General features: G+C 47.8%; 1 protein-coding gene across 1 annotated transcript; it reads left to right on the top strand.

Moving 5' to 3' along the window:
- Nucleotides 1-50987: 50987 nt before the first annotated feature.
- On the top strand, nucleotides 50988-53602 carry dmrt2b (doublesex and mab-3 related transcription factor 2b; the record flags this gene model as incomplete). The annotated part of the gene is made up of 3 exons (XM_084436087.1): nucleotides 50988-51347; nucleotides 52302-52398; nucleotides 52830-53602. 3 exons carry the CDS (start codon nucleotides 50988-50990, stop codon nucleotides 53600-53602), a joined length of 1230 nt encoding a protein of 409 aa, XP_084292213.1.
- Between the last annotated feature and the right edge of the window lie 18487 nt (nucleotides 53603-72089).

Below are 72089 nucleotides of genomic sequence, written 5' to 3'. Positions count from 1 at the left end.
CACATGCACACTCTCTCTCTCTCTCTCTCTCTTTCAGTTCCAGGCAGAGACAGATCCGCTTGCATGGGGTTAGGAAGTGAATATTGTGGCAGAATGTATCTCCTGAATGAGATCTCTGTGTACCATATATACCTGCACATGGAGGTCTCTCCCTCCTGGGTACGGTTGGGCTGGGATGGGCCAAACCACCAAGGCTGTGTGCCACATGTATCATGGGAGAGGTCCTAAATAGCAGCGAGCCGGAGGGGGGTGGGGGGGTAGAGATGTCAGACCTGCCACTGTGAGTAGGGAGGGGAGCCGGGGGCGGAGCCGGCCGCGCCCAGATGAACCCCTGGAACACCTGTGGAGCTCACCTGTGGACTGGCAGCGCGTTGCCATTAGGGCTGGGTATCGTTCAAAATTTTTCGATACGATACCTTTTTTGATACCTTGAGTTCGATACCGACACCAAAACGATACCTTTTTCGATACCTAGATAGGGTAAAAAAATGTGTGATTTTAATATGCAAATGACGCTTTTTGGAGCGTTTTGAAACTAGAATTTCTGTGTACTGTGTTCTGTGTACAACTGGCTAACATCCATGATCTCATCCTATTTTGTGGAAGTGGGCTGTGTCTGTTTCATACAGTCAAACACGGTACAGCTCTCTTGTCGCAAATGAATGTTGTGGACGATTAAATGCTTCTGGTATTTCCTGTCTTTGCACAAATTACCTTGTCGCACACATTGCACCTAACACTACCAGTGTCTGTCGCTTTTGTGAAATGGAGCCAACCTTAGACCGCCAATTCGCCATTTCTCACGTTTGAACAAGTGCTGACTGCGGCGCGAGCAGACACATACAGATACAATTTGTTTTCCTACCTCAGCCAGTCAGTGGCCACATTAGATTTTAGAACAGGTAGTGATAGGATGATGAGAGACAGATAAAAATTAAATAAATAACTAAAATAAAAATAAAAATTTATTTATTTATTTAATTAATTTTTTTTTTTTAAAGTATCGAAAACGGGGATTGAATGTTTTAAGATCTTTCGATACCTCGATACCTAGCATTGTTCCGGTCGATACCACAAAGGTATCGAATTTCGATACCCAGCCCTAGTTGCCATAGGCAACCGGGGCACGGCAATCTAAAGAGCGATGGGAGGGGCAGAGGTGTGAGTCAGTGGGGTGAGAGGAGGGGCAGGCGGCATAGGTACTGTACCTATATATATAGTGAGAGAGAGAGAGAGAGAGAGCAGGTGAAAGAAAGAGTGCGACATCCATTAAAAAGCCAGGCGGCGTTCCAGGGCTTGGCTGGGCACCCCGTTGTAAGTTGTCAACAGCAGGAGAGGAAATTGCGGGGAACAGCCAGCGAGCTCTGCGTTCTAGTTCGGGTGTGCTCTACCCAGACTCCTCTCTGCTCCTCTGTGGGGGGCAAGGATCATCTTCCTAGCTCATGGGATGAGATATGGGATGTACAGGCTGGGCCACACAGGGCACTGGACCAGGTCTGATTGGATTGAATCAGGGAGTTCAGAATGACATTGGTTTGGTTTAATATGTTTGTCTCTCGCCCCCCTCCTCCCTCTCTCTTCCGTTCTGTCTGGATGCCGTCACCAGAGGAGGAGCGGGCGAATCCACAGGGGGTCTGAACAGTAATTCATTATCTACTGTGCATTTTAGCTCTCGTTGGGTTGATTGGTTTCTCTGATTGATGACCCCACCCCCACTTTCTCTTCCTGTGCTTGATTTCCTCCCAGAGTTCTCAGTGGCAGATGGCATCATCGCCTCCTACCCGGGTCACGTGACGAGGGTTTGAAGCGGAGGGGCAGCCAACAACGTCCCTCCAACAACAAACAACAACGTGAATAACATGAATGGAGTTTGAGTAAGTGTTTAATATGGATATGATGATGATTCTAACATGATGATACTGCATGATGATTCTAAAAGTATGCCTGGATCCAGATGCCTAAGAAAAAAATAACCCAAGTAATTTATGGCTACGGCAGAATGTTTCTGTCCTTTGTCATATGAATGAAGTGATTAGCATGCGGAGAGAGAAACCATCCTCTGTTCCTCAGAATCATCTTCAGTTAAAAGCCTGATCACACAAGAGAGAGAAGAGAGAGAGAGAGAGAGAGAGAGAGATAGGTGAATAATAGAATATGGAGCAATATGGAGAGTATTTATTATAGTGTGAAGAAGGATGTACTAAAATGCCTTATTATACCTTAACCTCAAAGAAAAGGAAAAGAAAGACAGCGTTTGCTATTCTCGTCTCGCTGTGAACAGCCTACTCAGTCAATGAGTGGTTTTAAAGGAAAAAAACAATTACTCTGGGAGCAAACTGCCCCGGTTTAAAGGTTATCTGCTCATTATGAATCCCCCCCCCCCCCCCGGTCATCTCTGACTGGAATAAAACCAAGTCAGCACTCCTCTGCCCAGTCTGTCTGAAGGAGAAGAGAGGCAGGAGGAAGCCTGGGGAAATCTCACAGACTTCACACACAGTTGTAGCTCAATAACCGTCAGTCTGTGCCAAGCAGAACTGACGGAATGTGTGCTGTGGGAGCATAGCGGGTCGGAAGCAGTCTGATCTGTTCGCTCACAGACACACTCACAGACACAGTCACAGACACAGTTACAGACACACTCACAGACACACTCACAGACACACTCACGGACACACTCACAGACACGGTCACGGACACACTCACAGACACACTCACAGACACTCACGGACACACTCACAGACACAGTTACGGACACAGTCACGGACACACTCACGGACACAGTCACGGACACAGTCACGGACACACTCACAGACACACTCACAGACACTCATTGATACACTCAGACACACTCATGGACACACTCACGGACACACTCACAGACACAGTCACGGACACACTCACAGACAGACTCACGGACACACTCACGGACACACTCACAGACACAGTCATGGACACAATCACAGACACACTCACGGACACACTCACATACACACTCACGGACACACTCACGGACACACTCAGTCGGACACAGTCATTAGCACAGCTATGTGAAAGGTTGAGGTAGGTGGTGAGGTGGTGAAACTGCAATTTCTATGACAATTCACTCAGACACACTCACGGACACACTCACGTACACACTCACAGACAGACACACTTACGGACACACTCACAGACGCACACACTCACGGACACACTCACGGACACAACCGTCTTGTTCTGCATGGCCTGGAGCACAGTGTCCATTTCTTGTGTCAGTGTTTTACTACGCAGAATTCCAAGACGATGTAAGCGGATAAACCTGGCTTTGTTCTGTCTGGTTTGTAAAGGCCAGAGGAGAAACATCTGCCCCCTCTTCCCTCACACCGACACAGACCCAGAGGATTACACGTACTCTCTGAAGGCAGAACACAATTTTAGATTAGAATTTGAATCCTACCTGCAGGCCGAAACAGAAGATTGGATTGGTGGATTTAAGGTTTCATCAAACAGATATAAACACAGAAATGTGCTTAATGTAACTGGCGGTGGGGTCTGAGAGCAGGGAACACACACAAAGATTACAGATGAGCAAAGAACAAAGCCGGAACCAGGATAATGGAATATGTAGAGAGTGGGTCGTATGCCCACCTCCCTTGTTCTCTGTAAAGCGCATTGTGTTGCCTCTGGATATGAAATGCGCTATACAAATAAAGCTTTGATTGATTGATTGATTGATAAAAAGGACCTGACAGGCGAAAAGGAATTTAATATCAGGCTTATGATGTCATCCCTACCGTAACGCTGCTGTAAATGAACATGACATTGGGCCAGGAATGGTAATGCACAGGTCCTGTAAGTTGGTGTTGAGCGCACACACACACACACACGCACGCACACACACACACACACACACACACACACACACACGCACCCTCTTTCCCTCTCTCTCTCTCTTTCCCTCCTTCTCTGTCTTTCCCTCCTTCCCTCTCTCTGTCTCTCTCCTCGTCTGCGTCTCACCAGCATGTCATTTCTGGGGCTGTTTGGGTAGTTGGAGGCCGGGCGCTGGAGAGATCTTCTGCAGAGATCTTCTCTGGCCTCTCCCCATAGCGCCCCAGGCCTCATTAGCAGCACAGGCACACCGCAAAGCTGTGCCTTTGTCTCGTCTAAAAATAACACACACCCCGACCCACCATCGACAACCTGAGAGGACGCCCACCATAGTCTGAGCTGGCAGCAGGATCCTCTCCCTCTTTCTCTTGCTCCCTCTCTTTCTCTCTGTTTCTCTCGCTCCCCCTCTTCCTCTCTCCCTCTTTCTCTCAGCCTCCCTCTCTTCCTCTCTCTCTGTTTCTCTCGCTCCCTCTCTTCCTCTCTCTTTCTCTCGCTCCCTCTCTTCCTCTCTCTCTGTTTCTCTCGCTCCCTCTCTTCCTCTCTCTCTTTCTCTCGCTCCCTCTCTTCCTCTCTCTCTCTTTCTCTCGCTCCCCCTCTTCCTCTCTCTCTCTCTCACTCCCCCTCTTCCTCTCTCTCTCTTTCTCTCACTCCCCCTCTTCCTCTCTCTCTCTGTTTCTCTCGCTCCCCCTCTTCCTCTCTCTCTCTCTCTCACTCCCCCTCTTCCTCTCTCTCTCTTTCTCTCACTCCCCCTCTTCCTCTCTCTCTCGGTTTCTCTCAGCCTCCCTCTCCTTAAATTTGCACTGAAATGAAAAAAGCATTCTGTCCCATTTTGGTTCACATAATTGGTCATAGTGTTCACCTATTCAACGATGTATGCCAAAAAAATTACAAAATTCTACTTTTGTTGTAATCTTATATCAAAGTATATAATTTCTTACTTCCTGGAAAACGGTAGGTCACGTGCAGTGACGACAACAGGTACCTTAGATTTTAGGCCAATAATCTCACGACATCCACCTGTCAATCAACGCTATCCTTCTATCGAATCTGTCTAAAGTTCTTAAATCCCGTCCACTTGTCAATGTTCCAATCAAATTCCTCTATCAATCAATCAATCAATCAAAGCTTTATTTGTATAGCGCATTTCATACCCAGAGGCAACACAATGCGCTTTACAGAGAACAAGGGAGGTGGGCAGACATCCCACCCCTACATATTCCAGAGGGAAGCAAAAAAACAGTAATCACCCGGGGGCCAGATAAGTGAGCTGTAAAAATTCTTCCCTGACCCCTCTCAACGAGGCGATCGAGCAAGCTCCTGGAGTATGTTTGTCTACCGGCTAAGAACATTTATAGAGCAATAAATAACATTAAATTACATTTTCAGAGTAAGAGAGGCTAATAACATCATAGGAGAGACATGGCAAACACTGGTGTATGTCTGTGTGTAGGTGAATGTGCCTGGGCCCAGATAGAGGCAGGGGTCAAGGGTAGGATCGGGGTAGGAAAAGGATACGGACCCGGGTTAGGGTGAGGGGAAGGGGATCTGAGCCCAGGACTGGTGTATGTCTGTGTGTGTGTGTGTGTGCCTGGATCCAGGTAGAGGCAGGGGTCAGGGGTAGGGTGGGGGTAGGAAGAGGATACGGACCCGGGTTAGGGTGAGGGGAAGGGGGTACTGGGCCCAGGCCTAATGCCGGAAGTGGACTGTTGTATGTCTGTGTGTACGTGAGTGTGTGTTAACTAATTTGCTACGACATCTGCAGCAGACACAGGGGTATCTATCGGACTCAGGGTGGTCTGCTGGTGACAGTGGGGCATCCACTGGACCTGGTTAGAAGATAGGAGGGAGAGAGAGAGGCACTAGGGAGAGGGGAGGCAGAACAGGGTTAGTAGCACACAGAGCCATATATAGAGCGATACATTACGTCAAACTACATTTTCAGAGCAAGAAAGGCTAAGAGCATCATGGGAGAGGTGTGGCAAACACTGATGTGTGTCTGTGTGTGTGTGTGTGCCTGGGCCCAGATAGAGGCAGGGGTTGGGGTAGGGTGGGGGTAGGAAAAGGATACGGACCCGGGTTAGGGTGAGGGGGAGGGGATCTGAGCCCAGGACTGGTGTATGTCGGTGTGTGTGTGAGCGTGAGTGTGCCTGGGTCCAGGTAGAGGCAGGGGTCAGGGGTAGGGTGGGATAGGAAAAGGATACGGACCCGGGTTAGGGTGAGGGGATCCGAGCCCAGGACTGGTGTATGTCTGTGTGTGTGTGAGCGTGAGTGTAGGTGTGCCTGGGTCCAGTTAGAGGCAGGGGTCGGGGGTAGGGTGGGGGTGGGAAAAGGATACGGACCTGGGTTAGGGTGAGGGGAAAGGGAACTGGGCCCAGGTCCAGGCCTAAGCTGGATGTGGACTGGTGTGTGTCTGTGTGTACGTGTGTGTGTGTTAACTAATTTGCTACGACATCTGCAGCAGACACAGGGGTATCTATCGGACTCAGGGTGGTCTGCTGGTGACAGTGGGGCACCCACTGGACCTGGTTAGAAGATAGGAGGGAGAGAGAGAGGCACTAGGGAGAGGGGAGGCAGAACAGGGTTAGTAGCACACAGAGCCATATATAGAGCAATACATTACGTCAAACTACATTTTCAGAGCAAGAAAGGCTAAGAGCATCATGGGAGAGGTGTGGCAAACACTGATGTGTGTCTGTGTGTGTGTGCGTGCCTGGGCCCAGATAGAGGCAGGGGTTGGGGTAGGGTGGGGGTAGGAAAAGGATACGGACCCGGGTTAGGGTGAGGGGGAGGGGATCTGAGCCCAGGACTGGTGTATGTCGGTGTGTGTGTGAGCGTGAGTGTGCCTGGGTTCAGGTAGAGGCAGGGGTCAGGGGTAGGGTGGGATAGGAAAAGGATACGGACCCGGGTTAGGGTGAGGGGGAGGGGATCGGAGCCCAGGACTGGTGTATGTCTGTGTGTGTGTGAGCGTGAGTGTAGGTGTGCCTGGGTCCAGTTAGAGGCAGGGGTCGGGGGTAGGGTGGGGGTGGGAGAAGGATACGGACCCGGGTTAGGGTGAGGGGAAAGGGAACTGGGCCCAGGTCCAGGCCTAAGCTGGATGTGGACTGGTGTGTGTCTGTGTGTACGTGTGTGTGTGTTAATTAATTTGCTACGACATCTGCAGCAGACACAGGGGTATCTATCGGACTCAGGGTGGTCTGCTGGTGACAGTGGGGCATCCACTGGACCTGGTTAGAAGATAGGAGGGAGAGAGAGAGGCACTAGGGAGAGGGGAGGCAGAACAGGGTTAGTAGCACACAGAGCCATATATAGAGCAATACATTACGTCAAACTACATCAGAGCAAGAAAGGCTAAGAGCATCATGGGAGAGGTGTGGCAAACACTGATGTGTGTCTGTGTGTGTGTGCGTGCCTGGGCCCAGATAGAGGCAGGGGTTGGGGTAGGGTGGGGGTAGGAAAAGGATACGGACCCGGGTTAGGGTGAGGGGGAGGGGATCTGAGCCCAGGACTGGTGTATGTCGGTGTGTGTGTGAGCGTGAGTGTGCCTGGGTTCAGGTAGAGGCAGGGGTCAGGGGTAGGGTGGGATAGGAAAAGGATACGGACCCGGGTTAGGGTGAGGGGGAGGGGATCGGAGCCCAGGACTGGTGTATGTCTGTGTGTGTGTGAGCGTGAGTGTAGGTGTGCCTGGGTCCAGTTAGAGGCAGGGGTCGGGGGTAGGGTGGGGGTGGGAGAAGGATACGGACCCGGGTTAGGGTGAGGGGAAAGGGAACTGGGCCCAGGTCCAGGCCTAAGCTGGATGTGGACTGGTGTGTGTCTATGTGTACGTGTGTGTGTTAACTAAGTACTACAACATCCACAGCTGACACGGAGGTATCTATTGTCTGCGGGCGACAGTGGAGCATCTACTGGACCAATGTATACAGAGGATTCACAGGTAGGTTTGAGGCTGCCTTTCTGTGTCTCAAGTTCCTAGCTAGTGATTGTAGGCTAGGTCGAAAAGGTACAGTACGTCTTGAGGTCTCGCTTGAAGACCTCCGTTGTTTCGGCCCTTCTTAGGCACTCCGGTAGGGTGTTCCAGAGGTTGGGGGCATAGAAACTAAAAGCTGCCTCTCCGTGTTTCTTGGTCCTGGCTTTTGGAACTGTTAAAAGTTCAGTACCTGAGGATCTGAGTGGTCTGTTGGGCATGTACTTAACAAGCATGTTTGAAATATATTCTGGTGAGTGATTGTGGAGAGATTTATAGACTAGTAATAGTATTTTAAAGTCTATTCTAGAGTTGACTGGTAACCAGTGTAGTGATTTTAAGGCTGGTGTGATGTGTGCCCTTCGTCTAGTCTTAGTGAGGACTCGTGCTGCAGCATTCTGTATCATTTGTAGCTTAACTTAACATTCTGTATCATTTGTAGCTTAGCTTAACTCTAAACATGTGTCCCACCCTCATAGCTTGTCGGAAATACGTCAAACTAGGGAAGTTAGATGATCTCAAACGTCTGTTTCAGTGCTACTGGGACATCTTTTAAGGATACTGCTGCTGCTGCTATGTTCCTGTTCTGGTAATTGTTGTTGAGTTTTTGTTTTGTTTTTAACTCGGTTTTCTCTCAAACACTAATTTATCTGATTACCAGCCATTATGGTAAACAGTGTTGGCCAAGAGTCTCAAAGCAAAGCAAGGCTTTACTGTCTCTGTGAAGGGGGAGGAGAGAGAGAGAAAGAGAGAGAGAGCGAGAGAGAGAGACAGACAAACAGAGGAGAGGAGAAATGTGTTTTGTGTTTCAGATAAGAGATGACAGTGTGTGCCAAAACTCTGAAAACACCATATGCACAGGACACAAAGCACTCGGCTGAATATAAAAACCACAGCCATCACAACCCAGACAGACAAGCATTTTCTCCCTGACAGATGATGGAAGGATGGACAATGAGTGCAGGTGGTGGACAAGAGCCAGGAAGCGGTGTCTGGGTCTCAAGACGTAATTCTTGCCAACGTACGGACACTCACGCACACACACACACACACACACACACACACACACACACACACACACACACACACACACACACACACACACACACACACACACACACACACACACACACACACACACACACACGACACAGAGAGTTAATCCAATATGGGGAATCATAGCAACAGTGGTTTGGACATCCTCAGGGATAAGATGTTCCCTGAGATGTGACCTTCCCAGGATGCACTGCTGTAGCTCCCTGGACTGCTCTTATCAGACGGCGCACCGCCTGACCGACCTGCTACACAGCTGCTCACTTCAAGCTAGACAAGCAAAAATGGATGAAATGGGTCACAGAAAATCCTCACACGTTCTTGGTCGGTAGCCTGAAGGTCAGAAAGGATACTGTGTTTCAAGGTCTACAATGTTAATACGTGAATATTCCCCTCCAAAAGACCTTCCTCTTCAGTCCAAAATGAGCGGGTTAATATGTGAATATTCCCCTCCAAAAGACCTTCCTCTTCAGTCCAAAATGAGTGGGTTAATATGTGAATATTCCCCTCCAAAAGACCTTCCTCTTCAGTCCAAAATGAGCGGGTTAATATGTGAATATTCCCCTCCAAAAGACCTTCCTCTTCAGTCCAAAATGAGCGGGTTAATATGTGAATATTCCCCTCCAAAAGACCTTCCTCTTCAGTCCAAAATGAGCGGGGCTGGACCACGGGTGCCTTTGTGGGTCCTTGGTGGCAGTGTTGCCTGTTCATCTGCATGCTGCTGGTCTTCCCCAGCCTCCTCATTCATAAACATTGAGCCTACTGCAAAAAACAATTCAAATACAAGAAATAAATACTGAATTTGAGGAGAAATTATCTAGTAAAATTATCTGTCCATAAGAAATCTTTTTCTTATCAAGATGGTTTGAGTCCAGAAATAAGAAAGAAACTAATAAATAATTAATCTCATATTTCCAAATCCAAGATTTTAAAGCGCAGAACAATTGTCAGTGTATTTGAGAGGCAACCAGGTTAAGGACACGGCACACAGCCAGGCTTTAGAAGGGGCCAAGAGGGGGTTCAGCTTGACTACCATTACGGAGAAACCGGTTGGCCAAAAATTGAGGGGTTTTATTCTGCATTATGGATCTCGCTGCAGAATACGACATTCCAGAAATCAAACATGGGTTTTGGGGGGGGTGATCGTACGAAGAAGACAACGCTTCTCAGAAGTCTATCCCGCCCCTGGCGCCATTCAGGAACACGCACTGACTACACATGCAATAAATCTTTGTAAGCAATGATTCCATCAACTGACCCGTCTGATAAATTCTCTCCTCCCGGTCGTCTTGTCAGACAGTCCATCAGATCGCGAGCACCAGGCAGCCCGGGCCCCTGGGCCCTCTCTGTCCACAGGTCCCAGGGGCGTCCCTCCTGGTCCCCTAACTGGAGACCCCGGGGGGGGGTGCTGAGTGTGGATACAAAAGCCCCATTAAATGACCAAATACACTGTACTAGGAGGATGCAGGGGGTGGGGGTGGGGTGGGAGGGGTACTAACCACCCCGAGCAGTGAAAGCATAATGAAAGAGCGTAACTCAGAAGGAGCGGGGGGGAAGAGAGAGGAGCAGGGGGGAGGGGGGTGGGTGGGGTGACAGGTAATGGATGGATGAAGAAGCTTCCAGTGGTCCATTGCGAGGCTTCCTCCATCCATCACTCATCCCACGCTGTCGACCCCGAGGTGGCTGGCCGCCGTGCCCCCCTCCTCTCAGACGAATGGGAGGGAGAGAGGGAGAGTTTAGGAGGGAGAGAGGGAGGGTTTAGGAGGTATGGGAGGGAGGGAGGGAGAGGAGGGAGAGAGAGAGGGTTAAGGAGGTGGGGGAGGGAGAGAGGGAGGGTTTAGGAGGTGGGGGAGGGAGAGAGGGAGGGTTTAGAAGCTGGGGGAGGGAGAGAGGGCGGGTTTAGGAGCTAGGGAGGGAGAGAGGGAGGGTTTAGGAGGGAGGGGAGGGAGAAAGGGAAGGTTTAGGAGCTAGGGAGGGGGAGAGGGAGGGTTTAGGAGGTGGGGGAGGGAGAGAGGGAGGGTTTAGAAGCTGGGGGAGGGAGAGAGGGTGGGTTTAGGAGCTAGGGAGGGAGAGAGGGAGGGTTTAGGAGGGAGGGGAGGGAGAAAGGGAGGGTTTAGGAGCTAGGGAGGGAGAGAGGGAGGGTTTAGGAGGTATGGGAGGGAGAGGGAGGGTTTAGGAGCTAGGGAGGGAGAGAGGGAGGGTTTAGGAGGGAGGAGAGGGAAGGTTTAGGAGCTAGGGAGGGAGAGAGGGAGGGTTTAGGAGGTGGGGGAGGGAGAGAGGGAGGGTTTAGGAGGTATGGGAGGGAGAGAGGGAGGGTTTAGGAGGGAGGGGAGGGAGAGAGGGAGGGTTTAGGAGAGGGAGGGAGAGAGGGAGGGTTTAGGAGGGGGAGGGTGAGAGGGCGGGTTTAGGAGGGAGGGGAGGGAGAGAGGGAGGGTTTAGGATGGGGAGGGAGAGAGGGAGGGAGGGAGAGAGGGAGGGTTTAGGAGGTATGGGAGGGAGAGAGGGAAGGTTTAGGAGGGAGGGGAGGGAGAGAGGGAGGGTTTAGGAGGTGGGGGAGGGAGAGAGGGCGGGTTTAGGAGGTATGGGAGGGAGAGAGGGAGGGTTTAGGAGGGAGGGAGAGAGGGAGGGTTTAGGAGGTGGCGGAGGGAGAGAGGGCGGGTTTAGGAGGGAGGGGAGGGAGAGAGGGAGGGTTTAGGAGGTATGGGAGGGAGAGAGGGAGGGTTTAGGAGGGGGAGTGAGAGAGGGAGGGTTTAGGAGGGAGGGGAGGGAGAGAGGGAGGGTTAAGGAGGGAGGGGAGGGAGAGAGGGATGGTTAAGGAGGGAGGGGAGGGAGGGGAGGGAGAGAGGGACGGTTTAGGAGGGGGAGAGAGGGAGGGTTTAGGAGGGAGGGGAGGGAGAGAGGGATGGTTTAGGAGGTATGGGAGGGAGAGAGGGAGGGTTTAGGAGGGAGGGGAGGGAGAGAGGGAGGGTTTAGGAGAGAGGGGAGGGAGAGAGGGAGGGTTTAGGAGAGAGGGAGGGTTTAGGAGAGAGGGGAAGGAGAGAGGGCGGGTTTAGGAGGGAGGGAGGGTTTAGGAGAGAGGGGAGGGAGAGAGGGCGGGTTTAGGAGGGAGGGGAGGGAGAGAGGGAGGGTTTAGGAGAGAGGGGAGGGAGAGAGGGCGGGTTTAGGAGGGAGGGGAGGGAGAGAGGGAGGGTTTAGGAGTTATGGGAGGGAGAGAGGGAGGGTTTAGGAGGGAGGGGAGGGAGAGAGGGCGGGTTTAGGAGGGGGAGGGAGAGAGGGAGGGTTTAGGAGGTGGGGGAGGAAGAGAGGGAGGGTTTAGGAGGGGGAGGGAGAGAGGGAATGTTTAGGAGGGAGGGAGAGAAGGAGGGTTTAGGAGGTGGGGGAAGGAGAGAGGGGTGAGAAAGAGGGATATGAGGGAAAGAGAGTGGGATGGCGAGAGAAGGAAAATGAGCGTGAAGTAAAGAGAAGATATAGAGCAGTGAGCACCATCGTGGGTGTGTGTGTGTGTGTGTTGAGAGAGAGAGAGAGAGAGAGAGAGAGAGAGAGTAAAACAGAGAAAGCAAGAAAGAAAGAAAGGGAGGTAAATTTGAACTCATTGACGATCTTAGAACACCCCAGGTGTCCAGCTGGTCCAATCAAACAAAGCATGGTTAGTGGTCAATAATGCCATCACAGTCCTGTTAGGTCTCAACGTATTGTCACCTGTCATTGTTGAGGTCAATCTGGAAATGAGTTTCCCTCAGATACAAAAATCCAACAACGTTTGATACAAAAAGCTTTGCCTCATCAATCTCTCATGCCAAACACGTTTCTTTTTTTCAGGTGATGGAAAGTGGTTCTGTAATTTGTATGGAAGTGAAGACATTTTGAATAAAATGGAAACGCTAATTTCTATTATTACAAATCAACATTGAAGAGGCTTAATTAAACAGTCTCACAAAACATGAATTTACATTTTCTGGAGGATCTCACTACCTTCTCCCAGAAGAGGCTAATTAAGTGCAGAGATTAAATTAGCTACAGTATAATATACCATTCACTATTCCATGTACTCTACTAATAGTAATACTGCAAATATGAATAAATAGATACCAACATGAACCTCCGTTTGTAAGAAAGTCAATGAGATGTGTGTTCAAATGAAAGGACAGGAGAGGTTCTTGAAAAGGGGGATGAAAGCATTTTTTCTTCTTTTTGGCTGTATTGGGAGAACAACCATGATGTGCCCTTATTTGTTCATATGTCACAACACATGACGCTCTAGCAGAAAGACCCAGAAAACCTGTCTCCTTTGGTTAAATACAAACATTCACTACGCCCTGCTGGGGAGAGGATGGTGGGAAGAGCCATCACCCTGTGACTGGAGCAGCAAACAGGCCCGCACACACACACGCACGCACGCACACACACAGACAGACACACACACACAGACAGACAAACAACATCTGTTTACTCGGTCAGCAGTAGCACCAATCACCACGCAGTAATCTCAGTCCACTCAGCCCGCTTGGCTAATTGTCAGCAGTTCTGGTCTGGTGGAGGGGGGGGGGCGGGCTTGAGGGCTAAAGGCATCGGGGGGCAGAGGGGAGGCCCTGGGCTGTTTCTATAGGGGGGGCAGAGGGGAGGCCCTGGGCTGTTTCTACAGGGGGGGCAGAGGGGAGGCCCTGGGCTGTTTCTACAGGGGGGGCAGAGGGGAGGCCCTGGGCTGTTTCTACAGGGGGGGCAGAGGGGAGGCCCTGGGCTGTTTCTACAGGGGGGGCAGAGGGGAGGCCCTGGGCTGTTTCTACAGGGGGGGCAGAGGGGAGGCCCTGGGCTGTTTCTACAGGGGAAATCCTCTAACAGAATACACAGCAGTTCAAGAGGTAACATAACCAAGGGGGATTACACTTTAGAAACAAACTTTTTCCATTTTGTGCTGTGAGTTTGTGGACCTCATGGGACAGGGGAATTAATTTCGGATGACCTGCTTTGTTAAATCCCTGTGTGTCCAGCGTGAGCTGAGTTCGACAGAGACAGAGGCCTTTCTGGTTAGGACAGTGAGCCGAGGGCAATGGACATCTGCACATTTCTGCAGGGAGTAGCAAAACCACTTTTCAAAGAAGTGGCTAGTAAGCTACATAGTACATACACACCAGTGGAGGCTCGTCCATTGAGGCAGGGGAGGACAGTCCTCCTCAGTTTTTGGAGAGAAGAGAGGGATTAAAATATAAATATATACATTTATTTATTCATAATTCATATTATCTCAGTTTTGTTCATAAAGCAGGTTTTCCCTATGGATAAAAACCCATTATTGAAATTCTAATGCTCCAACAGTGACATCTATAACATGCAGCTGGAGGACCCATAGATATCTATGGAAGGGAAGATAGCCTCCCTTAGGGCGGGTTCTTTTCTCTTAAATCAATGTAATGCCTTCTTTTTTCTTGCTAATTTGTGATTGACCAAAACGCTGAAAAATTACCGCAAGGGAGGCTAGTACTCTGGCCCTGTCTGAACAGGATTCAGATATTGACATTTTGTTAGTCCAATCACATTCCAGATTTACCACAGTGAAGGCCGATTGAGTCGCCGTTGATGTCTGTGTTTCTCTTCCCTGTGCCATTGGAGACTTTTTGTGTGTTCGTAGCTCCATAATATAATACATCCGAAAGTATTATGGGACATATTATACATCAAACAGTTCGTCTATTTGTCTTGATTCTAGACATCTAAATATCTAAGCTGACATAAATACTTTTTGAGCTAGAGCCGTCTGAACACGACAGTTCCACTGGCTGGCTATAGCCGGTAACGTTAGCTACGAGGTGCACGTCAGGCTACGGCATAGGAAGGCGCGCAGATTGGCTGGAGGCGCAAACTGTCGGCAACTCGTCCAAAACATTTCTAGAGACTGGGTCGCAACACCGGATCGGAGAAATCCACAGCCTGGCTCCTGCTTGCGTGAGAATTGATCGCTTTGCTGTGCTTATTCCTCATCCAGTGATGGATGGGTGGATGGAAAACTTTCAACTGAATGTTCATATGTTCTGATAATTGTAGACTATAGCAACATAAGAGTGGCAGCTTTGACAGCAATCCAAATGAGCTTATCCCATAGCTGTACCATTGCTAGCTAGCCATGAGCGAACTGAAGGATACTGCATTTGCTGTGCAACGTATTCCATTGTCGAGTTGTCAAATCTATTTGCCAACAAACTGTTTGAGAGCCAGCACACCTGCAGTGTCCCCTAATCATTTTTTTTTTCATATATCACCTAACCTCTCCAGCACCTCACCAATATTCATTCTTTTCTCTCTTAAGAGAAGAGTACAATCCATTATAACAACTATTGCTTACAATGTTTTATTGTTGTTTTGTAATATTTTATCATGAATATGACAAATAAATGCATGTAGTTAAAGAAAGTGTTATTCAGTTTTTCATATGCTAAAATTGACTGTAAATCCACATTTTAAAGCTGATATTTCAAATAATAACTGACTAAGGGAAAGAGCCCCTCCGGTGCCCATGGGCGGTTCACCTCTCTTCCTCCTGTCCTCCTCAGTTTTTTGAGTCACCAGCCGCCACTGACACACATGACCAAAGAAGATGGAGACCTCAGTACACTGTGCAACAAACATGCATTTACGAGCACCCTCACTCACTCACACACACACACACACACACACACACACACACACACACACACACACACACACACACACACACACACACACACACACCAGTATGTACAGTAGTAACATTGGTTTCTCAGCCAACCTTTCTGCTTGACTAATTAAATGTACAGCAGTTATGGATATAGTCAAATAGAGACGTTCACCTCAGGGCAAAACGCTCTCCATTCAGGTCACAGTGCTCTATAAGGACATGGTTGAATATTGATGGAGAGAAGCTAGGAATATATTGTACTATATTGTAGATGTTCATCAGTTTCATAAGTGGGTGCAAAGATGTGGAGTAAGGTGGAGTAAAGTAAAGTGTGTGTGTGTGTGTGTGTGTGTGTGTGTAGTTGAGTGCATGTGTGTGTAGATGAGTGCCTGTTTTACTGTACATAAAACACAACTGTTATATTCTCTATACCAGAACCACATTTTCTGATGCGTTTTTATGCAAACAGACTTTTACAGATTCTAAAGGCCACTCAGTGGTAGTGACCCTAGCTAGTCATAATCAATTAATGGATTTAATGTAATGATGACCACCACACGACCAATGTCGGTAGAATTTGTTGTTGGTACAGCATGTGAAGCTTAAGCTATCAGTATACTTAAGCTGAATATTTAGTATTATGAACTGTAGTAACCTTAGGCTTACAGGGCTGCCAAGTCTCTTGAGCGTGAGACACACGCGCTTCAGCCTCTTCTCACGCTCACACGCCACACTTCACAATTCTCACATGGAGAAATGAGCAACCCCTACATACTACAGGCCCATAGCCAAGGGGGGATCGAACGAATCAAACAGGGAAAAAGCCCCCCCCCCCCGCGAGACAATCAAAAAATCTGTCAGCACCCCCGTCAACAACTAGCGCGACAATCAAAATAAAAATTATCAGCCCCCCCCCGTCAACATCTCCCCGCGCAAGTGCCCTCATTTTTCACTGAGCACCTGCCCCCCAAAATGTCTGTGCACACCACTGCTTATAACCCGACGCTAATGAGCGGTCGCATACATCAGCAGAGCTAAAATCCCCTCTTTGCTATTCTTCCTCTACCTACTCCACAGAAAGTACGGCCTGTTCCAGAAGCTGATTGGGTCCATTCTATCTGCATCCCCGCCTCTTCAGAAAAGTGGCTGAAAGTGACTAAATGAGCGCATGATTCCCCCTTTTCTCCACCCAGAGAAAGGACAGGAGAGAGGGCCGTGGATGAAATTAGGACTGCATGTCGACCACCCAACCCAATCCTTTCTCATGTCCCCTGCCAAACGTAGTGACAGAGTGTGTAGGGGAGCGCGGGACGAGGAGTCCGTGGGGGAGGAGCCTCCCTGATAAGGCTTTTGTCTGGATTGCGACGGTGACCTCTGGAGGGAGTCACGAAACTCGCCGTTTCACACCGGATTCGGACGATTCCGTGTGAAAGCATCCGACTAAAACATGTCAGAGCCTCACAGAGGAGAGAGCAGACTGAGAGGCCGTCAGTTTCCTGTTCCTGTTCAGAAAGAGCCTCTCTCCCTGGGAGATGTTCAATGCAGAAGGGATATATTATTATTATTGATTAGAGGAACCGAAGGTGAAGACACACATACTGGACGCAGACATGCTCACACATGCAGGCACACTAACACACATGCATGCACCCCCCCCCCCCCCCCCAACACACACACACACACACACATACGCAACCGTTGTGCCCTTCACAACAAGGTCTGGTCCTGATGTCTGCAATCCTCAAAATGTGCTACCGGGCAAAAGAGGTTCCTGTTGTGTTTTCCTTTTTGTGTGTTGGCTGTAAGCCGACACACCATGAAGAGGGAATCCTATTTGTCGCTCCCTCCCTGTTGTTGTTGTTGACCTGCAGTTCTATGTTGCTACCACAAGAGGCAGTGGTCCCAGAACATTAAACAAAAAGACTCCACAGAATTCCCAGGTCAGTGGTGGCTGAGTGGATAGTGCGCTGCCTATCACCGCAAAGGTTGTGAGTTCAATGGTGTGGACATACCAAGGTACCATGACATATTTTGTCACTGGATGTTATAGAAGTTATGTAACGAGCGTGGGTCATATTTGTTAATTATAGACCCTTTTACAGCCTAGTCAGCACAAGTATGCGCGCACATTCTTGAAACAGTAGCAGAGGAAGACAGACGAAATCGGCATTATTAAGCGTACGGACTGGACTGAGGAATCATCAAAAATGCCCACGTTTGCGGTGCCCATTTTATATCAGGTAAGTTAATTTGACCACCTGGTTTCACTGGAATGTCTGGTTGAAATGTAGCCCTTCTCAGTCCTGTTGTCGCATTCCGCTCGCTCATGCCAGACAGTCCTTTGCTGGTCCATTCACTTTGCCGTCAAAATAAATCGGTGTCGACCTAGTTAGGAGAGGCGCTCATATTTAAGTGTCAGATAAACATGAAACTTCACTTACCTAAGCAAAAGGGTCTATTTTAACAAATGCTAGGTTGAAGCTTCAAAGCACCGCCACCACCACAGAAGAAGACTACCTTGGAAAAATAATTTCACTCGGACAGAACGCGTCTAAATAAGTTATTTATTGGTAGCGCCGAGGCTTCAAAACCCAGCATTTGTTAAAATAGACTTGTTTGCTTAGGTAAGTGAAGTTCCATGTTTGTTGTCCAACCAACACCTGACAACACTTGAGCAATTGAACACCTTGTCCATACAATAGAAAACTGACTCTGTACTACTGTATACATATGCATTACATGCCTCTCTTCTTTACAAAGATGGTCACAAACACATGTCCTGAGAGCACATGCAAAATAACAACTTATGGCTACTTTTAATGTGCATGTCTGTATGTTTAATAAAGCATTTAGGAAAAGTTTCAATCAAGACTTGAGTATTACCTATTCTGTTGAGTACTATGTTTACAATTGTTCATTCATGATATTATTACAATTGACCTTTCAAGTCTGCCTACACGTAGGTTACTTAGCTCAGAACCATTTTAATTACAATTTACTTCTAAGGGCAAATACTTTACTTTCATATCTTCATATCAATATAATATCAAGATCCTAGTAGATGTCCCAATAACCCACTGTGTCCTGGGTCTACTTATTTACCACCTAAAGGGAAGTGCAAAACAGCAAGTCATGACCTTTATCCAGAAACAAAAGTTGAACCCATTGCAGCAAAATAGCTAACATTACAGGAATCATCAGTGTAACTGCTTTAGCCACTGACCGCTACCATTAATGTTATGGAAGCTGCTGCTAGTTGTTGTGAGCCCATGAGCTTACTGGCTATCCCGCTATCATTGTGCTGGATTAGCATTGGAAGCATTGGAACTGATGTGTCCAGGTGACAAGACCCATCGTTATTTATCAGACATTACCGTCCTACCAGTCCCGCACAGAAACAAGCCAGCCAACACATAAGCCAGGCTTGACCTGGCCTGGTTTTCATATTACGAAAATTGAAGTAGAAGAAGAAGAATCGTCTCAATATAACAAACAACAGTTTTAGGATCCCTAAATAATCATATTTTGGCATCAAAGTCCATGTACTGTGAGAAGTGCCTAGTGATTTCAGGTGTACCGCCATTCACAGAAGCATATATTCTTAAAATATTCAATTCATGGCACATTTACACTTTCATAATCTGTAAAAAACTGAATAATGACCTTGGCACACATCAGGACCAAACTTTCAGTGGCGGTCACATTTGACAGTTGTGCTTCTGTCTGTGTGTGTGTGTGTGTGTGTGTGTGTGTGTACAGGGCTGTTAAGGTGCATCCTTGCACCCTGTCATGTCTTTGCTCATGCACTGTACAATATGCTTGTCTGTGGTGTTCTCTATGAGCGTTCTCTGTCACTGGGGGTTCAGTCAGTGTGTGATTAGAACACGAGCTGTGATGTCACTGGGGGTTCAGTCAGTGTGTGATTAGAACACGAGCTGTGATGTCACTTGGGGTTCATTTAAGCTGTGTTCAAAATCGTTCCCTCATTCACTCACTCCCTATTCCCTATGTAGTGTTCCCCGTATAGTGAACTACATAGGGAACGATTAAAAGGTTTTCGGACACTGCATGGAACGTCATTGCGTTGGATATTCATGGACGCGCCCAGTATCACGTAAACAAACCGCGCACTGATGGCAGCAGGTTGAAATATACTCAGGTAGTATTCAGTTTCCATGTTCAGTTTTGAATGTTAAATCCCAAATAAATTGTTAAAATTCTAATGATGTGCAAGTGTGGTTTTGTCAACTATGGTGCTGTCTGCTAATAGCAAGCTGTTAAGTTGCAAGACCGTGATAGCCAGTTAGCTCACGACAGCAGCTTCCATAACATTAACGGTACAGTAGCTGTCGGTGGCTAAAGCAGTTAGCTAACATTACAACGATTTCTGTAATGATTTTGAGGCTGTTGGTTCAAGTTCTGTTTCTCTGGAATAAACAGAGGCGAACGCAAACTCGCATAAGCAGCAAACCAGCTAGAGGAATCATCGTAATGTTAGCTAAATGCTTTAGCCACCGATAGCTGCTGTCTTCTTCTTCACGTCTTCTTCGGTAAAACACGACAGCGTTGCATTGTGGTATACAGGAGAAATTGTAGGGTACATCGTATGTTCACTAGAAATCAACGTGAATTGTGAGTATTTTGTTGTGGACTATATAGTGAATGAAATTAACTGTTGAGAACAATACAAAAAAATGGCGGACGCGCTATATAGTGCACTAGGGAATAGGGAATGGTTTCGAACACAGCTTCAGTGTGTGATTAGAACACGAGCTATGATGTCACTGGGGGTTCAGTCAGCGTGTGATTTTAACACGGGCTGTGATGTCACTGGGGGTTCAGTCAGTGTGTGATTTTAACACGAGCTGTGATGTCACTGGGGGTTCAGTCAGTGTGTGATTAGAACACGAGCTATGATGTCACTGGGGGTTCAGTCAGTGTGTGATTAGAACACGAGCTGTGATGTCACTGGGGGTTCAGTCAGTGTGAGATTTTAACACGAGCTGTGATGTCACTGGGGGTTCAGTCAGTGTGTGATTTTAACACGAGCTGTGATGTCACTGGGGGTTCAGTAAGTGTGTGATTAGAACACGAGCTGTGATGTCACTGGGGGTTCAGTCAGTGTGTGATTAGAACACGAGCTGTGATGTCACTGGGGGTTCAGTCAGTGTGTGATTAGAACACGAGCTGTGATGTCACTGAGGGTTCAGTCAGCGTGTGATTTTAACACGAGCTGTGATGTTCCCTCTTCAATTCACGCCTGTGAATCGGGATGTCATAATGCGCTCTGAGGCTTTGTCGTCACGACACCCAGAGCAGAACTGGGCCGGGCACGTTTTTTCTTCTCCTTTCCTGGTTCTGCTAGAGATGCTACACACACACACACACACACACACACACACACACACACACACACATACACATACACATACACATACACACACACACACATACATTCACACACTGCTGGGTGGGTGGGTCGATGAGTAAACAAGATAGGATCTGCTCGTGTCACATCGGAGTGACAGCCACAAAGGACACAAGATTGCTGCACATCACAATGGCCGATGTTTATTTGCACTCCAGGTCGTAAATGCCCCCACCTCCCTTGTCTAACCTCTGTGCTGCTCTCTCTGGAGAAGAATCAACTCCACCCCCCGCCCCCCCCCACCCCACACACACACACACATACTCTTCGAGCTCCCTGTGAAGTGACAGTGAAGTCCAGTCTTCTGAGTTGGAGCTTCCCTCCACCAACCTCCCATATCTCTTTGCCTTATCTCTATAAGGCTTTTGGTGTTGTGCTATGGGAGGTTTTTCCATGAAAAAATACCCCTGGAATTTATAATAATGTCAAAAGGTCATGGGGGACATCCATGTGAGACTTCAAATAATTGCATCAACTCACAAAGCAATAATCGAGCGCTTATGGGGTTATTTTCATGCATAATTACTTTGTACAACGAGAACACTTTGTGTACCTTCATTTGGTATTGTGAAATTACAGCCCAATTAAGCAATTAAGAATGGCGACCGTGGTGGTCCTAGCGCTTTAAATCTTCGGGTTTCGGTGCAGCTGCCCACCGGGAGTCAGCTCCCTGTTCTCGTCAGATCAGATCCCAGTAAGGGTTAGGGTTAGGGTCAGTAAGGCCGGACTCTCAGACCGAGAGGCACATCGGGTCGTCGCTCCCTGAAGTTAATTTCGTTTCGTCTCATCTTGAGGGTTCGTCGCTCTACAGTGACGCCGTCTGGCGGCGTAGTCACGGTAACGAGCCGAGAGAGTCAGGCAGCTCATTAGCGGCGGAAGGATAACAAACTCTGCCTCATCGCTAATCTGTCACACACTAGCATTTCAAACTACGCTTCATCACTGATCTGTCAAACACACACTAGCATTTCAATAAAGTTTATGCCTGTCGCTGCTCTCAACATCTCACAGCTCTGTTGAAGCTTTGTGTGACAGATGTGTCTGCTTTTATCAGAGGAACGGCAGCAAAGGTGAACCTTCTCATCAGAGCAAGCACATCTGACGACTGTCAATGAGTGTGTGTGTGTGTGTGTATGTGTGTGTGTGTGTGTGTGTGTGTGTGCGTGCGTGTGTGTGTGTGTGTGTGTGTGTGTGCGTGTGTGTGTGTGTGTGTGTGTGAGAGTGTGGTGGGACTGACAGGCTATTATTCAGACCTGCAGTAGAACTGCAGGCTCCAACAAGCAGGCTATGCTAGTGGACAAAGGCCTGCTGAGACAAAGTGACAGTGTTTTAATTTGCCGTTAGCCACATCCATAATGTGTGTGCGTGTGTGTGTGTGTGTGCGAGAGATGGAGCGATAGAGAGAGAGACAGAGAGAGACAGATAGAGAGAGAGACATACAGACAGAGAGGTATTGTTCTATTACCTCTCCCTTAGCATAATTTGCTCAGCTATCCCTGTCTGATCTGAAGGAATAATTTTGCTGCCTGCCGCCATGTCACCATCCTAGTGTACGTGAGTGAGTGTGTGTGTGTGTGTGTGTGTGTGTGTGTGTGTGTGTGTGTGTGTGTGTGTGTAAAATAAGCAGCTAAATAGATGCATGAAAAGTGAGAAACCAGTCAGAGCTTCGGTGAGGGCCGTCCGCTGTCGAGCGAGTGCACGGTGGAGGGGGGGGGGGGGCAGAGAGCAGCAGAGATTCTCTGTGGCAGAGGGAGGAGGGGCAGAGGGAGGGGGGTAGAGGGAGGGGGGTAGAGGGAGGAGGGGCAGAGGGAGGAGGGGTAGAGAGGATGGAGAGATGGATGGGTAGAGGGAAGGTGGGATGCCGGCCCTCTGCTATCCTGAAGTCGTGAAGTAAAAAGGACAATTAAATCACTCAATAAAAATAGTCGAGCTCATATTGTTAAGGTCCACACACACCCAATCTCTCTACCCTTGCTGAACGAGCTGGCCTATTCACTGTTGAAAACATCATGAGATCATGGCAGAACTGTTGAACTGATGAGGAAAAGAGAGGGTTTTCCCTCAATGGAGAACACAAGAAAAGACCCCCGTGACCAGGAGAGTGAGGGCGTACAGCTCAGTACATGCAGCCATAACCCAAACCCTTTTTTCCCAGTCTAATTTTCCACTCCAGTACAGTCATGAGCCACATCTCCAACAGTCATGATCCAACACACACTAGTCCTGCCTGACTCCTGGGCCAGGCAATAAGCGCACACACCACACACACACACACACACACACACACACACACACACACACACACACACACACAGTACACACATACTGCAAACACACACACGCGCACACATGCACACACACACAGACACACACACACACACACACACACACACACACACACACACATACAGTACACACATACTGCACACACAAACGCACGCACACAGACACAAACACACATACAGTGCACACATACTGCACACACACACACACACACACACGCACACACACACAGACACACACACACACATGCACACACACACATGCACACTTCCAAAAAGTCCTGAAGCGGGACAACATTCAAGCCAGAAGACCAATAAGAAGTAAAGTTAAATTACACTGGGAAAGAAAAAATACTCCTTTAAAAGAAAGCTATTATTTCAGCGCAGAGCGTGAGATTGCCTTTGACTGTGATCAATGGGACAAAGTATGACTCTGTTACACAGAGATGTGATACGCCGGGGGACATTTATTAAAGGCGCACCGCGCTCGTATCTTACAACCGCTCCCTCGTAACACTCCCACGCTGGAAGGCCTCCTTTGGTCGGTCATATTTCACAACCAACCTCAATTACTGAACTCTTTTGGGGAGCGTTTCACCGCTACAACTTTTATTAGCCCTTACATTCCCCTCTACTGATTTCTCTGGAGGACTGTCAGAGCAGAGTGCTGGCCGGGAACACAAAGTTGTGAGGTTAACGAAAACAATGGCGTAAATCCACATCGGCGCCCGAGGAGATAATGGAAATGACATTGTTACACAAAGTGATGACAGCGTCTGTTGTGCAGCATCACGCCACCCCTCGCCGTCGTTGATGATGTCAGAACATAATGGACAAGATGGATGTGATGATATCAAATAAACTGGTGTGGATCACCAATTCAACTGGAGGACACTTCCTTAATGAGAATGAAGGTTATGTGTTCAACAAACATGCAGGGCCGTTGGCAAACACACACAAACACACACGCACACAGACAGACACACACACACACACACACACAAACACATAGTGCACGCGTGTGTGTGTTCATATTTGTGTGTGTGTTTGTTCACACAGAGAGAAAGGAGACAGCAGGCTGACGGGCACGTTTGTCTGCCCTACTTCTCTGCCTGTCTAAGGAGGGATGCAGAGGAGGGGGAGGAGAGGATGGATGATGGAGGGTGTGGAGGAGGGTCTGTGACCAGCCAGGGCCTGGGCGTGGGCCTGCCACACTCCCCCGCCAGACAGCAGGCCCAGACAGAGGACGATGGATGCCCGTCCGTCTCATCCTCAATCTCTATAACTCACTTTCTATCACTCGGTCCAAACTACAGGCCTCCAACATCTTTCATCCTCTGTCCCTCACTCCCTCTCTCTCTCTCCCTCTCTCTCTCTCTCTCTTTCTCTCTCTCTCTCTCTCTCACATACACACACACGCCACATCCACACATCTCTATTTGACAGCTAATACTGACTTCCACGCTTCCTCCACGCTTCCTCCCCCCTCCCTCTCCCTCCCCCTCTCCCTCCATCCCCCTCCCCCAACCCCCTCCCTCCCCCCCTCTCCCTCTCCCTCTCCCTCCATCCCCTTCCCCCTCCCTCTCCCTCCCCCTCTCCATCTGTCTCGGCCCCCCTTCCAGCCGTGATGTCACCACGGTGAAGCATCCCGCACTGCGGACAGCGTCCTCAGGCCCGACCAATCGGGTTCTCTCCCCGTCATCACATGGAGAGGGGGTCGCCCCGGGGCAGGGAGGCGTCTGGTCAGCAGACCAGATCCCATTTCAAATAGCATCACGCTCATCTGATGTCCTCTAATCCTGTTCCAACAATATCTCTGGCCCCTCAGGCACACAAAGGGCGAGAGAGAGAGAGAGAGAGAGGAGAAAAAACATCAACTTTGCTGCTGTACGTACACGCACACACACACACACACACACACACACACGCACACACACACACACACACCCATGGTGGGGTTTAGCCCCTCCCCTTCTGCGGGGACGGTGATACTTGGCAAAGCAGCCTCTACTGGTCATTAGCTGCCACAGTTCACTTTCCCCATTGCAGTACATTTTGCGTTGTACATGAAAAAGACTGCTTGGTGCCTCGTTAAAAGTATTGCCTATTCTACTCAGGGACCTGTAGTATGACAGCCTTTCCACGCTTTCATTACCACAAAGGAACGCATCATGGTTGAGGGACAACATGTTTCGGCGTGCACTTAGAATCCTGTCCTGTCCTGGGAAGGACTTTTAAATTGGATCAGTCTATTACAGGGAGTGTACACAGTGAGAGCTGTCGTTGGAGCAGAGGAACATGTGTAACAAAGGGGGTGACGGCCCCCCCCCCCCCACCCCCGGGGAGACTGAGGGGGTGACGCCCCCCCTCCGGTGGGTGAGACTGAGGGGGTGACCCCCCCCCTCCGGTGGGGGAGACTGAGGGGGTGACGCCCCCCCTCCGGTGGGGGAGACTGAGGGGGTGACGCTGACCTCCTGTGGGGGGAGAGGAATGTCGAGGTGTTTAGACTCGGATTCAGACTCAGCAGACAGACGGGCGCTTCTGTTGTAGCTGTCCAATCAGAGGGAGGACAAATTTGCATCTGCCCTTGCTTTCAAAGGCAACCCCTTGTGATGTGCAGACACACACACCTACACACACTGACACACATTCACAAAAATGCACACACACACACAGACACACACACACACACACACACACCTACACAGTTATGTAGTAGTCACTCACAAGCACCCCCCCTCCCTCTCCTCTCTCCATTTAGCCAGAGTAACAGGCAGGAATCATGGAGACTACTCAGGCCTGGCTGACAGACTGTTTTAGAACCACCTCTCAATTACAAGCCAGACCCTTTGACTGCTGCCTGTGTGTGAGTGTGTGTAGGTATGTGTGTGTGTGTGTGTGTGTGTGTGAGAGAGAGAGAGAGAGAGAGAGAGAGAGAGAAAGGGAGAGAGAGAGAGAGAGAGAGAGAGAGAGAGAGAAAGAAGGGCATAATTATGTAATTATGAGGGGAAGTTGTTTCAATACAATGAGCCCCATGAGAGAGACCCCACCCCCTCTTCCTCCTGGATTGGCAGTGATATCATCCAGTGGCTGCTCACGCATACATGAATATGCAGATGAGGCTCAGTCAACGTTGTGGAACTGATATGACTGACAGGTTCCGTAACTGTGAATTAACATTGTTGCTCCCTCATTGGCCAGACCGTGTGAGTGTCTGGTGTCACATTCATTCTGGTCTCTAGTGTCGTGAGTGACATGAATATCCATGCTAATGTGGATCCCATCCCTCTCTCTCTCTCTCTCTCTGTCTCTCTCTCTCACTCCCCCCCCCCTCTCTCTCTCCTTCTCTCTCTCTCTCTCTCCCTCTCTCTCTCTCTCTCTCTCTCTCTCTCAGTAGATAAGAACATGGCCCATTGAAGAGGCCCCTCAGTAGTGCTGTGTTAACTGCATTAGACATCTGTCCTGCAGGCTCCCAGGTCGGTCTTTAGCAGCCTGTCTGATGAGCCGTCTCAACGCTCCACAGCAGCAGCAGCCTCTGCTAGTCCAAACAACCACCAGTGAATTGTCCATAATACTGTAGGCTACAGATACATGTCAACAACATGAGGTACTGGATAAAACACACACACACACACATGTGCTTGCATGCACACACACACACACACACACACACACACACACACACACACGCAAAGATGTTAATTACAGCTCTGCTACTTAGGCGGTAAAGACATTAAGCAGGATTAGCAGCTGCTATAATGCCTTGGATTTTTATCAACATAAGCTTCCATTTTCAGCAACCAACCTATTCATTTACAGTAAGTAGATTGTGCACTGTTAAAACGGATTTGGGTTTTTAGTCAGATGGACTTGTGTAATCATGCTGAGTGAACTCTTTGCCCATTACAACACATTAAGATGAGTTACGACAACTTCAACTTGAAAAAAGACTTGAAAACTCATAATAATCAGTTAAATTAACTCAATAAAATATGTCATCCTCTGCATTTTATGTAACACGCATGCGCCTGCAATATGACGTCATGGTCACAGGGTGCGAAGTCTCACATTCTGGAAATTGACCTTAAAAATTGGCATTTTCTTCAGCGCTGGGATGGTCGGTTATTGAGTAAGTATATTTAAATTTAAATTTAAAATTTAAATAAGTTAGTTCATCAGTATACAATGCAAATGAATCACGTAATGATTAACAGACGGTGTGTCACCACAACCCTGATGCATATTTTATGTTTTGTTCATTTTTGAAGTGTTACATGTAGCTAGCTAGCTTGCCATTGGAAATTAACTATGAGCTGCCCCAGTCAAATAGAGGATTACGAATCTGTTGTAGGCTGAAGTGTGTGGAGATTTTTTATACTATATATTGACAATAATTATCTATATATAATTTTTAGGATGGTTGGAGGATCATTTTATTAACTTATGGATCTTGATAGGCCCTATATCTATATTATGTAGGACCATATGATATATTTTAGTTATGGATATTCACATGTTTACAGTATTTACAGAATGTAGATGTGTCCATTCTGACGACTATGGAATATAAGGTGCTGTTGTGCTGAGTATAGCGACTGAGTTTAGTGCTTATTTATTAATTCACTGCCATTTGCATTGTTTGTGTAGTGCTTTTATTTATTTTAGGAAACCGCGATGCCTTCATGAATGTGAAACGTAATTAGAAATGATACAAATATCCTCGTATTTATGATTATGATTATTATTCAAGCCTAGGATGTCTGTAGACTTGATGTGAACGCAATCACCTCGGATTTCTCATAAATTCAGCCCTTGCGAACGGGCGCACTCCAATATGGCCTACCTACGACTGCATTTCTGCGTTCTTAAATCCTGTTCTTAGCTAAGAAGAAATCCGAGATAAGAAACCATTCAGGAATGCCAGAATTGTCCCGGGAACTTCGTAAGTGGAGTTAAGAAGAAATTTTTCTTAACTTCTTCTTAACTGCGTTCAGGAATGAGGTCCACTGTTAGCAAGGCTTCAGCTTTATCGGCTGACAGAAACTCTGACATAAGCTCTGAAAAAATGCTATAGTTGCATGCAAGTTCCAGTGCACAACTGCAGGTGTGGGTGTGGAGAACTCTTGACATGTCTGTGAACGTAACCTTGATGGCCTTCGACAGAAAAAGGTCTGCTCCTGTGCAGAACCCAAGGAGCAGTCCAATCTCCTTCTGGTCATTGGATAATGCAAGCCACTTGTAATTATGTGATCAATATATAGAATAACATGTTTAAAGCTTGCTGTTTCTAGCACTTATTTTTGGGCTGTCCTTCGACTGAAAAGTCAGTTCACCCTTGTGCTTCCCTTTTTATGTTGACTTCATTAGTACTTAACTCAGAATAAATAAAAAACATCCGCTAAATGAATTTATTGTAAAATAAAAGTTGAGCCCCCCCCCCCCCACTTCACTGAACATACAATCAATGTTGCTTCTATTTTTGAAATGTGATCACATATCCTTTAATTGAGTGTCATGGGGTTCGCTTTTTAACTGAACAGTGTCATGTCTAGATAGATACTGTACATTAAAGTCTGGATTGCAAAAACATTTTCCTGAGAGTTATGGACTCCTATTGTAACCCCGGCCCATGTAATTCCTGAACTTGAAATCCATGTACATCATACTTTTTAGAGTTTTTCGAGTGTGCCCATAGCAAGCAACGAGCCAGGGAATGCGCGCCGACGTTATTGACACAGAACTCTGTACTGCACAAAACAGAAGTATTTTGACCTGTACTAGTCAGATACATGCCAGCGAAGCCAGGAATATGGCTTAACAGGAAATTCAGTGTCCTTATCCTTTAAACTAATTTTGTTAATAAACTATATGCATAATATTGAACCACATCTCTGTCCTGCTGAGTATAACGAACGTGTGCTAGTGTAGAAAGGTAGTAATTCCCCGGGTGAAATTCCCAGGGTGGCGTTGTCTGGCAACTCCTCCATAGGTCCTATTAAAACTGTGTATTACTGTACTCTTTCATGCCCACCCCACCACATTGTCATTGATTTTATTTTACCAATAAATTCTGCTATATGGCTGTAAGAGACTTGTTTACAAACTAAAGGCTAAAGCACATGTCCAGGTCCATATAAATCATGGGGGACAGAGCACAGACAACACAGCTAGGATGCTGACACATACCAACGTGAGAGACCACATCTCTCCAGTCCTGCCATCTCTTCACTGGCTCCCAGTCAGGTTGAGAGTGAAATTCAAGACCCTCATGTTTGTCTTTAAAGCCCTAAATGGCCTCGCCCCACTTTATATCACAGAACTGTTGGACTATTCCTCAAGCGTAAGATCGCTCAGATCCGACAACAAGAGACTCTTTAAGGTCCCCCGGTCAAGGCTGGTAATGAGGGGAGATGTAGCCTTCGCAGTGGCAGCTCCACGGCAGTGGAACGACCTCCCACTGACCATCAAGTCAGCCCCTGACCTACAGACTTTCAAGACTGCTTAAAACCCACTACTGTCGTGAACTAGGCTACTGAGATGTTTCTGTTGTGTTTGTATGTACGTAGTATGAATGTGTCTTAAATGTGTGCAGTTAGGAATGTTGGTTTCCCCCATGTTTATTATGTTGTCCTTTCTCGTCTTGCTATGTCACCTTTATGTGTTTCTGTTCTTTAGAGTCCGCGCCCATGGCGCCCTCTACATATTCCAGAGGGAAGCAAAAAAACATTATCACCCGGGGGCCAGATAAGTGCGCTGTAAAAATTCTTCCCTGACCCTTCTCAACGAGGCGATCGAGCAAGCTCCTGGAGTATGTTTGTCTAACGACTAAGAACATTTATAAAGCAATAAATTACATTAAATTACATTTTCAGAGTAAGAGAGGTTAAAACATCATAGGAGAGATATGGCAAATACTGGTGTGTGTTTGCCATGGCCAAGGCCTAAAGTCGGAAGTGGGCTGGTGTATGTCTGTGTGTACGTGAGTGTGTGTGTTAACTAAATGCTACGACATCCACAGCAGACATAGGGGTATCTATCGGACTCAGGGTGGTCTGCTGGTGACAGTGGGGCATCCACTGGACCTGGCTAGAAGATAGTGTTGATGGCCTGAAACTGGTGAAACTGGTGTTGAAAGACAAATTGCAGTTACGCTCCTCGTTTGACCTTCAATACGAAGATTTCAAGGACTTCAACTTCTCTAACCTCACATGTATTGACGATCTACCGAAGGAGAAGGCTACATTGAAAGTCAATTTCTGCTCCACTGTCTCCTCAGACTCCAGTGTGGACACTCCAAGTTTAGGTTCAAATCACCATCATCTCCATCAACATCCTCTTCAGCGAGTAGCCATTCAGAGTCCTTTGCATGTCGTTCACAGCCATGGCCAAATGTATTTCTTATTCCCACCTACTCGATTGTTGAGCTGAGACTCCGACAAGGCAATGATGCTTTCAGAAAAGATGATACACTTCTATCCATTTCAAGGGACATGAAGTCTGGAGATTGTGGAGAAAATTGCTGAAGCAATATATTCCTTCAACACCTACCCCGATAATGCAAAATATGAGTGTGTAGTCATTGCACTCATTGAAAAACACCCTTGCCTAAAATAACCTGGTTCCGCATCTGGATGGTATGGATGGAAAATAAGTCTAAAGTTTAAGATGGTTAATTACAGACAGAAATTGAGAGATGCAGGCTGTGAAGAGTTGAAAGTAAACTCAGAGAAGAGAGGTCCTGGGGACACCAGAGGGAAGGGAAACAAAGTAAAGAAACCCAGACTGTCTGAAACGAGCTTCCTTCCAGATCTACCCCAGGAAAGAGACACAAACAATCTGGAAGAAGTGCGAGAAAAGATGGCCCAAGAGATGAGAAAAACAACCCCAAACCTGGCCTTCATTGATGATGCAATGGACACCACATATGCATTGAGAAGACAAGAGATTGTTGAAGAGGAGCCACCCTGTGTGTGAAATGAAAGTCAGATGGCCTGCGCCTTTTACTGAAAGACAGGTAAAGTTTTTGTTGGCTTTCTGTGCTTTGAATTTTACCAACACAAAATCTTAAGCTTCAAATATGTGCTGTAGCAGCAGGCATGACAACGTTACAATGTTCTTATATTTCATTGCATGTTCAATTGAAGTTTTTAAATGGTTTCACATTTATAGGCTTGTGCAGGGGCAGCTTGCTGAAATATGAACATTAGATCACTTTTCACTTGGAATAAAATGATGTATTTCCACTGCACTACAATTATGCAATGTCTCTTCTCCATATAGATCAACAAGGAATTCACTAGGCTGATGTTGATGGGCCTCAGTTCCCTCTATGAGCGTCTGGACTGCCATCTGCAGAAGCGTCTTCAGCTTTACAGAACAAAGCACTTCGAGAGGAATGAAGAAATGGCATCCATAATGGAAAGCCTCGACAAGGATGTAACTGTATTTCTTTAATTTAAAATACTCAGTTCCAGGATTTAATAAACAGTATGGAGGCTCAAAGGAATCAGCACTTCTAAGTCTGAGGCCATGGTTCTCAGCAGGAAACTGGTAGTCTGTCCACTCCGAGTAGGAAATGAGTCCTTACCCCCAAGTGAAGGAGTTCAAGTATCTGGGGGTCTTGTTCACGAGTGAGGGAACCATGGAGAGGGAGTTTGGCCGGAGAATCGGAGCAGCTGGTGCGGTTCTGCAGTCGCTTTACCGCACTGTTGTGACGAAAAGAGAGCTGAGCCAAAAGGCAAAGCTCTCGATCTACCGGTCTATCTTCATCCCCACCCTCACCTATGGTCATGAAGGATGGGCCATGACTGAAAGAACGAGATCACGGATACAAGCGGCCGAAATGAGTTTTCTCCGGAGGGTGGCTGGGGTCTCCCTGAGAGATCGGGTGAGAAGTTCAGTCATCCGGCAGAGACTCGGAGTAGAGCCGCTGCTCCTTTGTGTCGAAAGGAGCCAGGTGAGGTGGTTCGGGCATCTAGTGAGAATGCCTCCTGGGCGCCTCCCTAGGGAGGTGTTCCAGGCGTGTCCAGCTGGGAGGAGGCCGCGGGGTAGACCCAGGACTAGGTGGTGGGATTACATTTCTGCACTGGCCTGGGAATGGCTAAAGATTCCCCAGGCAGAGCTGGTTGATGCTGCCAGGGAAAGGGATGTCTGGGGGCCCCTGCTGGAACTGCTGCCTGCCGCAACCCGACCCCAGATAAGCGGATGAAGATGGATGGATGGATGGATGGATGGATGGATGGATGGATGGATGGATGGATGGCTGGATGGCTGGATGGATGGATGGATGGATGGATGGAGGCTCAAAGGCTTACTGGACGGTAAGGCAAGCAAGGGTCAAAACCAGAGAAGGTAGTCCAAACAGGCAAACAAATCTGAGAAAGAGCAGGCAAGAATCAAATCAGAATCAGAATAATTTATTGCCATTTTACCTGGATACATAGGATATTTTTCCGGCCTGTGATACTTACAGTAGTACAACAATAGTGCAAGGACAGGACAGGACAGGACAGGACAGGACAGGACAGGACAGGACAGGACAGGACAGGACAGGACAGGACAGGACAGGACAGGACAGTGCATGACAGGACTCAAAGTGCAGTGATACAAACAGTGCAAAAAAAATAAAAATAAAATAATATCAGTGCGATTTGGACTATAAAAGCGTTATTGCTGTGGTCAGTCAGTTTAGTGCAAAAGATTGCAAGGGGCGGGGGAAGAGGGGTAGCCATATTGATGAGGCTGATGGCCGTTGGGAAGAAGCTGCTCCTGTGTCGAACAGTTTTAGTCTTTAACGACCGCAGCCTCCTGCCAGAGGGGAGCTGTGTGAAGAGGCCATGGGGGGGGTCGGGTCTTCCTAGCTCGCTTCACCGCCCTGGAGTTGTGCAGGGCCTGGAGGGAGGGCAGGGCGCAGGCGATCACCCTCTCCGCCGAGCGCATCACCCGCTGTAAATTAGTCTTGTCCTTGACTGTAGCAGCTGGGAACCAGGTGGTGATGGAGAAGGTGAGGATGGAACCAGGTGGTGATGGAGGAGGTGAGGATGGACCAGGTGGTGATGGAGGAGGTGAGGATGGAACCAGGTGGTGATGGAGGAGGTGAGGATGGAACCAGGTGGTGATGGAGAAGGTGAGGATGGAACCAGGTGGTGATGGAGGAGGTGAGGATGGACTCTATGATGGAGGTGGAGAATTGTACCATCATGGTCTGTGGCAGGTTGAATTTCTTCAGCTGCGGCAGAAAGTACATCCTCTGCTGTGCCTTCTTAATCAGGGTGCTGACGTTGAGTTCCCACTTGAGGTCCCCGGAGATGACAGTACCCAGGAAGAGGAAGGAGTCCATGGTGGCAACCAGGGAGTTATGCAGGGTGATGTGGGGAAGGGGGGGCTGGGTTCTTCCTGAAGTCGACCACCATTTCCACTGTCTTTAGTGCGTTAAGCTCAAGCTTGTTCCGGCTGTATCAGGACAACAGCTGTTCAATCTCCTACCTGTAGGCGGACTCGTCACCCTTGGAGATGAGTCCTATGAGGGTAGTGTCATCCGCAAACTTCAGGACTGATGTCTGTAGGTGCAGCTGTTCATGTACAGTGAGAATAGTAGGGGGGAAAGAACACAGCCCTGTGGGGAGCCGGTACTGGTGGACTTGGGGTCGGAGATGTTCTTCCCCAGCTTCACATGCTGGGTCCTGTTGGACAAGAAGTCTGTGATCCACCTGTGGGTGGAGTCAGGCACTCGTAGCAGGGAGAGCACGTGCTCCAGTGTGGCCGGGAGGATGGTGTTGAAGGCCGAGCTGAAGTCCACAAACAGAATCCTGGCATAGGTGCCTGTGGTGTCCAGGTGGTGTAGGACGTAGTGAAGAGCCATGTTAACCGCATTGTCCACGGACCTGTTGGCTCTGTAAACAAACTGCAGGGGGTGCAATGGGTCTGGGATGGACTTGAGATGGCCAGGACGAGGCGCTCAAAGACCTTCATGACTACAGAGGTCAGGGCGAAGGGTCTGTAGTCATGGCATGTAGCTCAGGAGGTAGAGCGGCCGGCTGGGAATCGCAAGGTCCCCGGTTCGATCCCAGCCCAGTGTGCCGAAGTGTCCTTGAGCAAGACACTGAACCCCAAAATCGTTCACGTGTGGCAAGGTGGCGCAGTACCTAGTACTGTTGCCTCACAGCAAGAAGGTATCCGGCCTTTCTGTGTGCGGTTTGCATGTTCTCCCCGTGTTCGCAAGGGTTTCTTCCCCCCTAAGAACCCAAAACAAAAAACATGCAGAAGAGCAGAGGCTCTTCGGACCTGGACTGAGCACTTGGACTTGGTCCCCTGGTGCCAGAAATGTTGGCTGCTCCTCAGTGGCGTGCACAGACATTTTGGGGGGCAGGTGCTCAGTGAAAAGGCATCTTGCGCGGCGAGATGTTGACGGGGGGGGGGGGCTGACAGATAATTTAAGTATTTTGATTGTCGCGCGAGCTGTTGACGGGGTGGGGATCACAGAGATATTTGATTGTTGCGCGAGTTGTTTCCCGGAGGGGGAGGCGGGGGGGCTTTTGCCCTGTTTGATTCGTTCGATCCCCCCCTGGCTACAGTCCTGTAGTATGTAGGGGTTGCTCACTTCTCCGCGTGAGAATTGTGAAGTGTGGCGTGTGAGTGTGAGAAGAGGCTGAACGCGCGTGTCTTGGCAGCCCTAAGGTTACTACATAATATTAAATATTCAGCTTAAGTATACCAACAACAAATTCTACCGATTACCATTAATTGATTATGATTAGCTAGTTTGTTACGCAGGTGGGCAGTCGGATAATTTAGGCTCAGCTGTTTGGCGCTGTATGTGACTTACAGCAGACTTACTTCACAACAGAGACAAATAAATGCAAGTTATAGTTTGGCAACTGAGGCTTAGGGGGCAAACAATACACTTGTTTGGTTTATGTGTTACCTGGCTGGTTAGCTGTCATCACTCGGGCACTCTGGATGGGGAAAGGGCAGGGGAGGAGATGTGTGTGCTGTGTGCAGCGCGCCCCCGTTTGTGTCTGCTTTTTGCGTTTACAGTTGACAAAGGCAGAGAGGGAGGGGAGGGGCACGGGTGTGCCGCGGGCACGTGTGTGCGTGGGGGGGGCTGGCAAAATTACAACGCATTTTGGGGCATTATTATTACACGCTTTTAATCGAGAATTGATCGATGTCACCATGGGCCACATACAGTAGGCCTACACTGTAAAAAATAGAGAAAAAAAAAAAGTTTTCAAAACTTTCAAAAGGGCACTTGCCTTGTTCAGAGGGCAAAGGGCAGGTGTTCTAGCACCACCTCGTGTCTATCTGTGCACGTCCCTGCTGCTCCTGGAGGAGGACGGCTTGGCAGCGGAGGGAACAGGGTTGCTGCTGATAGGGGGGGTGAGGAGGTTCTGTCGTTTTTAAAATCGACAATAGAACTCGTTCAGGTCATTGGCAATGCGTGAGTCATCAGTCCAGCGGCGGGATTTTGTTTTATAGTTTGTTGGCACACCACAACGCCATGGCTGCCGCGGTCGGGGCCATCTTGAAACAACCCGGAACACGGAAGCCAGCCAAAAGCCAAAAGTCCAGTTAACAGGCAGATATCAGCTCTCCGGTACAACAGATGAATAGAACACTGATACAGAGGCCAGAGAGCAAGACATGAAGCAATATAACAATCTATCTGTCAGAGAACAGTGGAAGTGGGCCGTATCTGGGCTTCTGGTGGACAGCTTGAGGATGGCAGGTCTGGGGAGTTGGAGGAAAGTACATGGCCTGTGAGAAGGAAGCAGGGGCTGGAGACAGAGATGGAAAGCAATGCAGAGGGCTGGGGATGGTGAGAGGGTGTGGCTGCAGAGAGGTAGCCTTGCGAGATCAGGATGGTCACATTGTTGTAGATAGGGAGAAGTCCAGGCTGATCTGCAGAGAGAAACAGAATGTGAGCTCGAGAGATCAGGATGGTCTCACAAGGCTAGCAGAGACGGACTGAGGAGCAGAAAATAACTATGTATATGTAATAATAAAATGTATTGATGTCACTTTTTACTGAGGCTTTAAATTTGTTCAAATCAACAGAATGTCTTGTGGAGTGAGGGGGTTATTCCGATAGCAATTGTTTATTTATCAAATGTTTTGGCAGACATCGACCCAAAGGAAGAGGGCAGCAGCATCGCAGGCTCTATCATGGTACATGAGAGAGAATTCTTCATTCATGAAGATGTGTGAGGTAAGCAGCCAAATGTCATTCTATATATGTTTTTCTGTGCACACATTGTTTTTGTGTGTGCGCCAACTGTGAAAAGAGTTTCCTCACCGAGGACAATAAACAAACTAACTAAGATAAAAGAAAGCTAGTTCTCAATGAGCCAACCCAACAATGAGCAGGGTTCCACTTGTCGTTTGATGCGTACTCTGTGTGTGTGCATTATATGAATGAGCAGGGTTCCACTTGTTTCATGCATCTCTAAAACACAGGCCCCTTTGTTGTTTTTATTTTCTTTTGTATGAAGCCAACGGATCCTGAAGAGGACGTCATCAAGGGAATTATGTGAATCTTTTTAGTGGTTGAAGATGTGGCGGAACCTCTCCCGGACTCCTACGTTGATGTTGCCCTTGTGCGTGAGGAAACGATTGTCATACGTCACCTGGGTAATGTACCCAACGCTTTTGTAAAACTGATTGGGCTGCTATATGTGCTGAACCTTGACTACCCAAAAGACTTGAAATACAGCTTTGAGGTGATTCAGCGTGTCTTCATGGGAATTGGGATGGACTCGTGTACTCCCAGGGTCCACTCTCTGAAGAATAAGCTGTTCAGTTAAAGGGATGGGCTAGGAAGATGCATTTTAATACTGTATGCACAGTCTCTGCATTTGTCCCAAATGAAGCATTCTCATATATTTGTTGCCAAATGTCCATTGCACCATGTAGTAAGGATAAGAAATGTATAGCCCTTCATGTAGTAAGCATAGTAAATGTATAGCCCTTCATGTAAGGGAATCTCTATTTTGTAATGCTGCAGCAGTTTGTGAGTTTAGCAGCCATTCAAACCTTTGTGGGATCTTGGTGGAGATGAATTAATCACCCAAGTTTTCCCTGATTCTGCAAGTTTTATAGTCAATCAAAGTGTTATTTCAGTGTTTTAAGCCAAGCTTTTCTCTTTACTAGCTAAAGCATCTTTGATGCATACAATAAAAATATAAAATAAAATGTTTTGAGAGAGCGAGTGAGAGAGGGAGACAGAGAAAAGGCATAAGAGACGGAGAGAGAAAGAGAGTCAGGCAAAAGAGAAAGGAAGGTGAGAGATGGAGAGAGGAAGGGAGAAATAAGTTTATAGTTGACTCAAATTTTATTTCAGTGTTAAGTCCAGCTTTTCTCTTGCTTTTAAATTGCATACAATTTAAAAAAAAAAAAAAAAAAAAAAATTGGGAGAGAGAGAGAGAAGACGTGGGAGAAAGTGGGAGAAAGAGAGTCAGAAGGTGAGAGAGGAAGAGAGAGCAGGGGCAGAGAGAGAGAGACTGTAAATCACATTTGACTGAGGCACATTTCAAATAGCAGTTGGTTCATGATGGGATTTGTCATACTTCCATCAGTTAACTATGACATTAAGTAATATTTGGTGAAAGTTTTGCCTTTTGATTGGTAGGTGGTTTCAGATGTTTTAACCATAATCTATGCAAAATAAGAAATACTACATTTCTCTATCCTATGCACAATACTGTATCCTATGTGTCCTAAATTGTTGTGAATTTTAAAGCAACACTGAACACTTTGAGTTGAAGTATTCTTATTTTTTCTAAATTAGATGTTCTTGAGATTGTTGTAATAAAAGGCTTAATTGAAATATGTCTAGGTTGGACTCGGCTAGTAGCTGTGTATTAGCTTGAACCCGCAACAAAAATCATGACACTATGGTCTTAACCACTCGGCCACCAGGCAAAGCGTAAGCCTGGCAGAAGAAGTAAAGACTATAAAGGGTGCTCAGCGAGTTCATGAAAATCTCTTTCGTAGTTTTTGCATAATCCTGCTATGTGACAACGAACGAACAAACAAACAAACAAAATAACACACCCTCCGCCAGCGGTCGCTGGGCGGAGCCAATAAACTTGATACTATATGTTGACATAACTTGACTCAGTCAAAGCAACAAAATGACTGGACTGAGTCAAGTTGAGTCAACAAATTATTTTTTACAGTGTGTTATCACTGATAGATGCATTTATCATGTCAGGAGCATGCTGCAATTAAACACCATCATCAGAGCAGCTAGACCAGTCTTTAGTCTTGTTGACTATAGGCAGTTGTTTTAGCCACAATGTACAGTAGCTGATTTTCTAACAGCTCATTGAGCTGTATCCTGATTGTTCTCAGTGAGTCTGAATGAGCTCATGTAAGTAATCACACATGAAGAGGACTAACTCATCTGAATTAACAATCACTGTGACCTACTGTTGAGTTTCAACCAGGGTAGCACAGTCGAGTCAAATAGGGCTTAATATAATTTAGTATGTTGGAGGAATAGGCCCATTTCAAGGCTTAATAACAAGAAATTAGCACACTGGACATTTGATTGAATACTGTAGGTCTGGCAGTCTGGTAGGTCTGGCAATTTCTCATGTGGTGAGATGATCAAAAGCCCTCATTACACAGTAATCTGTATTTAGCAGATGTTTTTATGTTGCAAGATGCACACACACACACACACACACACACACACACACACACACACACACATGCTCTCATCAAATTCCAGACAATTTACTGAGTGTATATACACATATATACACAGATATATCTGTACATCTATACTGTGTGTGCGTGTTTGTGAGTACCCCAAATGTACAGCTTTACCCAGCAGCAAAGATGAATCATTACTTAAGCTCCGATCAGTGTCACTGATGAGAAAATATTCCATTTTTAAAACCTGGTTAATTACTTGCTGCTTTCAACAGATTTGGTTTTTCTGTCTTATGGGGGTAAATAGAGCAGAAACCCAGACATCTGTGTAAAGTTCCCATATTTCCTACAGCATATGAGCAAATCATTTCAGGCATCTCCAGCAAATCCTCAAACATTTACCCTGTGTGATTTCGGGGCACAACCATGCCTGCTGTATCATTTACCCTGTGTGATTTCGGGGCACAACCATGCCTGCTGTATCATTTACCCTGTGTGAGTTCGGGGCACAACCATGCCTGCTGTATCATTTCTGTCACGGCTCTGCAAGAACCATTTCTTTACTCAAACATTAGTAGAGAGAAAGGCCTTATGGTTGAGACTAGGGCTTGGGCAGATTGTCTTCCAAGAGCGGGAGCTTGATCCAAAAAGCAATTTCTAACTTTTTCTGTGCCTGTTGATGGACACGCGTCTGGGAGAGCAGCGACGGAAGACTGGAAGAGAGAATGAGAGAGAACCCCACCTCTCAGTGGATCTCTCATCTCGACTCTTCCCACCCTCTCTCTCTCTCTCTCTTTTTCTCTCTCTCTCTCTCTCTCTCACCCTCTCTCTCTCTCTCTCACCCTCTCTCTCTCTCTCTCTCTCTCACTCTCTCTCTCACCCTCTCTCTCTCTCTCACAGGTACAGTATGCGTACACAAATGCGCAGAGGAGAAGAGGAGAGTACAGGAGAGGGGGTGACAGTGACATCAAACACAGGTGCCTCCCCATGGGGAACGGCATGGGGTTAGAGAGGTGCCCCCCCATGGGGAACGGCATGGGGTTAGAGAAGTGCCCCCCCCTGTACCCTCCCAGCCAGTGTGGTTGTTGGTCTCTCCTGTACCCTCCCAGCCAGTGTGGTTGCTGGTCTCTCCTGTGCCCCCCCAGCCTGTTCACACATGGAGGAACTGGAGGAGAGGCTGGGTGATTTACCTACATCAAATCAAATCAAAGCTTTATTTGTATAGCGCATTTCATACACAGAGGCAACACAATGCGCTTTACAGAGAGCAATGGGAGGGTGGGAATAGGTCCCACCCCTACATATTCCAGAGGGAAGCAAAAACCAGTATCACCCGGGGGCCAGAAAAGTGAGCTGTAAAAATTCTTCCCTGACCTCTCAACGAGACGATCGAGCAAGCTCCTGGAAAATGTTAGTCTATTGGCTAAGAACATATACAGAGCAGTAAACATGGGCTAGATACGTCATAAGAGAGACATGACTAACAGGAGAGAGCACAAATAGTTCCAGAGAGGTTCCCTACATGGAAGGCCATTATGTGTTAGCTATCACTGTAGTCTCTAATATGATATTTGGGTGAATCATATACAGTAACAAAGCACAGTAAGCACTTAGCAGAACAAGCTCATAGAGAATGCCGCAATGCAGTGGCAGAACATAGTGGTTGGGTAGGGGTGTAGGGTTTGACCATGGCCTTGAGGGAGGAGGGAGCTGTTGTGCTAAATGACTGTTCCTTCCATTGCCCTGTAGGCTGGTACCAGAGTTTTGGATGCCAGCTGCTACAGGGAGACAGTAGAGAACGGAAGCGGGAAGTTGGATGGTTGAACACCAGGCGAGCTGCAGGATAGGCCTACACCAGGATATTGAACTGAACACCAGGATATTGATACACCAGGATATTGTACTGTACACCAGGATATTAAACTGAACACCAGGATGCTTAACTGTACACCAGGATATTGAACTGAACACCAGGATATTGAACTGAACACCAGGATATTGTACTTTACACCAGGATATTGAACTGAACACCAGGATATTGAACTGAACACCAGGATATTGTACTGAACACCAGGATATTGAACTGAACACCAGGATATTGTCATCTTACTTCACAGCTCCACTGCAGCCATCGGACGCTGAGGGAACGAATCCATTGTAATTAATAACAGCTGCTCCACTGTAGCCATTGCGTCAAGTTCGATGGCGGTGTCAATGTTAGAGTTCGATGGCGGTGTCAATATTAGAGTTCGATGGCGGTGTCAATGTTAGAGTTTGATGGTGGTGTCAATGTTTCTCGGTTTAACGTTGACGCTGACAGCTACAGTGGAGCCGTGCATGGGGTGCCTTTGAGCTCCGTTTTCTTCACAGCGTTCTGCGCTGTTGACTTGATTCTTTTGATCCTGCATAGTACAGGCTCTAGTCTACAGTAGCTATCTGCGTATTTCTTCTGTTTTGAAGTTGAAAGATTTCAGCTATGGCAGATATAGTTTGAAATGATCCCCTGCACAGTCTCTTTAAAGCATAAAGGAGGCAATGTTGTCCAATTCCCTGCTCTAGGCTTGTGCTATGCTATGCCCCGGCTGTCTCTACCCCACAGACAGATAATGCATTCGTGTTTTAGCTGTCAAAAGGATAGCAGGGGGGGCTCATAGGTGAAAATGAAAGAGCATCTTTGTTGAAATATTCAATTTTGTACTGTCAGTGCTCTCTTTATCATACATTCTCTATTTTGCTCTTTGGTTCTCTCTCTCTCTCTCTCTCTCTCTCTCTCCCTCGCTCCCTCTCTCAGCCCATATGGAAATGTGTGGACTAGCCTATAGCTGTACAGTACAGGGAGGTAGTCAGCCAGTCACATACATCAACAATTAGAGCCCAACAAAGTAGAAAAAGCACATTGGGGCACGTTAATGAATTTATCAGCACCCATAGACGGTTATTAGGGTGAATTTGTATTTATTTTTATGTAAAATCCCATTTATTCCTCACTTGTATTCATTGGGGCTGAAAAATCAGGGTAGGCCTACGGTGAGCTATAGTAGAGGGGGGAAAAATTAATATGATTCATGAGTAGATTTAATGGGAGACACAGTGAAGCATTAGAGTGTAATGTAGGCCTACCTTGAGTGACTGTTCTATTGCATTATGTGTCTCACAAGCAGTCAACGGTCTGCAGATACTCTCTCAAGCTGGTGAGAAGGAGGGGAGACGATGGAACAGGAGGGAGGAGGAGGAAGGGAGGAGGATGGAGCAGTACGAAGGAGAAGGAGGAGAAAGGAGGGAGGGAGAACTATCAGATAGAATGAGGGCAACACCCCATCATCCGCCACCGCGCAGGGTCTGATGATGAAATGAGCCAGTCAGACAGAACACAGTCAGACTGTACACAAGCCTCCAATATCTATTATTGGCATTTGTCAAAATAAAAACCAGGCAAAACTTAAATTAAATAATGAATAATTAAATAACAAACATTTGATTAAATAATGAATTCACAAATTTTGCGCCGCATAAGGTTTCAAAAAACTATCAACATGCATTAAAACATTCTAAAATAACATAATTGATGTTTGGGGAAATACTTCAAGTGTTTTCAGTATGCAGTGGCAATTATCTCGATGCATTTTTCTTGGTTTGTGCGCCTTCCCTGAATAAAATTATATTAAAACCCATTTACTGTAATTCAGCTCCCTAGTGCAGACCGCCAGCTGTAATCACAGTCTATCATAATGATGTGTTTAGCAGCCCTTTTACCACCAGAGGCAACCAGGGGAAGCGTAGCTCTAGATATTACACTGTTGAGTGCTTGAATAACATTGCATGTAATTAATACGTAAAAAAAAAAGTACCTACAGTCCTCAGTATGAATGGTTGCATTCGAAAACGCTATTTCATTTGGAGAATTGGTCAACTGACTTTTTTATTTAAATGTATAGGATAAAGACTGATTCCATTCTCAGGAATATGATTATCTTAGCACAATGCATAAGATGGCACGTCTTTTAAAATATTCAATGAACAGTTTTTTTCCTTGACAGCGATGATTTTACAAGTAGGCCTATAGATCAGCAGATATTTTCTGGTGGATATGCAGTAGCGTATTGTAACAACTCTTTTCATTTATTTTTCTTTTCTTATCTGATATTCTCCACTCTTGAAAGCCAGAGTAAAGCAAGGGTGTTGCGGTGTTCAGTGTTAAGTGTTAAGTGCGGTGTGCAAGGCTGGCCAACTCAAGATCTTCACCATTCCTCTGAAAGACAGTTTAAAGCGAGCTATATGAGCCTTCCCAATACCCAGCCAACATGCCTTTAGACAATGATCCAATCAGACGCAACGGGATGAGAGGGCAGGAAAAAGAGGCAATAGAATCAAATGGCCCATTCAAGTTATTGCAACTACGGCAAGACCACTATCTCCGCCTTGAGGGTAGAGCTTTGAATTCTGTGGCAATCAGAGATGAAATAGGATCAGGAGATTTTGAGAGCATATTCTTCTCTTCTCCGCTGGGTTTGTTTTGAAAGAAAAGGCTATGATGAGAAAAGGACCATGTCTGTGCTGTATATAAGGCCGATCGTCTGCATTATTGAACAGCTCTCGTTAATCGGTGCATGACACTGCCCAGATAAATGCCCTCACGGGGAGACAGTGTTCTAGACTGACAGCTTGCTCGCGCCTCTTGCCTTACAAGATATATGGGGTCTGCACTGAGATCTAATTGCAGATGAGGACTGGACTCATTTACTGGGATAATAAACTGATTGCCTGGAGAGGGGCGATCCTGTGGCATTGATTACCTCTGCCCCAGCGACAGCGTAGGGCGAGAGGTAATTTTTTCGGTGGCGTGTGGGTGTGTGTGTTTGTTGCGTTTCTCTGTTAGCAGGATTACGCCAAAACTACTGCACCAATTTTCACGAAACTCGGTGGAAGGGTGTAGCATGGTCCAACTTAGAACCCATTACATTTTGGAGCGGATCCGAAGCATGTGGAGGGTCCGCGGGCCGCTCAAACATGGCCGGCCATTCACCTCCATTCATTTAAACCAGGATTACGCAAAAGCTACCTGACCGATTTTCATGACACTCAGTGGAAGGGTGTAGCATGGGTCATCTTACAACCATTTACATTTTGGAGCAGATTCGAATCACAGGCCAAATCAACGAATGGAAACTAAACTTAGAACGAAGACAGCTCCTTGTAATTGGTAATGGGCAAATGCTCGGTGGAGGTGTGTAGCATGGGCCAATTTCGAACCCCATTCAATTTTGGCATGCACAGAGCCATGAAATGCATCCAGGGGTGGAGGTGAATGGGTGACTATTGCAACTCTGTATGAAGGTCTAGACCAGCCCTCAGCCCACGTGAGCACTTTGGGGTAAATTGTATAATGTATGTGATGATCACCACCAGCTCAGTGGCCTAGTGGTAGAGTGTCTACCCAGAGACCGGGAGTCTCTGGGTAGACAGAGACTACCCAGCTCCTAGCTCCAATAATAGATATTGGAGTGCGGTTAAAGTTAAAGTCCCACTGATTGTCACAAACCTGAATGTGTGAAATTTGTTCTCCGCATTTGACCCACCCCCTGGGGGAGCGGTGAGCAGCAGCAGTGCCTTGCTTGGGAATCTTTTAGTGATCTAACCCCCCAATTCCAACCAAGTACCAAGCAGGGAGGCAATGGGTCCCATTTTTATAGTCTTTGGTATGATCTGGCCAGGGATTGAACCCACAAGCTCCCGGTCTCTGGGTAGACACTCTACCACTAGGCCACTGAGCTGGTGGTGATCATCACATACATTATACAATTTACCCCAAAGTGCTCACGTGGGCTGAGGGCTGGTCTAGACCTTCATACAGAGTTGCAATAGTCACCCATTCACCTCCACCCCTGGATGCATTTCATGGCTCTGTGCATGCCAAAATTGAATGGGGTTCGAAATTGGCCCATGCTACACACCTCCACCGAGTTTGAAAAGCAGTCTGATAATTTTTGCGTAACTCTAGTAAAAAAAATGACTGAAGGTGAACCCATTCACCCATTGAACAGCCACCCATTCACCTCCAGTCACCTCCAGTCATTCCACCCCAGTGAATCACAGGGCGGGTCCACGAGGCGCCCAAACACAGAGTGGACAGCCATTCACCTCCATTCATTTTTTGGATTAGGATTACTACCAGACTACTTTTCATGAAACTCGGTGGAGGGTTAGCAGGGCCAATTTAGAACCCATTCTATTTTGGTGTGCACCGAGCCACGGAATGCATTCAGGGGCGAAGGTCCGTGCTCTCTGAGCACCATTTCTATAGTCTCTGCGGTCTGGATCCAGGCTTGGTAAGTGGCACATAGAGAGAGAGAGAGAGAGAGAGAGAGAGAGAGAAAGAGAGAGAGAATCAACCAGGCCAAAGTGTCAGCTCAAATGGACCATGGGGGTGGAGCTTCTGGCGGGGAGATTTTCTCCAGGTCATCAAACATCTCGTCAGGCAGGGCGCGCCCGCTCAGAGCGCGCACAGCCCACATGGCAACGCCACGCCTGCGGAGGGTTTCGCAGCTTCGCTGGGGGTGGGTGGAGGGGCGGAAGCAAGGGGAGAGTGTCTGCCCCCCACCCCATATGTGTGCCCACCGAGCGAGCACCGTGGGGGGTTACATACGCTGGAACGCCAAAATGATGCCCGCGCCAGGCCTCGGCGCTCCCCTGACCGTGATGTGAGCTGCGTAGAGGGAGGCGTCTCACTGGATGGCTGCTTCCAACATCTGACTCCATCTGCTCTCCTCCTCCTCTTCCCCAGATACACAGATTCCCCCCCCAGTCTCTGGCACCACACCATTAGCTATGAGGGGAGCCCATCGTTTGAGTTCAGTTTGTGATCAGTCCCTTCAATATGAAATGCCTGGCTTTTGTTTTCTTCATTGGATCTCATGAGCTATGCAGATACCCCGGTAGATGTGTGGATAATGTGAGGTTAAACCAGCAGATAGCCCTGAGATACAAGTCTATTAGACTATCCGCTCTCTATATGCAGGTGGGTACGGTGGGTAAGACTGTGAAAATAGTAGAGAAAAGAAAACTCAGGTCAGGTCACCTCTCCCTTTGAAATGGATTAACATTCAGCTCAGGATTCCGTTTGAAAGTCAAACAGTCGACCCCTGTGATCCCCACACACACCCCTCCCCGTTTCTCCTCTGAGCTCCTCCGCATTCCAAAAAAAAAAAAGTAGAGCTGTCTTTCTTTCTTCCCGCCTTCTCCTTTGGTGTTCTTTTGATGCAGGGGTTGACTGAGCAGTCAGAGGGTACGGGCCTAGGACACGCTGACCTGGCCCGGACGGGTCTGTCGAGGTCCATCTCCTCACACAACAAAAGCGGAGGGGTTTTGACTCTCACTGCCGGCAGGGGACTGGGGACTAAGCCCAGGGGACTGGGGACTAAGCCCAGGGAGGTGGCGACTCTACGACTAGAATGCTGGAGCAAACGTTGCAGTCAGTGAAGGTGACTTTGGCCAGGACTCCTGACATGTAGTCTGAGGAGAGACGCTATAGACTTCCCATACACTCCTACACAACACAATTACACAACACATGCATGCAGGCAGGCCAACAGACAGGCCGACCGAAAGACAGACAGGCAAGCAGATAGACAGGCTGGCTGCAGAGCTATACAGAGAGCCGGACAATAAAGACGGTAAAGGTGAAAGAGAAAGACTTCACATTATCACCTCAGCTGAAAGAAAGCGTAATGATAAGAATTGGGCTCTGTCTGTGTCACACAGCCGAAAGTTCACACTCACACAGACAGACAGAGGGGGGCTTTCTCCCTCAGTGAAGACACAGACAATTAAATTCAGCAACAAATGATGAGACGATGTATGCTCAGCTCATCACACGCAGGGCAGGCCTTACTCAAACAGAAACATATGGGGAGGGTATCAGTCCCTTCCATTACATAGGAGCAATAACCAGCCTGTCCAGGAACTAGCCTGTGCCAAGAATAGGGTGTGATTCATCAGAAATAAATAGCAAGTCATCAAGCTCACTTTCGATTGATACGATGTGGCCAATCCATTTTTATACCCGGGCATTTTAGCAAGTATAAAGAAGTCTGCATTAATTTGTGCTTAGCTGCCACTTAGAGTTTTATCAATATTGTGTCTGACTCTCCATCCTCAATGCTGCTGTGAGAGGCATATTCTTCAGAATGGATCAGCAGTTTTCAGCCTACTGTAGGCCTACTGTAGAATAACAACTACCCGAGGTGTAATTACACACTCTAACCAGCAGGGAGCAGACTCCTCATGCCATCTCACCATTGTAATACTGTACCAATGTCACTTGACTTGCCCTTCAGTTAAAATCTCATATTTATGCAGCAGGACATTTTGCAGGCAGCAGGGACACATTGGCCTGGAACAAACTCTGAGATTCATTCAGAGGATTGAGAACACTATAATAATAGCAGCCAGTCTTTGCTGACTTCTTGTTTTATTTTATTGTATTGGTTTATTTGTCAGGGACAATGCACATTAATAGACAATACATTGTGGGTGCAATAAATCATAAATGAGCCAGAATTAGCCAAGAGGCTAGTTTCCATCTGCTCTCCCTGGCCAGATGTTAAAAAGGCAACCTGAAAATACAGTGCAATAAAAACAATAGAAATAAGTTAAATGACAGACATAAGACATAAGGGCACCTAGAACACTTATTAACATACTGTTAAAATACCAGAAAATACACATGCACTAACCAGGAGAGAACAAACGATTATGACAGGACAAAACAGTAGTTGACATGATGGCAATAGAAGTATCTACTGCATTAATGTGTACATGGTTGATTACTGTTGATGAGCCATGATTTCAGGTGTGCAGTGAAGGTACGGTGAGTATTGAGGTCCCTAATCTCTGTGGGTATTGATTTCCAGTCCTGTGATGCTTTAACTGAGAATGATGACCGGCTAAATGTACTGATTCTGTGGGGTACGATGCAGTCTCCTCGGGTGGAGACTCTGGTGGTGTGGTTAGAGTTTGATCTCTGTGTGATGTATCTATGAAGCGGAGGGGGTGCAGTGTTGTGTAGGATTTTGAGGAGGCAGAGGTTTGTGTACATGATTACATTTTCCCAGCTCAGACGTTTATACTTCTCAATGTCCTCTAGGAGTTGTGTGAAGATTGGGGATCTTGAAGATCATAGTTGATTGTTCTCACTCTGGCTGCTGTGCTGTCTCCTCTTTGTAGGAATATGGCACTCAAGTTCCATCTCTCCAATGACACATTAGACAGTGAAATCTTGAGAGGTAAACTATGAACGAATTAAATCACACATGTCATCACACAGGGCACTCACTGGGGACTGTGATCGATCAAATAGAGCAGATTAGGCATTAAATATCATACGCAAATCTGAATAAATGAGTCTTCAGGTGTTTCTTAAAGGTAGACCAGGTGTGTGAGATTCTCCAGAGCCTAAGGGCTGTGCAGCTGAATGACAGGACACAGCGCCCACGGTGCTGGAAGTGAAGGTGAGGAAACCAGCGGAGGAAGGTTGGAGGGAGCGAGAAGGAGGTGAGAGAGACATGAGGAGGCCAGGTTGTGGAGGGCTTTGTACAGCAAGTGAGAAGGAGGGTTTTGGATTCAATTCATTGTGGGACAAGAAGCTTGATGATGGGGTCATGTGTTCAGGGGATTTGGTGTGGATAAATATTCATGCAGGATGCAGCTGAAATTTTGATTAGTTGTTTTTGTGGTGTTTGGCTGGGATGCTGGTTGGCACTGTGCTGCATTAAACCGGACAGGAAGGGACAAGGGCATAGTTGAAGGCTTCTGTGATGGACCTGCCCTGATGTTTCTATCACATAGTTGAATCTTCTGTGATGGACCTGCCCTGATGTTTCTATCACATAGTTGAATCTTCTGTGATGGACCTGCCCTGATGTTTCTATCACATAGTTGAATCTTCTGTGATGGACCTGCCCTGATGTTTCTATCACATAGTTGAATCTTCTGTGATGGACCTGTCCTGATGTTTCTATCACATAGTTGAAGGCTTCTGTGATGGACATGCCCTGATGTTTCTATCACATCTGAGGCCAGTCGAACTCCTATACAAAAACGCACTGAAGGTTCTCGATAAAAAACCTTTTACGTATCATCATTGTAATATTCTGGCGAAATACAATATGCTGAGTTTTGCTATTTTGTAAGTTCTCTTCTGTATGCCTGATGTACAAAGTGCTCCAGGGGCTGGCAGCACCCCCGCTGAAAGGATTTAGTAAACTGAGGTCTAGCACCAACTCCAGCCGGCTCACTAGAGCTGTTGCAAACATGGACTGCGAGGTTCCCCTCAGGAAAACGTCTTTGGGCCAAAACGTCTTGTCCTTCAAAGGGAGCGCAGTATGGATTAGCCTTATCTATGAGGGAATGTCCCACTCTGGCCACCGTTAAGGTCCTCCTGAAGGTATGGCTCAGAGCTAACCAATCCTGCAATCATTTTAACCACATAGAAGTATGTTTTAACATGATGCTCTGTACTTTAGTTTAATTATGTTTTTCTTTCTCTCTGCTTCTTGTATTTTTGCCTTTACTTTCTGTGTATTATGTAACATCAACCTGCCTACATGGACTACAGATGGAAATTAGCCACCAGGCTACAATCTGGCATATTTGTGTACTGCTGTGCATATTCATTAATATGCACTGTCCTGAGATTCTAAATAAATGAAATAAATAAATAAAAATAGTGAGACAGCGAGGGGAAGAACGTGGAACGGGTGCAGTTTCTGGTACTGTCTTTGTCTGGGACGACACAAAGGATTTTGATCTGGGCTCACAGCTGGACCGGGAAATCATCAATTGAGATGTTGAAGTTGGGGGCTTGTGTGTGTGTGTGTGTGTGTGTGTGTGTGTGTGTGTGTGTGTGTGTGTGGAGTTGGAGTTGAGTGATCATAGGGTGACATCTCAGAGGGCTTATTCATCCCTCAAATTGGCAATCCATCATATTTTACTTGAGCCTGTATGTTAAAATAGAGGCTTTGAGGCTTATCACAATGTGAGTGATGAACTGCCAATATACTGCTACTGTCAAAGAAGATATTGAAAAAATGATTGACTATAGCAAAAACAGAAAGACAGATAAAAGCTGTGTTAAGTGGAAGTCCGTTTTACGCACAATGGAAGAAAAACATTCTGAACACCATAAAAGCAAACACTGAACTATTCAGAAGCACGTGAACATCTACGATGGGATAAAATATTACTTCCAGGTATTAAGCAAAAGTAATTGGTTCTGTTTCCCATGGCGCGTGCTCTACAAGCTGAAGCTCGAGCTCCACTCCCCAGGGCGCGCGCCCGTAATTAACCCAAAATAGTGTTTCGTCTCTACTAGGCTACGTCTACCCTACATTGGTGTAATCACACATAATCCTAAATGAAGGCGTATTAATAACACTATAAGCAATTTAAGATACTTTATTTTACGTTAACCTTATTTTACACAGTGTTTAATAAAACCTGTTGAAGGTCGCATATACGACCAACGAAGTAAACGTATGACTATCGAGATTGCAACGAGAATAATATCAAATTGAAATCTGCTATCTATTTAGCTGTGTACATGTGTAATTTACATGACCAAATTACACGAATTGGAAAATTCCTGTTGTGCACGCTTCTCTGCATTTAAATTCAATGTCAATATGTGACGTCGAGGATGTCTTGAGATTTTAGGGGATGGGAGCTCCAATAAATATGAGGTCTGAAAGGTGAGAACAAAAGTTGAAAGATGAGACCAAAGTTATAAGGTAGGCTCCGCTCCACACAGGTAGAGGCTACATATGCGGTGCGAGAGGACGTTCCTAACTATCAGTCCCGCGCTCCAGAAGCGCAAAAGTGCATGCGTCGCCTTTGCATTCTTGGAAACAACTCGGCCGGACGTCAGAGGGCTATAAGCTTTATTTCAAAGGTCTGGTGGCTCAGAGTTTACACGGAGAGAGTTTGAGTAGCAAGTGAAAGCCTCGTGAAAGGCTACACGTAACCAGCTGTAGGTGATCGAGAACTTTACAAGTGGGAAACACCGCACTGCAACAGCGTGGAAGGCATTTCTCATAGATGTCCACTCAATTGGAAAGAGGCCTACAGCTAGAAACAACCAAAGTTCATGCGCCAAAACAAGAATTCGATGAGGAGATTGACGTGGAGAGTCTTGACGGATGTCTGCCCGGCGGGTGTCGCGGCAGCGGGGAGCAGCATGGAGACAGAGTGGCCTTTCAGCAGCAACCGGCGGAGCGCAAGGTGACCCGCAGCCCCAAATGTGCCCGCTGCAGAAACCACGGTGTCGTGTCGTGTCTCAAAGGCCACAAGCGCTTCTGTCGCTGGCGTGACTGTCAGTGCGCGAACTGTCTCCTCGTAGTGGAGAGGCAGCGGGTGATGGCTGCGCAAGTAGCCCTGCGGAGGCAACAGGCTACAGAGGTGAGCGCCGCGGCCGTCGGTGTCCGAGTTGTGCTGTCATTTGATTTTAAAACATCTTGTGATGCTACTTATTTGCGGTCCCTTTTTTGAGAGTAGAATATAATGTAATAGAATGGGACAGTGAATAATAGAATAATGTGAGTTTATATAGCAATTATGGAATATAGCCTATTGATTGCACGTGTGCTTTATGTCAAGAAATATATTTGAGGAACCTACCTCCTCACATTGTAGGACGTCGAGCTATACTAAATCTACCCTTAAATATAGAGAAGATAAATATAGCCAGGCACACTGAATATCTGATATTTGACTGCATGAAAAGATCACTCAGAACAAGATTTCATAACAAGTTGTCTCTGAAAACAGTAGAGAAATGTACACAGTCCATCCGTACCCTTTATTGTGTAGTGGGTTGAGTAGTTCACTACATCACTACATGACAAAATAACAAAAAAGTATTAAATACTGAAAACACAGCATTGAATCAAACTACCACAATACAGCAAAATCGTTAAACTGGTAAATTCCACATAATGGAATATTCCTTACTGTTTGACAAAGATACGTTGTTGTTGGTTTTTAGATATAAGTTGTATTTTGAATTTAAGCAGAGTTATTTTTGAGTGCTTGCACTTCAATCAATGCAGTAGTAGCCTATAGCCTATACCCGCTGCGTTGCATTTCATTGTCGAACCTGATAGACAATCAAACATGAGGCCTGTGCTTACACGGATCTCAACAACTGTACATTAAAACAACATTTACTTAATATCTATAATAAACTAGTAAATACATAGTTATACATCATTATAAAATAGTTTTATTTTGTCTCAATTAGTTCTGTCTGTAGCCTAGGCTACTCACCTGGAATATTCATTTTTAACTGCCGCTGGAATGAGAATCCGATCACTGACATTTTAATGTGATTAAATGTTTTCAATTTCTTTTCAGGGCAAAAAGGGTGTTAGGTGCGCAGCTCCGTTCCGGAGGACAGCATATCAGCGGTACACCAAAGCACCTTGCGTCCTGGCGAAGACGATCCTGGAGGGTAAGAGCGAATTAACATGGCTCTCTTTAGCCTGTCTCCAGTCTCCCACCAGACAGTTAAACGCTGCCTGCACCGTCTATGGGGACCGCATCTGTTTGTATTTCATTTATGGTAATTCACATTATGCAAATGATGCGATGGAATAAGGCTACAATGTTTACCAGTGGTTAGTTGACAACGTTTCGAGGTCGTTTCTCTGAGTAAGGACAGCAGTACTTAGGCATAGATGCATTCTGCACAGGCTGTTTTATTAACTTAATATACCCCAAACTAGGTAAAGAAGTGTGTCGTTTGGATTTTTCCACACATGCAGATTATTACTGTAAAGAGAGAATATTACATCCCTGTTCCCTGCCAGGGTTACATCCCTGGCAAAAAACAACAACAAAAACTCCTAAATGACATACCTAATTTCAAATCTGCCCATTCAGGGTTGAAACCACCAGTGGCAGAGGACGCCCCCTGGCCCAAGCAGCCACATTACCCCTCTGTCAGCGCCCGTATGAGGAAGAGGCGCGCGTTTGCTGACAAGGAGCTGGAGAGTGTGATGCTGGAGAGAGAGCTGAGACAGAGAGAGCTGGAGGAAGTATCAGGCCTTGCCCTCCTCCACCCTGCCCTGGTTGGGATGCCCACCCCCCACTACTGCCCGCTCAAGGACCCTGGGGCGGCCGCCTACATGCCTGCGTTCAAATACAAACCCGGTTGTATGAGTGTGTATGAGTGTGACTTCCACTGCTACCCAGAAGAGATACTGAAGGCCGGGTCCACAGAGGGCAGATACGAGGGGTTCCTGGAGCAGTTTAAGTCAGGGGCCCGGGACCTCATGGAGCGGGCCAGGGAGAGCTGGGGGTATGGTGAGAAGAGAGAGACCTGCCTAGAGCCATCTCTCCTGCCTGTAGCACACCTCCAACCCAGGGAGAGCTTCTCCCTTGGCTCAGCTCATCTAGACAGAGATAAGAGCCTCCAAGTGGACTCAGCAGGCGTCACACAAAAAAGAGCCCCCACACACACTCCTTGTGGCCTGGATCTTGTGTTCTGGGGCGGGGTGGACTCCAACAGTCACAGCAGGTATGCAGAGCCTCCCCATGCCACAGCCAAGGAGTGGTCAGCAGCGGTCAGTCAGAACAGCTCCCAGACCAGCCCAGTGAAAAGACTGGCGGTGAAGCCTTTAGCTTTCTCTGTGGAGTCATTGCTGAGGGCCTGACGGACACTGGGTCAACATTGTGACGTTGAAATGTTTATTTGTGTGGAAATGGATGCCAATTGCGAGATGATAACTGAATGCAACTGTTTCTTATGGTCTCAGGTCAACTCCCCTGGCAGCCTTAGTGACGATACTGGTTGCTGTAACAACATAATCAGTGAAAAAAATGTATGTGTAAAATGCACAAATTACTTTCACATTATCCTACATTTTGTACCATCTCTATATTTAGAAAACTTGTGAAAATATGATTTTGTAATTTTCTGTATTTCCTCTAGCTTGTACAGTATGGTAATATAACATATGTTGTAAATAATATACTTTTGCTAACCCCAAATCATGACAGATGCTCTTTATTTTCTTATAAGGTCCAGAGCTGACCTTCCCATGCCGAGTGGTTTAACAGAAACCTGTACTCTCTTTTTACACCTAATACATGAAATACTGCTGGTGAAACAGGGAAAGCCTGGCGACTGAACTCAAGCCCAGTTCTTTTACATCTGAAATCAAAGCGTAGAAACTGCTGGCCTGACTGTGTTCTCATTTGGATAACTCTGTCAAAACAAACTCTGTGGTGTTCAGAACTCCCTTTAGCATGAAATAAAACTGAACAGGGAGAGGAGAGTACAGAGAGACGGGTGGCCTGCGGAGAAAGAGAGAGAGAGGGAGAGAGAGAGAGAGAGAGAGAGAGAGGGAGAGAGAGAGAGAGAGGGAGAGAGAGAGAGAGAGAGAGAGAGGGAGAGAGAGAGAGAGGAGAGAGAGAGAGGGAGAGAGAGAGAGAGGGAGAGAGAGAGAGGGAGAGAGAGAGAGTGGGAGAGAGAGGAGAGAGAGGGATAGAGAGAAAAGAGAGAGAGAGGTAGAGAGAGAGAGTGGGAGAGAGAGAGGAGAGAGGGAGAGAGAGAGAAGAGAGAGGGATAGAGAGAGGAGAGAGGGAGAGAGAGAGAGAAGAGAGAGAGGGAGAGGGAGAGAGAGGGAGAGAGAGAGAGAGAGGGAGAGAGAGAGGGAGACAGAGAGAGGGAGAGAGGGAGAGAGGGAGAGAGAGGGGCGGGGGGGGGGGGGTGGGGCACCAGACTGTTGGTTTCTTTGAGCCTAAATGAGGTGAGTACCGAGCCTCCGGAGACTGGCACGTCAGTTGGTGTTTGTTCCTCTTTCATCAACTTGAAAATATTAACTCGAGTGAGAATGTTTACCTGAATATAATGAGCATTGCACCAACTAGGGAAGAGAATACCATCCATGTCAGATATCATTAGGCATGGCTATCAACATTTGCCTAGGGTAATAAATCATAATGCATTTTTCATTATCAAACCTAATATAATACAAATGACTCATTAGAATTGCACACCTGTGACACATAAATGAGCAACTCTCTGTCTGTCCGTCTGTCTGTTTGTATATTTTGATATTTGGCACGGGTATCCGTCGTGGGTCCAGGCAGACGGTGACGGGGTCATATTTGTAATAAATTAACGTTTTGGCAAATTTGAACATAAAAGACTGCTCTGGAGCCGTCCCTCCTTTCCCAGCATACATATTGACTGCACCAAGTCAAGCCAGCCAATAGAAATACAGTACTGCTCCAAATAGAACCCCGCCCTGATGCAAACGCCCTCTGAACATTCCGTCCAATGTGTTTACCTATCTAGCTAGTCTACTCTAGAATTATTTTGCCGTTGGTTAGCTTTGCCCAAAAGTAATGTTTTCTTGCCCACCTGTATAGTAGTAGCTAGCTTGCTAACTTTAGCCAAACCAAATCATTCACACAGGACTTGCCAAAACAGTGTCTGTCCGTCAGCTGTGTGTTAGGGTTTTGATGGAGGACCCAAGAGCAGACACGATTGGGGTGAAAGCCCGTAGGCACGTTTATTGCAATCCGGGGAGAGGCAGGCAGTAACGTGATCCGTAGACAGGCGTGGGTCAGGCGGGGACGTGGTAGTCGTACAGGCGATGGTCAGGCAGGAGCGTGGTAGTCGTACAGGCGATAGTCAGGCAGGAGCGGGGTTGTCGTACAGGCGTGGGTCAGGCAGGAGCAGGGTTGTCGTACAGGCGTGGGTCAGGCAGGAGCGGGGTAATCGTAGGTAACAGGGTAAGGCAAGGTTCAAAAAACAGACGAGGCAGGGAGCTAGAGACGTGTACCCACTAGGTTGGTTGGTCAACGATCTGGCACAGAGGGCTGTGTGGACCGGCTTCTTATCCTGCTGGCGATTGGCTGATCAGGACCAGGTGTGTTGATTGGCTGATCAGGACCAGGTGCGTTGAGGTGTGGAGGAGAGGCAATCAAGGTGACGCACGGCAGGTGTGGATCGGGGGCGTGTCTGGCTTGTGACCGCAGACGTGCCCGCAGTTCCCGCTGCAGGCTCTGGGAGGTGCTGGGGGAAACGGAGTCCGGCACTGGAGAGACAGGGACAGGCTGGGGACCAGCGTCAGAACCGGGGCTCGGGCCGGGGTCAGGGGGCTGAGGAGGTGGACGAGGCTGACGCGGCGGTGCCGTGACAGGACCCCCCCCTCTACGGGCGCCTCCTGGCGACCGACCGGGCTGGCCAGGATGGTCACGGTGGAAATCCCGGATGAGCGTCGGGTCCAGAATGAACCTGCGGGGAACCCAACTCCGTTCCTCAGGCCCATAACCCTCCCAGTCCACCAGATACTGGAGTCCCCGGCCCCGCCGACGGACCCTCAGCAAGCGCCGCACCGTCCAGGCAGGGTGGTCATCGATGATCCGGACCGGCGGTGGCGGGTCTCCTGGTGGACACAGGGGCTGACAGAGGCAGGCTTGATACGGGACACATGGAAGGTCGGATGTATCCTCATGGCGGGAGGCAACTTGAGCCTGACCGCTGAGGGGTTGACTATGCTGTCGATGACGTATGGGCCCAGGTACCGGGGTGTCAGCTTACGGGAGGATGCTTGCAATGGGATGTCCTTGGAGGATAACCATACACTCCGACCTGGTTGGTAAGCTGGAGCTGGGACCCGGTGGCGATCCGCGTTACGCCGGCTGCGGTGGACAGAGCGGAGCAGGGCGGTTCGGGTCTCTTTCCACACCCTGCGGCAGCGACGGATGTGGCTCTGGACTGAGGGCACGGTGAGTTCCTCCTCCTGCTCAGGGAACAATGGTGGCTGGTAGCCCAGAGAGCATTCAAAAGGGGACAGACCAGTGGAGGCATTGGACAGGGAGTTGTGAGCATACTCAACCCAGGAGAGGTAGTCGCTCCAGGCGGACGGGTTCCGAGTAGAGACACAGCGCAGCGCATTCCCAAGGAACTGGTTGGCCCGTTCAGCCTGCCCGTTAGTCTGGGGGTGGTAGCCGGAGGACAGGCTCACGGTGGCTCCAATAGCCCGGCAGAACTCCCGCCATACTTGGGACGTAAACTGGGGTCCTCGGTCCGAGACAATGTCCACGGGAATGCCGTGGAGCCGGACCACATGGGTCACCAGGAGAGCCGCGGTCTCTGAAGCTGAGGGGAGCTTGGATAGGGGCACAAAATGGGCGGCCTTAGAAAACCGGTCAATAATAGTTAGTATGGTGGTGTTACCATTGGACAGAGGGAGCCCGCACACGAAGTCCAGCCCGATGTGGCTCCAAGGGCGGCCAGGAACAGGCAGGGGGCGTAGCAGACCGGAGGAGGGTTGGTGCGACGCCTGGATGTATTCCCGGGTGTCAGCTGACATGGTGGGCCACCAAAAACGCTTCTTAAGCAGAGCCAGGGTGCGGTTGACCCCTGGGTGACAGGCAAACCGGGATGCGTGGACCCACTGGATGACCTGGGAACGGACTAGATCAGGCACAAACAGTCGGTTAGGGGGGCCATTACCTGGGTCCGGTTGGCTCCTCTGGGCATCCCTGACCACGCCCTCGATCTCCCATGTGACCGCGCCCACCACACAGGAGGGAGGTAGGATCGTGTCAGGCTCTGCGGCACTCGGTTCCGGGGGAGCAAATTGGCGTGACAACGCATCAGGCTTGACGTTGCGAGACCCCGGCCGGTAGGTGATGGTAAACCGGAAGCGCCCGAAGAACAGCGCCCACCGGGCCTGCCTGGGGTTAAGCCTCTTGGCGTTCTGGAGGTAAACCAGGTTTTTATGATCTGTCCACACGATAAACGGTTGTTCCGCCCCCACCAACCAATGTCTCCATTCCTGCAGGGCCAGCTGGACAGCGAGCAGCTCCTTGTTCCCGACGTCGTAATTGCGTTCCGCCGGTTCAAGGCGGCGAGAGAAGAAGGCGCAGGGGTGGAGCTTGTCGTCGGAGGCCGATCGCTGTGACAGGACCGCCCCCACCCCCGTGTCCGATGCGTCGACCTCCACGACGAACTGACGTGAGGGGTCTGGTTGGGTAAGCACCGGGGCAGAGGTGAAGAGTGCTTTCAAGGCCCTGAACGCAGCGTCTGCCTCGGGTGTCCAGGAGAAGGGCGTGGTCCTAGAGGTCAGGGCCATCATGGGGGAAGCAACTCGGCTGTAGTCACGGATAAACCGTCGGTAAAAGTTTGCAAACCCAAGAAACCTCTGTAGCTCCTTTCTGGTTGTGGGGGTGGGCCACTCGACCACTGCCCTGATCTTCTCTGGGGTAGCCTTCACCTGACCCTCTCCAATGATGTACCCCAGAAACTGAACTGAGCGGACATGAAATTCACACTTTTCAGCCTTGACAAACAGCCGGTTCTCCAGGAGTCTTTGGAGAACCTGCCTGACGTGCTTGACATGCTCCTCCGGGGAACGAGAAAAAACAAGGATGTCATCCAGGTAGACAAAGACAGAACGGTTCAGTAGATCCCGGAGGACGTCATTGACTAGGCCCTGAAAAACAGCAGGGGCATTGGTCAACCCAAAAGGCATCACCAGATACTCGAAATGTCCAAGGGGGGTGTTAAAAGCAGTCTTCCACTCGTCTCCTTCTGTAATCCGAACCAGATGGTAGGCGTTCCTGAGGTCCAGTTTGGAAAAGACGGTGGCGCCTTGGAGGGGCTCAAAGGCAGAAGCAAGGAGAGGCAGGGGATAATTGTTTTTAACAGTTATGCTGTTCAGAGCCCGGTAATCAATGCAGGGTCGTAAGGAACCATCCTTCTTACCGACAAAGAATCCGGCACCTACTGCAGAGGACGATGGCCTGATGATGCCAGAAGCAAGAGAGTCCCTGATGTAAGTTTCCATGGCTTCTCTCTCAGGACGTGACAGGTGGAACAGACGGCCTGAGGGCAGAGGGGCCCCGGGGAGGAGCTCTATGGAGCAGTCATAGGGGCGATGAGGCGGTAGGGAGAGAGCTCGTTGCTTACTGAAGGCCTCTCCAAGGTCGTGGTAGACGGGGGGCACCTGGGACAGGTCAGGAGGCTCAATAGGGGCAACAGCGCCCTCTGCTGGGGGACGGGCAGATGTGAGGCAGGTACTGAGGCAGAAGGAACTCCAGCTGACTACTCGGTTAGAGGACCAGTCGATATGGGGATTGTGTTGTTTTAACCACGCATGGCCAAGCACTATGGGATTCTGGGGTGACGTGATGACCAATAGGGACAAGGACTCGCGATGGTTTCCAGAGATGACCACGCTCAAGGGTTCGGTGACATGCGTAATGTTGGCTAGGAGTCTACCGCTAAGGTCGTGCACGGTAACAGGGGGCTCTCTGGGAAGGGTGGCAATACCCGCCTGGATTACTAGCTCTGCGTCGATGAAATTGTCGTCGGCACCTGAGTCAACAAGGGCGAGAACTGAGATGGGCCGTTGGTTCACAGTGATGGAGACGTCGAGGTGCATCCGCCCCTGGGCATCGACACAGGAGGAGCCATTGGAAAGAGAGCCCACGTGCGCTAGCTTGGCCATGGGGGGCGTGGGTGACAGGGCACAGCCCACCGGTGAACCCACTCTCACTGGTGGGCTTGGGTCTTTTGGCCGAGCGGGGCAGGAAGCACGGCCATGACCTGGTTGACCGCAGTAGAAACAGAGGCGCTCGCTCACACGGCGAGCGCGTTCAGCCTCGGAGAGTCGTGCGCCGCCCAACTGCATGGGCTCGTCCTCGGGGGCGGAGGCATGTGGCGTCGTGGTGCGCTGAGGGGAGAGCGCTTCATGACGTGGCGAGAGCTGAGAAGGCGGGTTAGGGGAACGCTGGCTGGGAAGCCTAGATGGAAAACCGGACGCGCGGCTTCTTTCCTGTCTACGCTCCCTCAGGCGGTGATCGATCTTGATAGCCAGGGAGATTAGGCTGTCAAGGGTAGTGGGCGTGTCCCTGACTAACTCGTCCTTCAGAGTCTCGGACAGGCCCGCACGGAAAGCGGTCTGTAAGGCGGTATCGTTCCACCCGCTATCCGCGGCTAGGATCCTGAACTCTATGGAGTACTCTGCCACGCTACGGTTAACTTGTTGGAAGTTCATTAAACGTGAGGCTGAGTCGTGACCAAGGGCGGGATGATCAAACACTTTTCTGAACTCTAAGCTGAATTCAGCGTAAGACCGGAGACAAGCCGCGTTAGCTTTCCAGGTGGCTTCAAACCAACTAAGGGGCGGACCGGTAAGTAGGCTAGACACGAAGGCTAGACACGAAGGTTTGCATGGTAGCGGCGATAGTGTGCAGGCTTTGCTCCGACTTGGTAACCTGGGCCGACAGGCCTTGCATATTGGCGTTGAGAGCCCGCATCGCTGTATCGGCGTCCCGGAGTAGAACGCTGTGTTGTCCCGCGAGAATCCCTTGGGAGGTGACGGCCTGCCGGAGGCCTGTGTTGTCCGCTGGGTCCATGTTGGCCAGATCGTTCTGTTAGGGTTTTGATGGAGGACCCAAGAGCAGACACGATTGGGGTGAAAGCCCGTAGGCACGTTTATTGTGATCCGGGGAGAGGCAGGCAGTAACGTGATCCGTAGACAGGCGTGGGTCAGGCGGGGACGTGATAGTCGTACAGGCGATGGTCAGGCAGGAGCGTGGTAGTCGTACAGGCGATGGTCAGGCAGGAGCGGGGTTGTCGTACAGGCGTGGGTCAGGCAGGAGCAGGGTTGTCGTACAGGCGTGGGTCAGGCAGGAGCGGGGTAATCGTACAGGCGTGGGTCAGGCAGGAACTGGGAAGACAGGGAGAACAGGGTAAGGCAAGGTTCAAAAAACAGACGAGGCAGGGAGCTAGAGACGTGTACCCACTAGGTTGGTTGGTCAACGATCTGGCACAGAGGGCTGTGTGGACCGGCTTCTTATCCTGCTGGCGATTGGCTGATCAGGACCAGGTGTGTTGATTGGCTGATCAGGACCAGGTGCGTTGAGGTGTGGAGGAGAGGCAATCAAGGTGACGCATGGCAGGTGTGGATCGGGGGCGTGTCTGGCTTGTGACCACAGACGTGCCCGCAGTTCCCGCTGCAGGCTCTGGGAGGTGCTGGGGGAAACGGAGTCCGGCACTGGAGAGACAGGGACAGGCTGGGGACCAGCGTCAGAACCGGGGCTCGGGCCGGGGTCAGGGGGCTGAGGAGGTGGACGAGGCTGACGCGGCGGTGCCGTGACACTGTGATGCTATGCTAAAATGTCTGGACGATCTAGCATTCAGTAAAATCGACCAAATGTCAAGAGGTGGACATCATTGGATTCCAGATTCTAGCAATGTAACTTTGAGCAGTTTGGAGTCGATTAGTGTCGTTATAAGCACAGAGAATAACCGCATATTGACCACTATGGCGCTCGTTTCCAATACCTGTACCTCAGGTTTGTGGTTTGGGGTTTGGGGTTTTGGGGGGGGGGGGTTATAATGGATTAAATAGGTATCAGAACTAGTATACTATGTAACTCCTCACTACTATCACAGAGTGCCACATCCACATATATTCCGTCATGCAGAGGTAGGTTGGGTAACATTGTACAAGCGTTGCCGGGACCCGGCGTTGCTTAGGCAACATTGTTCTTTATCGTACACCAAGACGTTACTGGGGTTTGTTTGAACCCGCAGCTGATCTGTATCCTGCCCTGTCTTTTTTTCAGCTTCTCTCATTGTTGTTCTCCGTGCTTATCTCTGCGATATGAACGCCAGATAGTTTTTACAACTCCTGGGCCTCATGGCGTCAACACGGGTGACAGCACACTGCTCCCGTCTGTCTGGGCACATCTAGGAATGCAGATATACAGTAGGCCTTTCCCCTGGCCCGACTCATACGCCTAACACTGTACTGTACCTGCACCAGTACCTTTACCATCATTTATCAGCTTTCAGGATTTAGCTATGAATATTTTGTCCAGTGCCGAAATTACCATTCTCATCTGGGTGACAAAAGACAAGCATCTCTCACAGAAGGGTAATAATGACTTGTGTGTCAGGAATAATACACAGATATAGGCTAAATCAATTTATTCCTGGCAAGACAAGCACATGCGGAGAGCCATTCATTCCTCGGTATGTTTCATTTTGGTGAACAGAGAGCCTGCTTAATGTAACCTCTAAATGTCAGTCGTGTTCCTCTCCACATTGGAATTGTGTTGGGCAGACAAATTAGCTTTATTGTTCTCTGCTCTTTGGAAAGGTTCTGAATGGGCATATTGTTCCTGCTATCGCTAGTTTATTAACATTTTCTTTGTGAGCCCGCTGGTGTGTGTGGGGGGCTTCAGGATGCTTAAACACCTCGTCTGATGTGCAGCAGCACTGCAAAACAGCGTTAACCTCATTTTCATCCTTTGTCAGCGCACCTGTGGTGGCTCTCTGCATCGGACTGCCCACCTGATTTACATTTCACTGTGAGCAGAGGGGGGAGAGAGCTTGTTTTGGCCCTGTGGCTCTGCTGCCCACACCAATCACCATGCTCAACTACACATATGCATTCTCTCTCTCTCTCTCTCTCTCTCTCTCTCTCTCTCTCTCTCTCCTAGCGCGGAGCTACCTGAGCGGGTCAGTGTAGTTTACTCCTCTGACAGGGCAGCAGCAACGCTTCAGCAGGCCTAACGTTCAGTACAGCAGTCAGTATCGCCGTAAGAGTATCAGCGTAAAGTATCAACATACACTATCAACATTGAGTATCAATGTTCAGTATCAACGTTCAGTATCAACGTTCAGTATCAACGTTCAGTATCAACGTTCAGTATCAATATTCAGTATCAACGTTCAATATCAACGTTCAGTATCAATGTTCAGTATCAACGTTCAGTATCAACGTTCAGTATCAACATTCAGTATCAATGTTCAGTATCACCGTTGGGGGGTCGGCATGGTGTGGCTTTGATCCCACTGCTCCAGCTCTGAATGCTCTGGGTCAGCCTCTGCCAAGCCCGGCCCCGACTGAGGCTTGGGCGTCGGGTTACACACACCACCCTGTCCCTCTCCCTGGACCCACCTCCAGCCAGCCTGAACCTGGGAGGTGTGGCAGAGGGGGGGGCTCCCACAGCTGCTGGACACGACACCTCCCCTTCAGAGAAAACACAAGCACTCCACAACCACGTGGAAGCTGCGTAGACAGAGCTGACCATCCCGCGGCCCTCCATAGTGTCACAAGTGTGTTTAAAGCTACATGAGATAACTCGCCACTTTGGCGGCCCCTCTGGTTGTGATCAAATCGGCACTTCCCACAATCCCCCACTCACTTGCTGTAATGATGGGAGGAAAAATATGATAACGTGCAGACTGGATGGGAAGATTGTAGCTACTTCAATGGACTTTCTGCAAGGATGGCTTCAATGCAGGTCTTCTTTCTTTATGTACATGTAGATAAATTACATTGAGCAAAGTGTTTGTTGTCTTCCTGATAGTGCGACACCCAAAATGCGTCACTTCCATTTCCACTACAAGATTTCCCGCCAGTGTACTAGCCAGTACACCGAAATTCTAAAATTCTAAATTCACAGGATCTCATACAGTCTCATGCCACAAAATGATGTTTGCGGTCTTGCTAAGGCAAATTCATAAACTAATAGCAAGTAAAGGTGAATATTGAACTATAAAAAAGTAATCTTATTGAGCTTTAAGCAAAGATGCGCTGTAGTAAACTACCAAAGTTTGTCAGAGTCAACACGGTCATCCTAACAGAGCTTATGAATATCAGGACTTTCACAGAGAACAAGCCTCTGGTCTCCACTCTCTAACTTTCCTTATTTCAACTATTTGGGTTTGGGCCCCTGCTCTTCCAGCAGCCCAGAAACACTAGCGCTGGGTAAAGGACAGGCCCTGTAACTGAGACGGCCATGGTGGAATAGAAATTTCACAGCTTTCAAAACATCTTTGAAACAGGAGGTGTAGAGTTCTCCCTCTCCTCTGCCCACATCCCCCATGTTTGAGGTTTTTCCATCCTTCAGAGTTGTGTGTGTAACTCCCTCCTGTGCCAGTGTTTGGAGGCCGAGCCAACAGGCCCTGACGATGCCCGCGGTTGCAGCTGTGCCGCGATATGGTTACCTTTGCATGGGGCGCTTGGCTGCTGCAGGACTACCTCTGCAATATCAGAAACAAAACTGCAACCTCCCCCTCTCTCTCCTTTCCTCTCTCTCTCCCTCTCTCTCCTTTCCTCTCTCTCTCCCTCTCTCTCTCCCTCACACACACGCACGCACACACACACACACACACACACACACACACACACACACACACACACACACACACACACACACACACACACACACACACACACACATTTTTCTCCCTCTCCCACTCTCTCTCAAGTCAAGTCAGGTTTATTTGTATAGCACATGTTGAATTACACTTTGTTACTCCCCTTGGGGACATTCACACTAACTTCACCTTAACTCAATATAACTCGCCTTTTGTACTGGGTCTGGCTAAGTACTGTTCATGATGATGATGAGGAGGAGGAGGAGGAGGAGAAGGAGGAGGAAGAGGAAAAAGTGACAGTATTTGACAGTTTATGGCAACATATAGAAACAGAACAGAACATCCCGACAGGGAACCCCAACTGTAGCTACCCCTGGTATCCCCTCCACATTCCTCTTTAAATCTCAATTCAGCCGTCACACCACGCCCCCCCCCCCGGCCCCATCTCAACTCCCGCACCATCTGCGCCAGCACATGCCAGGCAAGTTCAGGAAGCGAACAGGCCAAGGGTGGCAGCAACAACACCGATGGAAATAGCCTCCTCCTTCACCCTGCCAATCATTAGTGCGGTGCCGTATTTACCCTCCCTGGTTCTGGTTCTGCTACAGGGTAACCCACACCGGCCGGGCCCCGACCCATATTCCCACTCCTGGTAAGGTGATCCCGCACAATGTTATTTGGGTGTCCCTGTGTAAACGCCGTATTCTAACATATCGACACCATCTAAAGAGTGATTGATTGTGGCGGAGGGCTAGCTCGTAAAGGCCGTGTAAAAAAAAATAAAAAATCTTATTGACATATACAGGTACAGCTCTCAGGTAGGCCTACAGCTCTCATTTTGATGTCAAGGTGAGGTTTGTAAGACCTCAGAAGAAAGCAGCTGGGGTTTGGCTGTCAGCCTGGTAGAGCCCAGCGCGGCGTGATATGAGAAAGAGCGCAGCCGCCGCTGGCCTTCACCTGCCAAGATCAGCAACATGTTTCAAATCCGTTCACTATCCAATTATATACACAGGCCACGATGGCAAAACAGAGGGGGGGAGAGAGAGAGAGTGAAAGAGAGAGAATGAAAGAGAGAGAATGAAAGAGAGAGGGAAGCATGGAGGGCTGTGATACAATTGACTCTAATAGCTGCAAGAATATATAGCGCCACCAATAAAAGCCTGCTATTATGCGTCTAGAATTTCCCTGCAGCATGTGTTATGACCATTCACAGTGATCAAAGCAGGATTGTCTATTTCAGTACTCTGTTTTGACTAGAGGTACAACCGCTCCTAGATGAAGTGAGTGTGTCTGTCTCATATACTTCTACTTTTGGATTATTATGTGTCACAGCCTGTGTTTTTTCTTTGAAATGAAAGACTTCCTCTAATTCAGCCGCTGGTCATCACTTTGACAGATGACCTTGGTGGCTATTCCTATTCCTTTGAGTGGATCCGAATGCGTCCGAGCGTTGGCCATGAACTTGGCCCCCCTCCTGTTCTCCATGCTCTGATTGACTGACCACATTCAATTCGCATGACTTACAGTATAATAAATCATGGAACTTAGTATGTGGTTACCAGAAATGATATTGCATAAACAGGTTTGTACTGCGGGGCGCGGTGTTGAATAAATGAATAAACATGGGTAAAATCCACGGCGCATAATCACAACCATAAATCTGAGTGTTTCGCTGACAATTTTCTTAAATGGGAAAAGGATAGACTGTTATGCCGAAGGTGACTGTAATAATATCAATTTATGCACCCCCTCCCCCTGTACATGGTTGAGCCAATTTATGCACCCCCCCCCCCCCCCACCCCCCTACCCCCTGTACATAGTGGAGAAGGCAGGGCTTGATTCAGATAAGTGGTAGGCTTTTAACACATGGCTCCAGGATTCCTACCAGTAATGAGGATCGCCTCCAGGAAAGGCAATAGGACAATTTTCCATGAAGGAGCAGATCATTTACTTCTGGAATATTTACATTATTTACATGCAGAAATGTTTGTGAGTTTGTGTAATGCAAACAAACACACACAGACACACACACACACACACATACATTCATGCACTTGTACATGCACACGCTCGTACACACACAGACTAGTCATGGCAAGATTAAACTGAGGCGTTTCCCCGAGACAATCATGAGAGTGGAGTGCAGTAGTAACAGAAGCTCTTTATAAGCAGTCAGTCTCATGTCAATATTACTCTTTCCCCCTCAGTGAACGCACAGTGCTTCCTTTCCCATGACCATCAGGCCTGGAGCCTCTCTCACCCTCCCTACCACACCTGGGGCTGGGTAACCTGCTCTGCTACTGCCTCTGTGCACGTACACACACACACACACGCACACACATGCACACACACACACACACACACACACACACACACACACACACACACACACACACACACACACACACAAACACACACACACACACACACACACACAAACACACACACACACACACACACACACACACACACACACACACACACACACAGCCAGGTTGCTGTGTTTGTCACTACTGAACTCATACCCCACCTCACCTCCACTCCACCCACCACTGATGGCTTTTTTCCCCAAAATATTTGGTCTGTAACACAAGCCTTTCTGTCTTGTGTTTTCACTTCAAACACGCCTATGAATCACCTTAATCACCCTCAATTAACCTCCTGCACCAGATGCTCTCTCCGCACGTCAGTCTAGTAACCGCTTGCCCTGCGCTGACGTGTGGTCTGGGTACCAATTATCGGCTGTTTGGCCGAGGCGATGCGCAACTCCAAACAGCCGATAAATCATTCACAAGGCTACAAATCCGCACCGTGTGTGTAAACTCTCTTAGTACCACCCTGGGTGTAAACTCTCTTAGTACCCCCCTGGGTGTAAACTCTCTTAGTATCACACTGGGTGTAAACTCTCTTAGTATAACCCTGGGTGTAAACTATCTTAGTATCACCCTGGGTGTAAACTCTCTTAGTATCACCCTGTGTGTAAACTCTCTTAGTACCACCCTGAGTGTAAACTCTCTTAGTACCACCCTGGGTGTAAACTCTCTTAGTACCACCCTGGATGTAAACTCTCTTAGTACCACCCTGGGTGTAAACTCTTTTAGTATCACCCTGGGTGTAAACTCTCTTAGTACCACCCTGGGTGTAAACTCTCTTAGTATCAGCCTGGGTGTAAACTCTCTTAGTATCACCCTGGGTGTAACCTCTCTTAATATCACCCTGGGTGTAAACTCTCTTAGTATCACCCTGGGTATAAACTCTCTTAGTATCACCCTGGGTGTAAACTCTCTTAGTAGCACCCTGGGTGTAAACTCTCTTAGTATCACCCTGGGTGTAAACTCTCTTAGTACCACCCTGGGTGTAAACACTCTTAGTACCACCCTGGATGTAAACTCTCTTAGTACCACCCTGGGTGTAAACTCTCTTAGTATCACCCTGGGTGTAAACTCTCTTAGTACCACCCTGGGTGTAAACTCTCTTAGTACCACCCTGGGTGTAAACTCTCTTAGTATCACCCTGGGTGTAACCTCTCTTAGTATCACCCTGGGTGTAAACTCTCTAGGATCACCCTGTGTGTAAACTCTCTTAGTATCACCCTGGGTATAAACTCTCTTAGTATCACCCTGGGTGTAAACTCTCTTAGCATCACCCTGCATGTAAACTCTCTTAGTATCACCCTGGGTGTAAACTATCTTAGTATCAGCCTGGATGTAATCTATCTTAGTATCACCCTGGGTATAAATCCCCCAGGACCACCCTGGGTGTAAACTCTCTTAATATCACCCTAGGTGTAAACTCTCTTAGTATCAACCTGGGTGTAAACTCTCTTACTATCACCCTGCGTGTAAACTATCTTAGTATCACCCTGGGTGTAAACTTTCTTAGTATCACCCTGGTGTAAACTCTCTTAGCATTACCCTGCATGTAAACTCTCTTAGTATCACCCTGGGTGTAAACTATCTTAGTATCAGCCTGGGTGTAAACTCTCTTAGTATCACCCTGGGTGTAACCTCTCTTAGTATCACCCTGGGTGTAAACTCTCTTAGTATCACCCTGGGTATAAACTCTCTTAGTATCACCCTGGGTGTAAACTCTGTTAGTAGCACCCTGGGTGTAAACTCTCTTAGTATCACCCTTGGTGTAAACTCTCTTAGTACCACCCTGGGTGTAAAATCTCTTAGTACCACCCTGGGTGTAAACTCTTTTAGTATCACCCTGGGTGTAAACTCTCTTAGTATCACCCTGGGAGTAAACTCTCTTAGTATCACCCTGGGTGTAACCTCTCTTAGTATCACCCTGGGTGTAAACTCTCTAGGATCACCCTGTGTGTAAACTCTCTTAGTATCACCCTGGGTATAAACTCTCTTAGTATCACCCTGGGTGAAAACTCTCTTAGCATCACCCTGCATGTAAACTCTCTTAGTATCACCCTGGGTGTAAACTATCTTAGTATCAGCCTGGATGTAATCTATCTTAGTATCACCCTGGGTATAAATCTCCCAGGACCACCCTGGGTGTAAACTCTCTTAATATCACCCTAGGTGTAAACTCTCTTAGTATCACCCTTGGTGTAAACTCTCTTACTATCACCCTGCGTGTAAACTATCTTAGTATCACCCTGGGTGTAAACTTTCTTAGTATCACCCTGGTGTTAACTCTCTTAGCATCACCCTGCATGTAAACTCTCTTAGTATCACCCTGGGTGTAAACTCTCTTAGTATCAGCCTGGATGTAATCTATCTTAGTATCACCCTGGGTATAAATCCCCCAGGATCACCCTGGGTGTAAACTCTCTTAGTATCACCCTAGGTGTAAACTCTCTTAGTATCACCCTGGATGTAAACTCTCTTACTATCACCCTGAGTGTAAACTATCTTAGTATCACCCTGGGAGTAAACTCTCTTAGTACCACCCTAGGTGTAAACTCTCTTAGTATCACCCTGGATGTAAACTCTCTTACTATCACCCTGAGTGTAAATTATCTTAGTATCACCCTGGGAGTAAACTCTCTTAGTACCACCCTGGGTGTAAACTCTCTTAGTATCACCCTGGGTGTAAACTCTCTTAGTACCACCCTGGGTGTAACCTCTCTTATATCACCCTGGGTGTAAACTCTCTTAGTACCACCCTGGGTGTAAACTCTCTTAGTATCACCCTGGGTGTAAACTCTCTTAGTACAACCCTGGGTGTAAACTCTCTTAGTACAACCCTGGGTGTAAACTCTCTTAGTATCACACTGGGTGTAAACTCTCTTAGTATCACCCTGGGTGTAAACTCTCTTAGTATCACCCTGGGTGTAAACTCTCTTAGTATCACCCTGGGTATGAATCCCCCAGGTTCACCCTGGCTGTAAACTCTCTTAGTATAACCCTGGTTGTAAACTCTCTTAGTATCACCCTGGGTGTAAATTATCTTAGTATCACCCTGGGTGTAAACTCTCTTAGTATCACCCTGGGTGTAAACTCTCTTAGTACCACCCTTGGTGTAAACTCTCTAGGATCACCCTGGGTGTAAACTCGCTTAGTATCACCATAGGTGTAAACTCTCTTAGTATCACCCTGGGTGTAAACTCTCTTAGTATCACCCTGGGTGTAAACTCTCTTAGTATCACCCTGGGTGTAACGTCTGTTAGTATCACCCTGGGTGTAGACTATCTTAGTATCACCCTGGGTGTAAATCCCCCAGGATCACCCTGGGTGTAAACTCTCTTAGTATCACCCTGGGTGTAAACTCTCTAAGTACCACCCTGGGTGTAAACTCTCTTAGTATCACCCTGGGTGTAAACTCTCTTAGTATCATCCTGGGTGTAAACTCTCTTATTATCACCCTGGATGTAAACTCTATTAGTATCACCCTGGGTGTAAACTCTCTTAGTATCACCCTGGGTGTAACCTCTCTTAGTATCACCCTGGGTGTAAACTCTCTTATTATCACTCTGGGTGTAAACTCTCTTAGTACCACCCTGGGTGTAAACTCTCTTAGTATCACCCTGGGTGTAAAATGTCTAAGTATCACCCTGGGTGTAAACTCTCTTAGTATCACCCTAGGTGTAAACTCTCTTAGTACCACCCTGGGTGTTAACTCTCTTAGTACCACCATGGGTGTAAACTCTCTTAGTAACACCCTGGGTGTAAACTCTCTTAGTATCACCCTGGGTGTAAACTCTATTAGTATCACCCTGGGTGTAAACTCTATTAGTATCACCCTGGGTGTAAACTCTATTAGTATCACCCTGTGTGTAAACTATCTTAGTATCAGCCTGGATGTAATCTATCTTAGTATCACCCTGGGTATAAATCCCCCAGGACCACCCTGGGTGTAAACTCTCTTAATATCACCCTAGGTGTAAACTCTCTTAGAATCACCCTGGGTGTAAACTCTCTTACTATCACCCTGCGTGTAAACTATCTTAGTATCACCCTGGGTGTAAACTTTCTTAGTATCACCCTGGTGTTAACTCTCTTAGCATCACCCTGCATGTAAACTCTCTTAGTTTCACCCTGGGTGTAAACTATCTTAGTATCAGCCTGGATGTAATCTATCTTAGTATCACCCTGGGTATAAATCCCCCAGGATCACCCTGGGTGTAAACTCTCTTAGTATCACCCTAGGTGTAAACTCTCTTAGTATCACCCTGGATGTAAACTCTCTTACTATCACCCTGAGTGTAAAGTATCTTAGTATCACCCTGGGAGTAAACTCTCTTAGTACCACCCTAGGTGTAAACTCTCTTAGTATCACCCTGGATGTAAACTCTCTTACTATCACCCTGAGTGTAAATTTTCTTAGTATCACCCTGGGAGTAAACTCTCTTAGTACCACACTGGGTGTAACCTCTCTTAGTATCACCCTGGTTGTAAACTCTCTAGGATCACCCTGTGTGTAAACTCTCTTAGTATCACTCTGGGTGTAAACTCTCTTAGCATCACCCTGCATGTAAACTCTCTTAGTATCACCCTGGGTGTAAACTATCTTAGTATCAGCCTGGATGTAATCTATCTTAGTATCACCCTGGGTATAAATCCCCCAGGACCACCCTGGGTGTAAACTCTCTTAATATCACCCTAGGTGTAAACTCTCTTAGTATCACCCTTGGTGTAAACTCTCTTACTATCACCCTGCGTGTAAACTATCTTAGTATCACCCTGGGTGTAAACTTTCTTAGTATCACCCTGGTGTAAACTCTCTTAGCATCACCCTGCATGTAAACTCTCTTAGTATCACCCTGGGTGTAAACTATCTTAGTATCAGCCTGGATGTAATCTATCTTAGTATCACCCTGGGTATAAATCCCCCAGGATCACCCTGGGTGTAAACTCTCTTAGTATCACCCTAGGTGTAAACTATCTTAGTATCACCCTGGGAGTAAACTCTCTTAGTACCACCCTAGGTGTAAACTCTCTTAGTATCACCCTGGATGTAAACACTCTTACTATCACCCTGAGTGTAAATTATCTTAGTATCACCCTGGGAGTAAACTCTCTTAGTACCACCCTTGGTGTAAACTCTCTTAGTATCACCCTGGGTGTAAACTCTCTTAGTACCACCCTGGGTGTAACCTCTCTTAATATCACCCTGGGTGTAAACTCTCTTAGTACCACCCTGGGTGTAAACTCTCTTAGTATCACCCTGGGTGTAAACTCTCTTAGTACAACCCTGGGTGTAAACTCTCTTAGTATCACACTGGGTGTAAACTCTCTTACTCTTAGTATCACCCTGGGTATGAATCCCCCAGGTTCACCCTGGCTGTAAACTCTCTTAGTATAACCCTGGTTGTAAACTCTCTTAGTATCACCCTGGGTGTAAATTATCTTAGTATCACCCTGGGTGTAAAATGTCTAAGTATCACCCTGGGTGTAAACTCTCTTAGTATCACCCTGGGTGTAAACTCGCTTAGTATCACCATAGGTGTAAACTCTATTAGTATCACCCTGGGTGTAAACTCTCTTAGTATCACCCTGGGTGTAAAATCTTAGTATCACCCTGGGTGTAACCTCTGTTAG

This window comes from Borostomias antarcticus (assembly GCF_949987555.1).
Source record: "Borostomias antarcticus genome assembly, chromosome: 3".
Lineage (NCBI taxonomy): Eukaryota > Metazoa > Chordata > Actinopteri > Stomiiformes > Stomiidae > Borostomias > Borostomias antarcticus.
The sequence above is the reverse complement of the archived record's forward strand: the minus strand, read 5'-3'. Positions and strand labels throughout refer to the sequence as shown.